This window comes from Melospiza melodia, chromosome 8 (assembly GCF_035770615.1).
Source record: "Melospiza melodia melodia isolate bMelMel2 chromosome 8, bMelMel2.pri, whole genome shotgun sequence".
Classification (NCBI taxonomy): Eukaryota; Metazoa; Chordata; class Aves; order Passeriformes; family Passerellidae; genus Melospiza; species Melospiza melodia.
This window is the reverse complement of record NC_086201.1, coordinates 19,961,792-20,013,373: the sequence shown is the minus strand read 5'-3', so window position 1 is coordinate 20,013,373 and position 51,582 is coordinate 19,961,792. Positions and strand designations below refer to the sequence as shown.

Below are 51,582 nucleotides of genomic sequence, written 5' to 3'. Positions count from 1 at the left end.
GGCAGCACCATTAGTAACTCTGGCCTGTATTTCTCTGCATTTTCTGTTCTTCCACCTCTTCATGCCTGCCTGGTGCAGATATCAGATTGGTGCAGAATCAGAAGCAATCCTTAGCACAGCTACGATGTCTGAGGGGATTTCATGTTTACTTGGGGTGGGCTCTCAACATGATACAGTTGACTGCTGAGGGCTGAATGACGCACTTGATAATCTGTTTGGAAAATAACCCCCCACATAAAACGGAAAGTACCCTGTATGGGACTTTTAAGTCTCCTTGCAAGAATGCAATAAACACCTGGTTTTGTTAATCATTACTGTGGATAGGTTCTACAGCAGTTCATAATCTCTACTCTTTTCCAGAGCTTCCTAGGGACAATGATATCTTTCCAGTACGTTACCAACTCTGTCAGTCTATATTCCCTCTTAGCAGTTCTGTTGGGACATGATATAACATGCACTTCTTTTTTTGGATTGCTGCATTGTCAGATGTAGGATAACTGTGACTTCAGACCTGGAAGAACTTCAAAGTAGACAGACAAAATAAGACCTATGAAACAGACAAAGATTCACAGATTATTTTGAAGAGGTACAATGGATTCCTGCCAGTACTACACGTATGGTACTTGGCAACTGCTGGCATCATTCTGTACCATTCATACATTTTGAGAGCAGCAGCCTAAACATAAGTGTACATAAATGCTTATCAAAGCAACACACCATGTCACCATAGGCCATTATTTTGTGCTTCTGATGTAAATTTTTAATACAGGAAGTGTTTCTAATTTCAAGTGACCAATAACTGACTTGTCAGAGCTGTACTTAGAATAAGATTTTCTTCTACCAGCTACAACTTTGTCTTTTTTTCTATACTGGACAAGTCATTTAAGATCTAAGCCTTAGACCTGGATATTCCAGATAAGTTACAGTATCCCTTAAAGCATTTGGATGAGTTTTTCAGAAACCTGGTGGCTGTTCATTTTATAAACAAACAAAAGTGCTGAGATTGTCCAGTCAGTTTTGTTCTGGCAGCTAATTTAACTGTCTGTTTTGGAAGCTTTAGAAATACCTCTGTAGAAGTTATCTTACCAGGAGCAATCCAGACAAAGGAGTTCAAGTAATTAGTGTTTGAAGGCACAAACAAGCTAGGATGATCCTTTTACTCTTTTTGATACTGAGTTCCATGCCTAAGCAATAGAACCATTTGACCTTTGCTATTGAGAACATTATTAGCAAAGGTCAAATTAATTTTAATTTGACTTTGCAAATTGTGACTGTGGAGCAAGACTCTTCCAATAAATGATTTCTACTTATTCTCCACCCTAGAAAGAGCTTTTTCTGAGTTAAAATAAGACACATAGTGCCACCTTTTGTCCAGAATGTTATCCTGGTCATAGGCCAGTCATTGTTACCTGTGCAATGAAACTCTTTTTTTGGTCTTCAATCTAAAAACATTTTGCTTCTCTGAGTTGTAGGATATTTTTCTAGTAATTATTTTGTATAAGCTTTTTGAAGTTGTGGAACTGTGGGACAATAGTTGGAATTGTCAAGGCAAGATTGTAAAGTTTTACTGCTTTCAGTTTTTATTTGGCTTGTGCTTTCTTATTTTCTTCCCTACCACTCACCAGTCTTGCCAGTGAGTATGTGCTCAAGTGACAAGAGAAAGGCGAGATGTGCACTCTTTGTACCCTCAAAGCAAATCTTATCAAGAGAAGTCACTCCTTCCTATCTTTTAAATTTCTAGGCTGGGAAATTCCACCTGGGTCTCTAAACAGCTATATTTATCAAATACAAATAAAGGGCTAGCATTTTTGGGATCCCGTTTCTGCTTCTCTGTCCTCTCTCCAGTCATTGAGATGTCTTCATTGATGGTGAAGTAGAAAATCAAAAGTGATTCTGTTGAAGTAGAAATGCTGGAAGTGTGCTGCTTTGGTCCACAAAACAAAATGTTCCTAAGACAGCCATAAAATCAAGCCAGCTTTCAGGCAGTACAAATAATTGGCTGTGGCATTTTTAGAAATACCTCTGTGGAAGTTGTGGCTTTTGAAGTTGTAGTTGTAGAAGCTGTAATGGCCCCATTACAAAGGGCTAAAATAGGAGGAGCGTGGTGTCAACATTCAGGAGTTTCGTAGATTTCCATTGCCTCAGAGCATGGAAATGTGTGCAACCACGCTGCGAATGCATGTTAGAGGCAGGCAACATCCAAAGTTCAGACTAACTGCAGATGCAGAAGATAAAAGGGAAAATTGCCAATGTATGAGTCAGAATTTGGAACATTCAAGTAAATACAGAATAATTTTCCTGCCTGTCTTCTGGCAAGCAGCTGTTACTGGGGACTGTCTGAAGAGCCTGCAAGCCTATCATGTGGAATACAATGCTTCTCTTGCAGCATCTCAAGTAAGCCAGAGTTCTTGAGTCACTTTGTGGTATAATTCCAGTGAATTTTAGCTTTCCCTCCCATGTTTCCTTTTTTCTTCCTGAGAAGAATGTGCCCTTACTCTTCCCTAAAAATACCATGTTCTCAACAACACTATTCCTTCTCCACTCGGGCAGGAATAAGGCATTTGTACTCCCAGTTTACCAAATGAGTTACTAAGCTATACCAAGTAGTTCTTAGCAATCACATTATTGTAACTCTTCACTCTGCTAGGATGCCTAGTTCCTTTTATTAAAAAAATCAATCCCAAAACAGCAATCTATTTTTGCAGTTGTTAATCTTTTATTAGCCAAATCAAGCACTTTGACTACTTTATTAAACCTATAAATATTTGAGTGCACTGACATAAAATTATTTTCTATATTATTTCTAATTCTTTCTATATTCTATAATATAATAATCTGAAGATTTTGGTAATTGTTTTGCAATTTCAGTAAAGCAGAAATAAATACCATAGTTGTAGAAATGCCAAGTCTAGCAACCGGAGAACTTCAAGTGATCCTCTCTGAATTGTTGATACAATTCAATTACTGGTGAGTCATTGCTACAGACATGTCAGATCAAGTCCAGAAAAAATAAACTCTTTAAAGGTTTTGCAGTGTAGTGATACTTGTCAGTTAGAAAAGAACTCAGTTGCTGTTCTATATATTCTTTTGTGGTTCAGTCTTAGAAAACCAGTTTTACTACTTACTCTTTTTTGCACTTACCATTTAGGATTTGTTCATTCTGGCAACAGCAGAAAGTTTGTTTCAACTCTGGTGAAATGCAACATGAATTCACTAGTCCATGACCTTTTAAATTACTAGACCAACATTTTGCTTTTTGTAGGCAGAGACTCAGAGACCCTGCTTTAAGCAGCAAACAGCAGTTCCTCACCACTGTTCTTTCAGAAAGCACTCAGCTTACATGCCACCCTACACAGCTGTCCTTTCTAGCAGGTATTCCTTTAAACAATCTTTATTATAACTGGGAACCAAATTCATTTATTAGCTGTTCCATCTTGTGGGATAGCTGTTACAGTTCCATAAGGAAAAAAAATCTTGCTGTTGAGTTTTTGGCAATCTTCAGTTACTGTTAAGTAATATGAAGTCTTTTTCTCAATAACAAAAGGAAAAAAAAGACAAAATGAGAATAAAATGAGCAAGAAACTGTGCTGTTAAAGTAATTGAACATAAGAAAGAAACATTTTTCCACATTAAATACAGAAGTTTGGGTGAAGTTATTTAATTGTGAGTGCTGGCAAAAGCGGTTAAGATCCCTTCAACTCTATGTGTGAAATACACATTTGAGTCTTTCCTCACATTAAGAGTTCACTTGTATATTTACATCTTATGTAAAACTTATGGAAGATAGGGTAGAAGTTGTGTGTTGCTGCTGCCCTTTATTTCTCTTGTTGTTTCATGATCTTTTTAAATGTATTTTTTGTGTTGTTTTTTCTTTCCACAATTACAATTCACTTTTTCTTTTGCATTACAGTTTCCTTAAAAACTCACAATAGAAAATTTTAATCATTTTTTCTAGAGCTCTTCTGTACTGCATCATCTAGAATGATCCAACTTAATTAGTAAAGCCCAGAGCAAAAATAAATATTTGCATTTAGAGTTACCATGCTTATGATGACAGTGAGGGTAGTGAGTTCTGCTTTGATGAGCTATGCTCCTGAGCCCATCTTTATTACCATGAAGTCTACAGCCTGTGTTTTGTTCTTGTGGGTGTTTTTTAATTTAAAGTCAAAGCTTTCATTCTGCAGATTCTGAATATACCACACAGAACTCCAATGTATCAGATAGGCTGCACACAGTAATAAGGGTGAAGAGCTGAGAGCTTTGGCTCAGACTCAACAACTCCTGAACCTTAACAGGGTCAGGCAGAGAATTGCTTGGATATACATATATATGTAAAAACATATAAAATGTATTAAAAATACAGTAAAATACATAATTTATTAGTATTTCTCTTTAAACCAAAACATACACAACCAGAAAACCTGAGTGATTTTATTTCTCACACAAAACCAAGAGAAGGATTTTGTCTAAGTGGTTTAATGGTAACACTACAATTTTCATACTACATACAAAATTTATCCTATGTAGTTTTACATACTTTGATTAATTACCAGTTTGTATTAGAGATGCCTTAAGCTTTACCTTTCATATTTTCCAGATTCTGTACTGCATTAGTATATAACTCTGAACTTCATATAAATTGTTAGCAAGTTCTCTTCACAGTTTCATTAGACAAAACAATCCTTTTCCAGCTCGAGAACCAAGGACACCATTGCAGCTTCAGGCCCAAAAAGCATAAACAACAGTGAACTGAGGAGAGCAATCTGAGAGCATGGGACTTCATAACCTGAAGCTGCAATTGGACAATTAACCCCAGTATGTAAATGGACCAAAACTTTGAAAAGTGTGAAAGCATGTGACCTGTCATCCATCTTGGGTGGAGCCACAGCCAGGCTCTTGTACTGCCCAAGGTGTATCCTTTGGAGGCCTTTCTATAAATACCTACTTTATTCCTTTAACACTGTCTAACCTCTGTTTTAGGTAGCCTCTTAAGGCATCATCAGAGTTGCATAGGTAAAACTATGTAAGACTGATCATAGCAGATGGTAGGTAATAGGTAAGTCCACATCTTTCTCCTTGATGTCCAGTATTTCAATCCAATCGCTGAAGAGAAGCAATAAATGCTGCATCTAGCATTAATGATGAGTTGGTGATACATGAAAAGCAATGATAAACTACAGGCAAGTGTACAGTGTCACAAAGAAAAAAAGAAACAAGACCTTATCTAGTAGTACAAAATGTTAAGATTAAATTCAGCCAGAAAACCAGTAGTTGACTACTATGTACGGAGTCCTTAAATAGCATCCAAAATCCTCTGCAGCTGGTGTTTATGGCTTAAATATATACAAAAGTTCTCCCTCCTTTTTTTACAAAAACACTTTCTGATTTATTTTATAGCATTAAGAATCATGATCTCTTGCAGTATCCTTAAATACTATCCAAAATTCTCTGTAGCTGGTGTTTATGGCTTAAATATATACAAAAGTTCTCCCTCCTTTTTTTACTAAACACTTCCTGTTTTTTTGTAAAGTATTAAGGATCATCATCTCTTGCAGTATCACATACCATTTGGTAAACATAACAACTGAATCTTCTATTAGGCTTCTGTTCTATATGCAGTACGAGGTCTTTGTCAAAGTAAACTTCATGACTGTAAGTCTGAAATGAGAAAAAAAAAATCAGGTTGCAGTCTCTATTTCCACAACTTGCTAATATCTATCATTTTCCACAAGGAACAAAAAATACTTAACAGTGGTGAACTCCATGATCAGGCAGAAATTTTGTGTGGATACACAGAGATTACTCTTCCAGATAAAGGAGAGAATTTCATAACTTTTGAGAGGTTTCTCACATCCCTATTTTAGGAATCTAAATTCAGAGCATCTGATTTAAGATCACAAGTTGCCTATGCAGTCAATGATAAAAGAGGTCTAACAGTGCTGAAAATTTCAGACCATCTAAGCTGGATGTCCACCTAAACTTGGACTGATGAACAGCCCATTCCATCTTCCCAAACACATATACAGTGAGGGCTGTGCTTCATTTTATGCATGAGTACTTCAAATTAAACAAGGGAAAGTCTTTACAAGTTGAAAAGTTAGTCTGAAGTAACTAGCCAAAGAGTATTTAAGTTGATAAATACTTCAGAAATACATTAAGGACAACCCCTTCCCCAAACAAAAAAACTCCAAACAAAACAACCAAAAAAACCTCCCACAATCATGATTTCAAATAATGGGAGATCTTCAGGTGAATTAACTACTGTCTGATGGAGTACTTAAAATTTTAGAGTTGTAATTGTTATTTTATGCAAATCTCATCCCTTTGCTACTTATATACCTGCTTAGAATCTGAACAGAAGTGGTATGTGAATGAGTATGGGGAAGAGACAGTGGGAACAAAAGACAAGAATTTTCCTCACCACATCCCAGGACTCCTTTAATGGAATACTCTTAAGTAGAATCCCATGTTCATTGCAATGAAAGTCAAGGTGAGCTCTTCCATCAGCTCCTATCTGAGTAACTGCCACAGTGGATAGTAAATCCAGTTCATCTTCATAGTCCACAATTTTGAATGTCTTAGGAAAAACAAACCTCAAGTTTACAAATCAAACACAAATTCACATTCCCCTCTACCTAAAGTGCATAGCTGTTTTTTCTTCGTGTGAAAGTAGTACTGGGCAAATTCTAGTTCTTAAGTTTCTTTTTTTTCTCATCTGAAAGAAAACTTTGGGAGCCCGATACCCAACAGGCGTTTTTCCCAACATGAGTTGTCAGGGTATTTCAGCAAAATTCCTTAAGCAGGAGAAAAGGAAGTGATGTTCTGAAAAATCCTAATGTGCAAGTACACATATTTTATATGTAGCATATAAGAAGTATAAAACAAGTACTTCTGAATTGGCCAAGGAGTATATTTAGGTTCTTGAAGCAGAGATGTTAACAGACGTCGTGGAGCTTTAAACCATCATTGGTTTTGAGGGAATGAGTACATTAGAGTAATTCCATGAATATCTGTATGTTCTGCTCAGATATCTCTCTTGCTCCACAGATTATAGGTCGGTGAAAAACTGACACCAAAATATGTGAATGAAGATTGTGAATGATGTTAATTGCCTTTATCTCACTGTGACATACTCTAAATTCAAGCCAGTCCTTTTCTTCTATAATGTAAAAGCATTTACTGGAATCATAAGTGTAACAACAGGAAAAAAAATAGAGTGCAATTACTTTTATTATGGTTAAAATAAAAAGTGAATAGAAATAAACTGCAGACCCTTAAGGGTTATACTGGACTGTGCTGTATTTTTACCATAGTAAAATCTATTTCCTCAGGATAAAGAATAGGACTGACTGCCAGAAACTGATGAATTTTACCTGTTGTACTTATGTCAATTACAGATCCAGCTCTAGACAGAGTTAAAAAATATTTTTCATAACCTTTTAAGACCCAAGTGGTGTTTTCAATCTCAAGAAGCAGTTACTTAAAGGAAAAGGGCTAAATACCTAATCCTACAATCCAATCAAAGTAACTGAGAGAGAAAAATAAAGTTGAGAGACACTGTAAAAAAGACAAGAGGATCCTAAAGCAGCCGAAAAGAAAAATTTTCTTTCATTTCATAAGATGCTTTGTAAGAAATGTTTAAAGCAGATATTTAAATGGAGAAAAGAGTAATGGTTTGTCACATTAACATATCTTTTCTGTGCCATTGAAGTCACATGGAATTATGATAAGGTGGGGCATAAGATCAGTTATTGAAAGAAAGAAAAAATACAAAGCTCAATGTTGACCAAGGAGAAAAGATGAAAAGTATGTGAAGCAATTGGAAGAAGACAAAGAGAAGAGGAATAAAGAACTCAAGGATATAGACAGCTAATGGTTACACCCACTGAAACCATGGTGGTTTCAGGGCATAACCAACGGCAAATGGTCACGCCCCTGAAACAAGAAGGGCTTCTGGCTAGCTAAACACTGAAACAATCGATGAAGTGCTCTCACTTCAGTTACCTCTTGTTCTGGGTCATCATCCAGCAAGGTGAACCGCTTCTTCACCACTCGACCAGAAGCTGTTACAGTAACATTGTTGTTCACCTTTGGAGAAACATAAAAAAGAAGTGTCTCTAGACTTCAGAGCAATGTCGTTTCCATCCATCTGACAATGTATCTGTTCCATACATTTTGCCTTCTGACCTTGCTGTGCTCATTAGCTACGCATAGCCCTGGTGCTGCTGTTTTCTTTATGAGTTCAATGAACTTGGGGACTTTACCTGAGATATTATTGCTGTTTACTCATATTCAGCGGTGGCCCACAGAGATGGCAAAGGTTCCCAAGCTACCATAATTTAGAACAGAAGTGACTAGAACCAAGATGCTGGAATGAGAATTAAGACTGCTAAATCAACACTGATTTTTCCTAAACTCTTAATTCCAGAAGATGGGAGAAGTAGCATCTTAAACCACCATGGCTGCTTCCACTGGCTTCATTAACTCCAGAAATATTAAAAAATAGGTTATCAGTGTCTCAACAGAAATCAAAAGGAAAAACCACAGCATAGGCAGGATTAGAACTCATACTTCTTTCTTCTTACTGGAACAGAAGTTACCTACACAACTCTCAAAAAGCAGTATGGCAAGTTATAAGATGACAACTGGCGTTTAGTTTTTGAATTCAATACAAGTTTTGTTCTTGAGTTTGTGAAGATTTTTAATACACAAACCTTTTTCTCCACAAAAGCTTAAAAATTAGCATCACATTTTACAGTATTCAAACTATAAAAACTTGCTTTTAGGCAAGACATAACCTTGTCTGCTGAATCAAAATGACAGTTCCAGGCACTACCTAGAATTTTTTTCATGTGTACTCTTTAACCTTTTTGACATTAGATTATCTTGGTGATTCCATATCACAAAAGACTTCATGAAACAACTGAGGTGATTAGAGAGCTCAGTTCTACCAATAGTTTTAAATCATCCTCTCACACTTGGTTCTACCCTTCTGATCCACTGATGACTCAGTCCTGTTCTGCTCCAGTTCAGCAAAACAAGCAAGCAGAAAGTACTCACCTTTTCTGCCAAGTTATTCTGTTATTTTAGAGCACTGATTTGGCTCACCAAGGGTTAGATGAATGCCAAACTTGGCACAAGAGAATGACAGGCATGCATGGCCAGAAAAAGGAATGGACTTTTGGAAGCAATGTAGTGTCTTTGTTGTCATATGAAGACTCACCCCTAAGTTATGATAGACTTGAAACTTTTCTAGCATTTGTATGATCAACTTACCTGAGCGCCAGAGATGCACACAATTATAACTTGGTGGCACCGTCATTTGAATGAAATCTGTCACCATCTTTTAAGTATGTTTTATATCCATGATACATGGTTACACTGCACACCTTAAAGAAAACTGAAATCTAAAGAAAAGACTGAAGGTTTCAGAAATCTATCCTGAAAGTGTTATTGTTTTCAAAATTCTTTTCATAATGCTTGAAGTCCAGTGAAGACAGAACATGTCTTTCAATAAACCTTGGATAAAGCTCATAAAACACAGTGTTAACTCAAATATGCAAACTCCCTGTTTATAGCTCAAAATCCACATTGTGATCTCAGACACTAAACTCACACAGTTTTCTCTGTTGGCTACAATCGTAAAATCTTCTGCAATCTCCATCTGATCTGCATGATTCTTAACTTCCTTAAGCTTTAAGACTCTACAAAAGAAACAAATTACAAAGTAAGTCATGTATTCTAATCTGCTTACTACAACATTTCTATATAATTTTTTTAAATCTAGTGCATTAAAACATTGTAAATAAATAAATAAAATGGAAATTACTTATTTTGGTAATTTATGTTTATCAGTGGAATTTTGATACAGTGGTCCTTGAGCATTTTTCATACCAAAACCCAAAATGTAGCCTCTAGTGCTCACATTCATCACACCAAAATCTGCAGATGTTTCTAGAAGAATGTTTGATTCTGACAAAGTAATGGATTTTATAGTGTCTATAGTCTGATGAGTGTTTGGGCCTGCAAATCATCAGACTACTAAATTTATGCAGTTATGCAACTTCTCTAATGAATAAAAGATTTGAGTAAAAAAGGCTCATACTTTATCAAATTTGGTCCCACGTGGATTATTCTACCTGACATATCTGGATGGAAATATATCCAGTCAGGTTCAAGTGAACAGCATTTCATATCCTGTATGCCATTTTTTGCCTGAAGAAGAAAAGGAAAACTTAGAATATTAGTATTTTGAAAGTCTCACAGATCTAATTAAAGAGGAAATACTGAGCTCCTCACTATATACCTCTGGAGGTTTAGAAGTATTGCTCCTAAACATGACCAGAAAGGATGGCAGTGGAAAAAAAACCAACAACAACAGTAATAAAAAAACTCAGTTCCAATTCTCAAGATATTCAGTGAAGTAGTTTTGAGATTTTTAATATACAGTAAGCAATAACCTTGCACCCTAGCTATTGTCCTATCTCTCCTGAAACTAAGCAGAATGAAGATCTAACCTACACTGTGCAAACATTTCAACAATTCCAGCTATTTGAGTATCCAAGACATGCAACAAACATTAGCACAGAGTTTGACTTGAGCTTCAACTCTCAGGCTTAGCCTCTTCTGTGCAAATGACCTGTGGAGCATGTAAGCCTGGAATACCTTGTGATTTCAGCAATCACATGCAAGCCAGTCAAAATCTCGGGATTTTAGCAGTGGCTTTCTGTTATTAGCTGACATCCATCATTCAAACTGCCAAATATATGAACCCACATAGAAAAAAAACAGATGAGAAAGGATTCTGTAAATCCATTTGAATCAAAATTGATCTTTAGCTACAATTGTGGAACATCAGTTTTGAAAATAAGGAGAGAAGAGGCAAGTAGAAGAGATAAGGACCTTTACAGACGAGACTTATTTAGTCAAGAAACTCTTAACAGGCCCAGAAGTTGCTTGAAATACAGAATGATCTTCAGGTCAATTCCATATTCAAAATAAAAGTGGAGATGGACACCTCACAAAAAATAGTATTCAGATGATAAATAGTACATAAACAAAAATAATTAGGAACAGATTAAACTAACTAATAAAACCTTTATAGGGACAGAAGGGGATTAAGCTGAGCAATCAAATCTTTTTTAGGGAGAGAAAGAAGGTACAAGTCCAAGGTAAACTACAAACATTAAGGACATTTATTCTGCAATATCATAAAATTTAAAATAATTCTGTAGTCAGTATTTAGTAGGCTGACTAGTCAGAAGTGCATTAGGATGTTACCATGCAAGGAAACAGGTAATGAGACTTTTAAGTCATGATACAGTACTGTGTAGCTCTGACTGCACCACTGTTGTACTGGAATGAAGGAAATATGAGAAGCACTGATTCAGAAGAAAGCATTTTACATATGACTCCATGGGATAGCTAATTTGATACTGGAGTGAGCCTGTGAAAGCACTGCACTGGTAAACAAAGGTATTATAACCTACTCAGAATAAGAGATGAAGACAAACACAACACACATTCATTTCAGAGAAGCTGTTTTCTGAATGTATTACCAAAGCATTGTCTTTCAGAGAACAAATATGGAAGACTCCTTTATGTTTTTTCTTGTTTGGTGTGATGATATAATGCCAAGGGTAACCTCCAATTTGAAATGCATTCTCCAGAGAAGATGCTTCAAATAGCAAAGGTGGGGTATCTGCAAATATTCAGTAACGTTGTTAACACCATTAGTAGCAGAACAGTCATCATTCCATTGATGCTTGCAATTCTAAATTCCAATAAAGCTACTAATTCTTCAGAACTTTTGAGGATTGGTGGAAACACATTGGCTATTAACTCTTTTCCAGTGCCAGCTATGCTATCTCAGCCAGCACCCAGGTGCACATCTGAAGCTCCCTCTTCTTCCTTCCCTCCCTCCCTTCTCAGATCTTGATGCTGAATACTCTTCTAGTACCTTTCACTTACAAGCAAAGCCACAGCAAATAATTAAAATTATTCCAGCTCATCTGATTGAGAAAGGATGCACACATGAACAGACCAAAGACCATATCACGATGGTCACTATTCTCTTGAGAAAAACAGTGATAAATAACTGGAAACAGCAAGCAGCAACCTCAAATAACAGAATTAAATGCAGGAAGATAGAATATTCAGATTCTGCTTTTTTCTCCTTTTGTGTAATGCAACAAAATAGTGTGGACCGCCATGGATGCATTCTGTAGCTGAGTTCATAAAAATCAATCAAAATATAGAATTTTTAGCAATTAATGGCAAAAGGTATCTAGTTTTCCTTTCAGTTCAGTTGGAATAAATTACTGAGATGTACTAGGCCATTAGTACAAATGTTCTTTTTACTAAATGAGAGGTATTTACAACTTCTGCCAACTAGCTAAATTAAAGCAATTTCTACAGCTGCTATAACTGAATCAATTTTAGACTGAAGACCAGGTCTTTCTAACAGTAAAGAGAAAAGCTGGGGAAAAAACGGACAAAACGTGGAGAAAATCTGCAGTTATGAGGGGAATTTAAACAGGCAGAATATAAAAACCCAAACTCAATTAGTGCAAGGAGAACACGATTTTTATCTGGACCCAAAGGTCTTATCCAAATTTTGACTTGTTCTTTTCCTGCTGTGTCTAGATAATTCTCCTAATGTCAATGGTGCTATCACACGACATCACATATTATGTTTATGGAGTGCTTCCTTCCTCTTCCTTTGTTCATGTTTCCATCGATTTAGCCATTTGGATTGAAAGGAATTAGTTCACTGCCAATGGAGACGAAGTCTTTCCTAAGCTGGAAAGTGGCTGTTTCCCATTTGCTTTCTGGAGTGACACATAAGAAATGGGAGATTCTGTGCAAGAGATAAACTATATGTTATAAAAAACTTATGCATCTGCTGGAAATGTAGAGAATGTTGAAGATGGAAGCATAAGCAAAGGACCTACTGATATTAAAATCCGTCAGGAAATGAAAAATGAGTTAAGAAAGTTTGTGACATTTTACCGAAACAACTTTTTAAATAAAGCTTATATATCAAGGTCCCTCAAAATTCTGGTAGATGGACTAAATTATATATTATAATTATACAATTAAATGTATCTCAACAGTATATCAATACTGAGTAGTAGAGGGTGCTTTAAAATATGCCTTTCCTATCATGGTTTCCACCTAAACCACTGTGATAATGTGATTTTGCTGCCTCAACTCCATCATTCCCACTTGTATGTCACTTGCTCTTGTTGCTAAACACCTCTTGTTTTATTGTTTGTAAGTCTTTTGCCAAGTCTTGCCAGTTTTCACTCTCTAGTTGAGCTTCTTTGTTTACTTACTTTAATCTCTGCAAACTTCTCTAAAAGCTGTTCCTGGCAGCACTAACAAGTGTTATACATGCAAATAAAAACCAAAGAAATAACAAGAAAAGGTTGTTTCAAAGTATCCTTCTCCTTGCTTTTTTTTCTGAAATTACTGTATCAGCTAACAATAAATCAAACTACAGTTTTAAATTCTGGGCCATTCAGAAAATCACACACTATGACTGACCAAAATCAATTCCTCCCCAGCAGTTCAGAGCTGTAGCATAGTACTTCTTAGCCTGTAAGTTTTGATCTCTAGACACTTGGGGGTACCTCACACACCATAAACCAGTATTGTAATAATGCCATCCCTTCAGGCAATTTCTGTAGGGAGGCTAGGACTTAAGTAAGAAAGAAGACTACACACAGTTAAATTATAGTAAATACAAGCCTGCACTCTGAAACTGCTAAGATCTTGCTCACTGAAGCATTTGCCCATCTCAGTCTTGAAAGAAAAAAAACTCAAAAATCACAGGAATGAAACCATTTGCAAAAGCAAGCATGAAAATGTCATGGGTTCAAAACTTCCTAACCACAAATTCCTGAATATGATTAAAGATCAAAAAGGTGTTCTCCAGTACACTGGTTTAAAATCTCAAAACTAAAAACTATAATGGTTATAAGCCATGAGATCAAATCTTCCTATTAAAGTTCCCACAGCAGGTTTTCCACAGGTTCCTCACATTAAATGGTGGTTTCACAAATTGAGATGGAGACAAAAAATGGGGGAAGATTTCCATTTGCAAAAACTGAGACATCAAATATAGCAGCCTATAGATTTGTTTTGATAAAACTTTGCATTATAACCTCACTATATAAATCTGTACTTTATCTTTTATCTTTATCCCTCATTTTTATATACATCTGGATTGATTTGACTCTTACTATCTGACACTCTGAAAAAAAAAAGACTTTTTATGTGGAGAATCACCTAAAAAAAACATTTAGTACAGAAACATTCGTAAATAAATAAATAAATAAATGCATTCCTTAATGTTTGTGAAACCAACCTTTTAAATTTTTTTTAGATGCCTCAAGTGTAAGCTTGTGAGAATGTATTTTTAAACTAAGAAAAGAAATTTCAAAAGAAGTCTTGGGCTTTGCTCATTCATCCAGATTTTTAGCACCAAATTCTAATCTCAAATGCACCAACAGAAGCCATTGTTTGATTTTAAAGAGAAGTCATTACATAATGTAGAACATTGATAAGTTAATGATTTGAGGCATTAGAATTGTTTTTAATAATTTGTTCTCTTCTCAGGAATTCATTTTAATGAAATCAGCACATTTCTGACAACTTAAAATATCAAAATGCAAGTCAGACAAATTGTATTCAGTCTCATTGAATTTCCTCTGCAAGTTAGTGTTCTCGCATCTTTTGCTTACATACCATATTCTGTTTCTGGTTGCTACTAACAGATATCCTAGTCCTTCCTCTTTCTCAAGAGCAATTGCATCTCAGAAATAAAGAAAGAGGTTTCCATTTCATGCATTGCTAATAAAGCTTTTCAGACAGCTTAGTTGCTCTAACAGTTTTCTTGGTGTGTCCTATATAATTACTGTAATTAGAAGTAAAGGGAAGCACATTTTACTATAATGTAAGTCCAGAAGTACACTACAGCACAGTATGAGCACAGTAATCTTAGTATTTTTTCTTAGTGTGAAATAAGCCACAATCAATCCATAAAAGCCACAGTCAAGCCAATACAAAGGTCATAATTACCTGTTATTTTAATGTTACATGGAAGACCATATGGAAACCTTCCTACAACTCCCACCTGACCATTCCAGTTGAATTCTTGTCCCAACTCAAATGGTTGTTCCATGAACTAAAATAATACAGAACAATTTAGCTTTACAGATGCATATTTACTTGCTGTTTAGTTTTATTCTCTATTATTACTGCATTCTTTATCTTGTTAGATACTGCTTGAGGTCTTACTTTTGAATTAATGTTTGATTTTTGATTGGAAGGATATAAACTCACGTGTCTAACTGCATTTCTGTTTGAGATCAAACTTCCCCAAGCCCACCAGTTTCTGGCCTTAACAATCATCTGTAACTACAGACTAGGTGTTGTAGAGAGCAGCACATCTGGTGTAACATTGATGTAACTCCCCAGAAGTGCCTGTCTGACCCAGTATCTCTTATGTTTTGCCACCTGTAACTGTTGCAAGTAATTTTTCTGATAGTGTGTCCATTTTTATCTTCTGACTGTAAACAGATCTAGGCAGGAACCTATTTACCACATGTACTTATGTAGAGTACATGAATATTTATGACTTGTTACCCAAAAATAGCATGGATTGTATGAAAACTCTTTACTTCATTACCTGTTCCAAAATGGCCTTGAAGTTATAGAGTCTGACCAGACCCATGCTATACATTACAATCAGGATTCCATTAGAAACAGCAACATCTGTCACACTATTACCAAAAATCTGGAATAAAATTAAGCAAAAAATATTCTATTAGAGAAAAAATAATTGAGAGAAAACACAAATAACTGACATTATGTCCTTAATTTTTCAATCATTCTTTTTTTATTCTGACTAAACTCTATGATCAGTGTTCAAGTTTTCTGTAACTCATCTGTTCTGCTGAGTTTCTTTAATCCATTGCACTGCAGTAACACCTGAAGTTACAGTAGTCATATTCTGCAAGCAGATTCATGCTCTAATCAATTCTCAGTATATCTTCATTATCATGCCACCCAGTTATTATCATACATGAATAGATAATATTATTCAGCATCCCACGTTAGCAAAACTTAGCAACTCTGTCTAAAAGTCCTGATTTCAGATCTTCTGTTCATTCTTCATCCCCAGTGTAAAATACTAGTCTAATCACAACTCTATGACTGCATACAGCTGTACTAAAACTACATTATCCAGCTGTCACAGAGTACAGAGTTCTCTCTGAATCCAAATTAGACATATACATGAGAAGTTGACTTATCTTTTTTAAAAATTATGCACTATTCATTTGTGCGTCTGCTTAATACATCACTGAGCTAACCCCACAAACTGATTTTTAACATTTAATTATTACCAACATGTGAAGTTGATAGGGGTTTTTTTAATGGATATGCTTGAAAATGTAGTTTTCTTTAATCTGACTCACTATGTGAAAAAGCAATTAAACCAGTTAAAACAGGCCTAAAACCAATAAAAAGCTAAAGAAACCCAGACACTGTAAGACCTCCATCTTATCACTACCAGCGCTACCACCGATTATGTGATCAGTTTGGTTCTGAAAGTTATACTCACTCCTGAGACTGTCTTTTATTTAGTTTTATGGCTTTTTCTCAATACATTTGCTAGCTTAGGTCTCAGTGTCTTTCAGACACAAACTCTAATAATCTTCCAAGCCTAAAGTCTTCTTTCTATCCTTGAGACCTCAGCAACTCTGAACTCAAATGTGTTGCGGTATCCCACGTCAATAAAGCCGAGGTGCCTCAGGCAGTAACACTAACCCCAACTCCAATCTAACATTACATTCCACTGCTCTGTCAGGTCTGGCACTGCCTTCACCTCCTGCTGCGTGGATTCTCACACCCCAAATGCTGCCCTGTCTGTTACAATTGTATCAATTTCTCTGGTGTGCACTCAGCACAGACCCAGCTGAAGTACTGCTCCTTCACACGTTCTGCCTGCTATGACCTTGATGAATCTGGCATGCCATTCCTAACCAGATTGAGAACACCTTTGATAGTGGTAATGGTTTTTTCAGTCTTAAATAATAATTTTGAACAGAACAATACACAGTACTCTCAAGCTTTCATGGGCCCAAATTAAGAAGTTGAAACCCCTGCCTTCACTTGCCAGGCCCAATTTCAATTACAACCTCAACCCAACCTAGCACCAGTTAGAACTCCAGCTCATCACTCTGGATCCTAAAAGACACAATACCTACACAGACAGAGTTTTCATGTTTGTACTGTTTCATCTGTAAGTTGTATCCAGAGCCTTCTTGACTTAAAATAGAACAGTAAAAATTACAATCTGGCTCAAAGTTTCTTCCTAAATATATATACTTACTTATAGGTCAGAAACTGAACTCAGGTTTGTTTGTTCTTGACTGATAAAGCAAGATCCATTTGCTTTTGTCATTCAGTAACAGTGATAATAAAAGTGTGAAACATTTGTTACTGCATATAGAATTCATAGACTATTACTAGGACTGGGTCAGAGGCACATTATCTTTAAGGAGGTGAAAAGAATTGTACAAACACTTCAGGGTTCCCTAATTCTTATGACTGCTCTAAGAAAAGGCTAAAGTCCTGCTGCATGTCAAAGAGTAACCCAGTAAGAGAATCCATTTGTATTTCTCTTCTGGTCCTTAGAATTAAGAATATTTGCTCCAACACCCCAATCAGACACAAGAACACTGCTGCTAATTAATGTTTCAATTGCTTTTACAAGCTTGTAAGTATGACTTCTGAAATAAGTGTCTAAACTAGAACTGTCATAGAACTACATTACAGATTACATATTATCAGAGAAATTAACTTACCTTTTTGTTTATTTCAAGCATTCCAATGAATGAAAGAGGCAAAACTTGGAATACAGCAAGATAAAACAATACATTCTGTTGGATTCCTGCCTGGGAAGGAACAATACTGAACATAGTTATTAAAGGTAGGACATCTTTTTCTTCTTCCATAATAACCAAGTACAATGTCCCCATCTTTATGCTTGTAAATTTTTTTTGATCAATGTTGCAAAAATTACAACACTTACCTGCCGTGCTGCTGCAGGGAGCTTATTCTGAGCTGACTTTACAATCATTACCTCTTGAGGAGTATCCCAGCTCAGATACCTGTTTGTGACAAGAAAGGCCTGCCTTAACCACTTAAAACCCATTTATTAATGTATTATTTCACATAAAATATAATCAACTATAACTAAGCAGATATCTGTGCCCAGAGAAACTTGACTATTTGATTTGGAAGAGGGGATGCTTGCAATAAAGCAGAAATCCATGGAACTAGGAATGATTTATTTCATACAGGATTGTGAGAAAAATTAGTGAATATTCACATTTTCCAATCTTAATTTTTCTCCTTTCCTTTATAATCACCACTTTCCTATCCTTCAGCCTAACGAAAATATTTTCTGAAAACCAAAAAAAAGAAGCAGTTTACCAGAAGCAGCAACTGCCCTGCTTTAAAAGAGAAATATGGCTACCCTATGGAAAAGAACCTCTGCAAATTAACAATAGCTCAGACTTTGAACATATTGTTTGTACGTTTGATCAGGTTTGTTTTTCAGCTCTTACAGTCCTCTGCTGGCATGTTGCCATTGCAATACTAAAGGCTGTAAAGCTGACAGAGAAAAGCAAATAGTAGGCTAGGTTTTGTGGAACTTGATACCAAATTTGACAGCATAATACTAAAGTAGATGAAATTCTTCTACAAGCAAGAGCATGCAGGAAAAGTATTCCAGGTAATGGTTGAGATTAACAAGCCTGTTGTCAGCCATAGGGTGGTACAAAAATAACATGATTCCCCTTCTCCTCTATAGCACTAATCACTGTTAATTATATTAAGGTCTCCTTCTCCACTATAGTACTACTGACTGTTAATGGTATAAACCCTAGTTGTTAATACCTGAAGAATTTGCAACAGGAACCAGCAAGATACACTTTTTCCAGTACTTCTCCACTATCAGCAGAGAGACGTAGAAGCCAGTTCTGCGCTGTCAGGACTATCAGGGAAGCTTTATAATCTGATGGACTTGGTAGCATTTCCCCCTACATTGAAAAAAGGCTATTAGAAATAAGGTTGTATCAGGAAGATACAAAACATTTTGACAGTTTGAAGAACATGAAAGTAAATACACATTCCTCAAAAACTGAAGGAGGCAATCTGCCTTTAATCAGATCAATATCTCTAAGTTCATGTCCATGTCAAATAATTACCTATGACATAAATAATCAGCTGTCACATTTTTTGCAAGACAGTTACCTTTTCTAGAAGAGGCACCCTTTAAAAAATCTTTTCCTTGCAAAAGTTAACTGCTTATTGATCTAATTGATATCAATCTTGAAGAGAAAATTGTTTAAGTATTTCAAAAGAAGACATTCAGTGATAACTCAAGTGATAACTCAGTGATAACTCAGCAACTGCTACAAATGTTACTTACACTGCTTTAGTTTTAGGCACCTCAAAGATAGGGCTAATATTTCTAAGCTCTGTGGACAATGGGTGAAGGAGAGAAATGATGCAATTATCAGGTAGAAACAGTAGAAGAGTTTTTGGGCAGGGTTGTTTCAATGGGCCTCCAGTGTATCTGCTTTTTGGTTTTTTTAATGTCAGTGTATCTGAAGAAAACTAAAACTCCCATCTACTGTCCTTGTTATTTAAAAATAAATAAAAATATAAGTAGAATTTATTTTGTAAGGAATTAAGAATTAGTTGCATAAGAATAAAAGCACTGGTTTTAAAATCTTCCATGATAGCTTATGAAAAAAGGATTTGAATGCACTACTGAGAAATTCAGAAGAGTATACCTCTAAATGTTCAGTTAATGTAAATAAGGCACATGTTGCCAACCTTTAACGACTGAACTCCTTAAAAACATTGAGAAAATAATTTGGAAAGAAAACGCATTCCATTCTAAATGTTTCATCAAAATATATTAATTTAGTATTTTGCACAAAAATGTTCTAGTAAAAAGTAATCTTACCAATGGGCATTCCAATAATAAAGCATCTTCTATTTTTTCAGACTTGGCGGTACACTTTGTCTTTTGATAAATTAGTCTTGGCTGTTGCGCAATGCTAGAGGAAAATGATTGCTAATCATTAGTCTGTTTTATAGACCACTTTTTATCAAAAAGTCATTTCATACCGTTTTATAGGTCAGAAACCTAAACATCTTATTTTTACTTTGTAAACATACCTGAAATTGCTCTCAAAATAAGGCCTAATAAACAATAGTTAATATAATGTAATATTTTAAAGCTAACCTTCTCTAAATCTTTTGGTCTGGTTGCTTTTTTTTTGTTTTTAGTTTCGGCTTTTAGTTTTGGGTTGGTTTTTTTAAGTAACAACCTTAATAGTAATGTTCTTGCTCTAGTGATATACATTAAGAAGAAAGCATATTTCAGAAACTAATGATCATCCTGGAACCTTGCCCTCAGGTTCTTCCAATGCTGCCTTTTACAACAAAGGTGCGGCATCATGTCCAGATATTTTAAAAAAAGCCTTTACTAATTAAAATTGATGCTGTTTGGGTTTTGCCATTTTTCCTTTTATATATTCACTGTATTCTTCACACAGATACTTGTAACTCTGTCACCTATTGTATTAGTAGCCAGTTTTCCCAGTACTTTTCCATGGCCTTTCCCTAGGCAGAAAGACAAAACAAATCCCAGAGCTCCAAGCTCTGGGAGGTACAAGGCCCCAGTGCTATCTTGCTTCTAGCTGGGAACCAAGGCTGAGAACAACAGCTGAGATCCATTCTCATGGACAAAGTACAACTAGTGCTGAAGGGGGGGCTCCAGAGAAGGGGCTTGGCCTGGGGGGTGGAATTACATCACCCCTTGTCCTCCTAACTGGGGCTTTTTATCAATTATGCTAATTTCCTAAAACCTATAAATGTGTACTTATCCCTGTAAGGGCTTTTGTGGACATCTTTCTATAACTGCCTCTGAAGGCCTTCATTAAAGAATGCCTTCTTATTACCTCCTTACTAAGGAAGTATTACCTCCTTACTAAAATTATCTTGAGTTTCATTTCCAGGTTGGGAAAAAGGCAACAAAATAAAAGCTTTGTACTGTGCACAGTTTTGCCCTCTGGGAGAGGATGAGACAAAGGAAAACCTGAAAGATCTTAGACAGGTTAACCCAGTACTAAAAACATTGAGACAATGTGGAATAAAAGCAGATTTAGATCTCAGCTGTGGATGACAGATTAAGTTAATTGACTCCTAGTGGTTTACCCTGACAGACTAGTTTGTATTTTATGTATAATATGACACTATCTCAAAACTGCTCTGTCCCCAACTTCCTCAGCACTGCAGTTCTCCAAGTCCATGCTACTTCCCTCACAGTAGGGACAGGCAAGGACAAGGGCTGGTGCACACAGATTTCCTGTCCTCTACCCTCCCATGTGCTGCCTCCTAACCTGTCTCTGCAACTGATCATGGAACAGAATAATATATTAGATCAGAGAATTGATCTACAAAATACATTTGCAAAAATTAGCACGTACTGCAGGCTGTACTTTTGCATGAAAAATAATTTATTATTTTATACAGAATTCACATAGTACCAAGTTTGTTACATAGGCTGATTCTATGACACACTCTTTAGTTGCCAGACTACAAAGAACTACTGTTCATTTGGCTTTTAGTGCAAAACTAGAAAATTGTGCTAATCTTCCATTCCTGCTCTGAAAGCTGAGGTTATACTGCACCTGAAAGATCAGGCTTTCTTTGACCAAAGCAGGTGTCACATTTAGATATAAAAGCATCTAAATGTAATGCAAATATCATAAGTCAAAGATTTATCACATGCTTATTTTTTGTTCCCAAGTAAACTCCATTTAATTCACAGCAGCTATGAGTCAAGTTAGCAATATAACACAGAATCAGTCTCAAATCTGTAAGTCGGTACCTCATAATTGCAAATTTATTACCTGGTAATACAGCATTGGTAATTGTCCATGTAAATTCTTCCTCTTTCATATGCAATAGGAGATGCAGAATGAGTTGTCCAAACATTCTTGAATTTAGTACTTTCCTGAAACACAATAGTTTTAACATGGATGGCTATTTGTAACAAACTTTGCTTCTGAAAATATTTTCTTTGGCTCCTGCAACTTAGTAACTTATGTTAATTAAAACTTTACTGCTGAATACATGAGAAAGAATCTTACTTGGTTTTTATAAATGAAATTAACAGACCTTTGATAGTAAAATTTTGTCTCTTTTAAAGACCAAATTAAAAAATTTTTTTATGAGCTATTATGGACAGCAGCAGTAAGGAATATTTTGTCATTAGCTTGCCTGTATTAAAAGTGGCAACTAAACTTGCATAGTGACTTTTGAAATCAAGGACTAAACTCCCCAGAGTATAAATATGCAGAGAATTCTTTTATATGTAATAACTTTTATTTATTGAACACTTAATTCCATTCTGATGGTGGTGTTTGGTGTGAAAGACAGAAAAATGTATTTACCATTACTTGCAATAAGCACCCGGAACATTAAAGAAATAAATTGCTCACATTAAAGTTTCTTGCCTGCATTTGAGATATCAGAAGATCTATACCATTAACAAAGGTTCCAGTCTTGAAAAAAGAAGTCAGATGTAATTATTTTTATTTCAGTAAACATTGCATGCCTATTGATCTAGTTACATAAGCAGACACTTCAGCTGACTTCCAATAAATGTATTTTCAATATAATTGCCAATTCACTTCCACATTCTTTTCTAATATATTTCTATCAACTACTGCATGGAAGCAGAAATTGTTTTGACTAAAAAAAAAGTTCAGTTTGTAATTGGTTTAATTCCTACTTTTTCTGTAACATCAGTTTCACTGAGAACTGGGGTTACGTTTACCTGAAAATCTCTGCCAATTATCTTGTTATGTGAACTCCTTCCAAATTCAACATGAAGCACTAAGAATTTAAGATTAGTATTAAATATGAAGCCATCTTAGGGAAATAGGTGATAAAAATAAGCTTTTATGAGATTTTATAACACAATTATTAGATACAGAAGGGCCTTTGCAGTTCTTGCCCAGCACAATCCTTTCTACATTTCTAGGTCTGAGCCTTGTGAAATATTTTTAACCATTACTCTCTACATCAGAACTGCACCTTTTTTCTTCCCAGACCCGTTCTCCAGCGTGACCGGGGCCTCTCGAACACCTCGGCTGGGGACAGACGCTCACCCTGGGCTGCAGGGCGAGCCCGCGGGCTGCAGCAGCGCCGAGCGGCCGCCTATTACCTGACACATGATCCTCCTCAGGAGTCCCAGGTTCTTCCTGTGGGCCACACCAGCATCTCTGGCGTAGAAGCCGTGGGCCCTGCGGCTGAGGAGGCGGCACACGTTGTGCACCCCGCACGCCCGGAGGGCGGCCCTGCCCCCGCCGGCGGCCGCCTGCGGGCATTTTCTCGGCCCGCGGGGCGGGATCGCCTTTCTGCCCCGCTCCAGGCTCGCTCTCGGCAGGGCGTGCAGCCTTGCAGGCCCAGGCCCGCGCCGGGTTTATCTCAAACCTCCGCCCTTGCCCGGCGAGAGGTAAAGCGAAGCGGGAAGAGGCCCGAACGGCCCCTTGCTGCTCGATTCCCGAGCGAAGCGAACCGAGGCCTTCTACGGCGCCGCTCGCCCCGCGCTTCCCCGGCCGCCGCAGCTCCGGTTTCCGCAGACGCCGGGCGGGGACTGCCCTGCACCGCCTCTCCCGCGGCCCGCCGGGTACTGTAGTTTTTCCGGGAGCGGAATCGCGCGGCCCGCCCGGACTTCACGTCCCGCCGCCGTTACTGGGCGGGCCGCGTGGTGCCCGCGAGTGGCGGCCGAGCGGGGTCACCGTCCCGTACGGGAGCGCTGCGGCGTAGGGGCTGATAAGGCACCGCTCCGAGGAGCGGGCAGGAGCAGGCGCTGCGCAGGACTCGGTGAGAATCGCGGGCAGCGGCCGCCGGCCGGGACCGCGCAGCCGCCCGCGCTCCACGAGCTCTGCCCCGGCCGCGCTCCCGCCCATCCCGCGCTAAGGGATGCGGACGCTCGACGCGCGGGGCGTGCAGATGGAAACATTTTACTCATTGGGTTTTCAGTTAAATCAGGAAAGTTTTGTTAGTGGTCGCTAGTTCAGGAGAAGTGGGGACTGGTATCTTCTTTTTTAAGAAATATTCCTGCTACAGAGCTCAACATTCGGGGTTGGGCGGGGGGGCATTCCCGGGAATGCACGCCCGGCCTGGCACCTGCGACCTTTGGGCGCCTGCCGTGAGCCTTTTTGGGTACGGCAGTGCGGGATTGAGTGTACCCGGACCTGGGGGAAAGGTTAAGGGATTGGTTGAAACCCGTTTAAAACTCCAAGGTCAACAGAAACTTCTTAAGATGTATGACACTTCATTTTTGTATTTTTAGAGCTACGTCCCAAATGTTGTCGCGGTCATCCATCTCTACTTGCCAGCAGAGCTACTGAAGTCTGCGGACAGACTCGTTTCTCTTCCTTGCCAGAGGCCAGGCGCCCAAATGGGGTAATCAAAAGTTGCTGATGTTTTTGTGTGCCCGTATCTATTCTTCAGGATCTGAGTGGAACGTTGAATCTTCACTGATAGTGAAGGAGAGAGAGAGTCCTTTAAATTTCTGGTGCTTTGCAGTTACTGCTTGCAGGGAGCTAAACACAAACACAATGCTTGCAGTTGCTCCTTCAAAGAGCTGATTAGGGCAGTAAGTGGAGCATACAACAACAATGGATTTGCAACAGTGACTTCAGAGCTGGCAAGGCAGGTTGTAGCTCACCAAAGTACACATGGACATCCAGAGTCCTGCAAGAATGTAAATGGATGAGGTTATTGAATATAAATTGTAGACAGTAGTAAAATTCATGCTGCTCTATCCCAATTCTCGTCACCTTTAATAACAAACCCCATAGTTTGTGTTGAGACAAATTATCTTTTGTTAGGTAATACATTTAAATATTCAGTATTTTGTAGATAATATATTTAAAATAGTTTAAGTGATTGCATTTGGAGGTTTAGATGTATCTTGCAAGTGGGTGTATATACATGTAAAGTCTCAATACCTTTTTTCTTTCCTTTTTCCTCTTTCCGTGTAAGTAGCAGCCAGCAGAGGGTGTGCAGGGTAACGAGGAGCCCTTTGATTATTCAAGTAAATGTTTCCAGTAAACCCGCAGGATTTATCTCCCCTTCTCTCTCATTGCATAAACTATTTCCTCTTTGCTCAACTATTTTTAACAGACTACCTCACTAGTGGAAGCTTGTGGAGGAACAGGCACTTCTCAGCACATGTATATGTGATTAAAGTCATATCTGGTGGTGGGGCATGTTTGTTTATTTTTATCTGCTTTGCTTTTTAACTAATTTTAACTTTGTTGTCTCTATAGGAATCAAAATAAATAAAAATAATTTTTCTTTTGTTTTTCTTTTCCCTTGGGAGTCACTGCTCTGCAGCAGTTTTACTGAAGTTACTATATGCTCACAGGGAGGTCTGCATTGTTCCTGGTGCATGAGAAAGAAAAAGAGTTGAAATTTTTAGATCTGCTGAGTTTGAGAAGTTGTGAAATACCCTGTTGTTTCAAATGTGCATAAGTTTTTGGAAGTATGTAATTGAAAAACTAATTATGAAGCCCCAAGAGGGCATGATTAATTACTTGGTCAAGTAGAATAGGATTAAGCACTCAGTTAGTGAGTGAGTCTGGGTGACAGTAAAGTCACCCCCACCAGATTGGAAATATTAAGAAATATTAATATGCATGTCTTTTAAAAATAACCACTGGTAATTAATAGTTCTACCTTCTGTGTTACCATTGTCTTCAGTGTTCTTTTCCTTTTTGTTCCTGATTGCCACTTGCCACTTGTTTAGTGTAAGGTGTTTTGAGTTTTGGTAGTGTTTGATGGTGATAATACAGATTAGCAAGGCTTTACAGAAGAGCATTGGGGATTAATGGTCAAATGTTGTCTAGATAAGCTTCTAGGTACCAAGCAGAAGTGAATTGTTTCCAGAATACTTTTCTGTCTAGGAATGTAACAAAAGCTGCACATGCTGTTCCTAATATAGGCTATTTTTGTCTTTATAACAAAGACTCTACAAGTAGTACAGTAGCTTAGTTTATTCAGCATAAACAGAACAAGATGACTGGGGATAAAAGCATTATATAGTCAACCTAGGAGAATTGGAGATGGAAGAAGTTGTTAGATTTGTAATTGGGGATTGGCCAAATGTCAAAATATTCTCATCCAATATGTTCATTAAATTAGGTTCTTGGACAAAAGTAGCAGGTTTATTTCTGTTCTTTTTGTTTGGTTGGTTTTTTTTTTTTCCTCTGACATCTCTCTTAGAATAGATACTTTTAAAGAATTTTACTCATCAGTTAAGTGGTTTACAAATGTTTTGGGATATAATTCACTGTTAAAAAAATCTTAGCAGTGCTTTTCTCCTATATCTAATTTTTCTTCTATGGCTGTGACTGCTCAGTGTTTTAATGGCAACATCAATTAATTTAATGCCAACTTCAGGTCTGGCTAGCAGTTGATGTGTGTGCATTCTTCTGCATGTTTACCTGCAAAAAACTGTATTAAAGATGCTGTGTTTACTTGTTTCTGAATTTTTCTCAGTTAAACTGAGGACCTGATCTGCAGTTGTAACAATGACAAAGCTGTAAAGTTTAAAAGGCAGTGCTCCATGGGGAAACAAAGTTGCTCTTCAACATTGTTATAAAGTGCATTGTTTCTTTAAGGTTTTTTCTGAAAAATAGTTATGCTGCTACAAAATTTAAAAATTTTTATTGTAATTCAGTTTTATGTTAATTTCCTTAAAGATGAAAGTTGAGTTCTTTGATTAATAATCAAACCTAAAGTATTCCTGTCTGACTGTGAACAGGGAAAGAACTCCTAATTCTTTCAGGCAACATTTCTTACTGTCATAACTTCAGGATATGATCATCTTACCTGACAAGAAGAAAGAGTGTTTGCCTGTTTCATTAACAAACTTCAGTTAAACAATTGAGCAATGACTCCCTTCAGAAAATGGAATTTAGGCTTAAAAGTGATTTAATGCATTTTGAGCTTTTAGTAGCCATGTTGCCAACTAATCTCATGATCTGTGGATGACTTCTAACTCTCAGGGATGTCCATGCATGTCTCAAGGGAGTTCATTCACATTTAACATAGATTACAACAGGAAACTTCCTCACTTACCCCACTTGCCTTACATTTTCAGAATTTATCTGCTAAAATTGTTCAACTATCACTCAAAGGCTCACTTTTTCATAGAAAGGCTTGCATATCTGGATTTTACTGATGTAAGACCATCTTAGTCATCTGACTGTAGTTCCCATCTGTGCATCTTTTCATGTTCTTATTGAGATATTTAGAAAGCCAAGAAAAATTATGTGACTAGCCTAGCAGCTGAATCATTGTATTTTGTGGTGAATATCAATGCTGGCACAGGAAATGCAAGATACTAACTCAGGTTTTTTCAAATGATTGAGGGAGGAAGAGGATTTGTAAACAGTTTGCAGTGTAATAATGGAATCTTTATCCAAGCATTTCTGTAATTTAATAATAATAATTTTGGATTGTGGTTTTGGGGTTTTGGAGGACTATCTCTTTATTTTTATTTTCAATAATTTTATTTTTAATTGCCTTTATGTAAATTACACATTTTGCAGAAATTGTCATGATGCCTTAGTTTTCATGTATAATAATTACTATTCCATTATATCCCATATGTGTTAATAATTATGGATTATTTATTAAAAATGCATGCATATTTTCAAATAAAACCCATTAAAAAGTTGTAGTAATTGAAGTGTAAATTGGAAGAGTTTTGGTTGCTGAGCCTCATTTCAAAAAAAAATCAACCACAATAAACTCATTAACATTAAAAGAAGTTTTGATTTTTTAAATAGGCCTAAATGTTACATTTTCACTGTATGGCAATGCTTCTGTGTCATGATAACCTTAGAGTCTCAGCAGCCAAAATTAACAGTGGTTTTATTTGGCATTTTCAACCATAAGGCAAACTCCATTTTATTTAAACTTCAACAAATAAAAAGAAATTTTAATCTTTTTTCCTTTTTTTTTCTGTAGGCTTAAAATGAATAAACAATGCCCTTTTTAAAGCATGACTCATTCAAAAGTACATGATTCATGAGGAATTGTTAATTTAATTGAAGTGATTCCTTTGCCAGTCATTGTATTGATGTGTACAGATTAATAATTTTCACAGTACGAAACTTGTGGAACAGTACAAAACGAAATACTACTATTTTCCTCGAGATAGAAATCTTTGCTTTGCAACCAATTTGCACAGAATGTTTTCTAGTAGTGTCTTGTGCCTGTTCTCTTGTAACTATGTTTTGGATTTCCAGTGCATTAAATATATATGTGTGGTTTTTATGGAAGCACACTGCAAAAAAACAAGAGAAAAAAGGCAGGATGAAATAGGACTTAAAATAATTTTAAGGAAAAATGAACAAAAGCCCATCAGAGTAAAAGCATTGGGGGGATGTTTCATTTTACTTGTCTCATAGAAAGCTTACGTTAACAAGAGTATGCAAAAAACCCACCAAAAATGCTGATACTAGATACACACTCTTGTTTTCTTTCATTATTGACCCTTTATGAAGATATTGCTATATTTTACTTTACTTGGAATATAAGTTAAAATTATACATGTAATAGAAAAATCTGTATCACTTTATAATTTCTATTGATAGAGATGAAACATGTATAAAAATTACATTTCAAAGACAGCAGCGAACAGAGATCAGGAGAATAAATGGCAGAAATGTTGGAAAGCTTTATGTGCACTATGTTTACACTTCAAGATATTTAATTTCCTATTTACAAGCATAAAACCATAGTCATAGTTCCAGAGTGAAATTTTTTGAAAAAAAAATGAGTGGGGTGAAAAATGTCAATTTTGCTGACAGTGTGTCCCCACTAGAAGAAGTGGTTTCTTTACTGATCATTTCTTGCTTGCATTTGTAAAGGTACAGTATCAGTCTTGGGTTATTGTTTTACTGTGTATTTCTTTTCCTTCCCCTCTCTGACAGGACTTTGAAATGATACCAGGTAATTTATCTTTTGACTGGTTTCATTCCAGTAGCCTACTTTGGGATTATTTGGGCTTTCAGCACACTGAGGGGATGTTGCCATTTTCTTAAAAAGCATTTGAATTGATATTTTTAGTAAATCTCGTTCTTGGCTATTTGACCAGTCTCTCATGTAAGTGACATAAATAGTTGCATTACTGCCAAACTGTAATTTGAGTTTAATGTGTTCTCAGGTCTCTCAACACAACAAACTTCATTACAAGGCTTTCTGCTTTATGTCTGAGGAAAACCAAGATGCAACACAGGCACCAAAGTAACAGACGACCAACGGTTCCACTCGGATCACGGATTTTAACTGATCCTTCTAAGGTCTTTGAGCATAACATGTGGTGAGATGTTTCTTCAAGGATCATTTTCATATAATTTTGTATACTGTTTACTCTGGTATAATGGGGTGGGTGTATGAAACATGGTGCTGCCAGAATAGGCACATGAAGGAAGCACTAGAGGAAATCTGAGATTGTTACAAGTGACCTGTGTTAAAAGCTGCCCAGCTGATAATTAGTCAAGGAGTGAAATCAAATATTGTTAATGATCAGTAATCAATTAGGAGACAGAGGATCTAGAGATAAGATAGTCCATGTTATTTAAAATGGCAGAAAGTTTCTAGGTACAATACATTGCATACTGGATTAGCTCCCTAATGCTTACCACTTTCAGGCTAAATGTGGAGTTGGCTATACTTCCTTGGTCAAGGGAGCTGGAAGCTGTCTGATTATTGTGTTAAGAGTGTAAAGTTTGTCTCTGTGTTTCATAAATCTACATGCAATGTAGTTCTTAAGCATCTTCCAGGCTTCATGCTTCCTGCTAGGTGGATGAATCCTTTACATAAAATGTAAAATCAGGTGTAAATGCTGATTGAAGTGTAGGCTATATAATCAAGGGAGGAAAAGATTTTAAGAAAAGGACCACCCTTTTTCTGTAACATTGTTTTTTGATGAAACTCTGTCTGTTTGTTTGTTTTATAATTTCCTTCCAAAAAATTGGTCATGTGTAGCTTCATTTTTACCTGCTACTATTTGGTGACAGTCTAACATAGAGTTACCAAACTTTGATGCAGGTGGTTGGAATGGATTGTGAAGACGGAAGTGAAGAAGCAGGGTTGTTCAGAAGGTGGATCTGCAGATGAATCTATGTAGCTCAGATGGGAAAACAGGTGAAATTGAATTGAAGCAGAGGTGCATTGAAGTTGTGAAGGTCTTGATAAGTCAAGAACCTGGCTGTGCTGGGGGTTAGGTCATTGTTTCTGAAGCTCATTACATTGCCAGGGTTCTCACTAGGGAGGTAAGGAGAATTAGGATGTGGTGGTAGTGCTAAATAGATTATACAGGGTAAGCATAAGATATTTGTCTTCTCTAACATTGATGTATGATGTCCTTTTGTTTTCCACTCATCATCTTTGTTAGTTCATAAAGTGGCATTCTTTTTGTGTGAATTGGCAGAGAGACAAGAGCTGCTACCATTGCTGCTAGAAATACTAAGTAAATTAAATTTGGGAACTAATGCTTTAGATGTCTATTGTGGTGCTTTTCTGTCATTTTGAGAGAGAAGTAATGAATGATGCTAAACACTGGCAAAAAAAATGCCTGCTTCTGTTCAGGTCAGTAATTGAACCAGTTTTTACATTATCACAGAGATAATTAAACCGTAAGTTAGCAAACAAGGTAACAGAAAAAGACTAAGTTGAATAGGCTGAACTGAAAGCAGCATTGTTTGATCTCATATCAGGCCTACTCATGTTAACAGTTCCTGGTGTGGTTAAAATGGATAGCTTGCTTTGCTGCCTCAGTGTTCAGCTTAAAACACTTCTGTATTTAAACACTTCTGTGATTAGAATTCTTATGTGTCCCATGTTCCTACCAGCTTGTGTTGCTGAAGGAGCTGCCTCATGTGAAGCATCTATATATGTAAATAATTGCTGTAAGAGCTATGCAGTGACCCCTCTTTTGTAGATTTTGATCAAGAAGTGCTGCAGCAGTACTATTTGAGATCTACCATATGGAAATTTCAACAAAAGCACCAAAAAGAGCTTTATGAATTTCCAAGGAGGGGGAAAAAAAAGGCAGTTAATGAAGATGGAGGGCTTCAGGCACCTTTAGTATTGTGTGTAGAGCCCCTGAGGGCTCTGACAGACACACAGTGATGGATTAAAATTGATCAGCTAAAGATTACAGAGCAGCAAGTCATCTGTCAGAAGGGCTGACTGTGTATTATTGCCATCTGAATAGTCCTTGGTTTCAGCTTGCTGGAATAGGCAAGGTCAGCACTGGTGATAGCAGGGAGGGAGGCAAGTCTTTCCAAGAGGATGTCTGCCTGGCAGTGCTTCGGTCACTCACTTTTATTCGACTGCAGCGTGTCTGTCAGAGCCATGACACTGCACAGGAACATTTGGTATATGAACAAATACAGGAAGGGGAGAGGCAACCTGCTGGGGACAATAATGAGAAATATTTCAGTAGAGAGGCGGAAATCAAGTCTGAGGCAAGCAGACAAATACATACCAATTAGTCTCCCACAATTAACAAAAGAGGAACAGTGAAGGTCTAAGAATTAAATTACCTATATGTCACCAACTACGGAAAAGGAAGATGCTCATTAGCTTTTAGAGACAATCAACTCTTTTCAAGTTGGCACCTTCTTCCTTTTCCCATAGTAACCAATGGAATTTTAGTCTTGGGCTTTCACTTAGCTCATTTCAGTAGGATTAGGATCTAATAGATTACTTGAATTATATTATCTAATTTAATCTGTTCAGACTGGACAATTTGGAGGGACAGCTGATTGGCTTTTGAAACCGTCCTGCAGCACATTTTTGGGTACTCCCCACTGTGGTCTGATCCAAACCAGAATCTGCAGGGAAGGCAGTTTAGTCACCAGGGTCAGATCTGGGCTTGGTTCTGTGACCATGGATTAACATAACATTTAGGTAACCACTGTACACAAGTATAGATGGCATAGACTTTGGAAACATTGCAGCACTGCTTGACATGTCTCATTCTGGTTTGGTTTTTTTTTTTTTTAATATTACCTGTCTCTGTTCCTCAGAAAAGTAAAATCCTGTTTATCAATTCCACCTGTTCCAATTGAATAGGTGGATTATGCTCCCTGTTTCAGAACAGCTGATTTCTTTGCTAGTCCTTAGTTCCTCATCATAAACACTATTAATGTGAGGTGTTTCTTGCATTAGGGTGTTTGTTGGTAGGTCTCTTATTGTATTCAGCTAAATACAGTTCTAATGGACACTCAAAATACATTCCTGTAAACACATTCAATTTGTAAGATACATATAATCCTGATATTAATAAAAGAAATACATGCTACTTCAGTCTTTTGGCAGTTGGAACATGTTTCTTAATCACTTGACTTTTACCTAATTAGTAATTAATTTTTATCTGTCATACACTGAAACTTAGGTTTTAACTGTCAGTCTCCTTGTGGTCACTTTGCTTGTGGTCTCCTTTGCTTGCACTCAAAAAAAAGGTATTTGAGACAGTGTAGCTAATTCATGACTGTTTTTCCTGGGAAAAAATATTATGAAAAACCCTATTGAAAAGCTGTTGCTTCAATTGCCTTCTGCAGGGACCACATGCAATGGTCACAAGAAGAAGAAGAGAATGCCAAGAAAAAAGCAACAGAGAATTCTCTTGTGAAAGTTCAATCAGAAGACCAAGGTAACAAATTTCAAATGGTATAAAAATTTTTAAGGCTCTTTATTAAAATAATTGAAGATTTACAGAGTTCAGGAACATTTTTTTTATTTCTGCATTCTTTAATTTTTTTTTTCCCCTTTGTTGCCTCAAAAGAACTCACAATGTGTTTTTCCTAACAGTACAGTCTCTTATTTGAACAGTTTTACAATTGGGGTGGCAGTAGACTCTGTGTAAAACACGTGCATCAGGATGGTGCAGTTGTTCTGACCCGTTTTGCAGTCCTCCAGAATACAACTTCTACTACACAAGGCTTTTACAGAATCAAAGGGAATGAATTTGCAATCAGCTAGAGTGCTGGAGATGAAGATTCCCATATACAATATTCAAATGCTTTTCAGTGATTTGGGAACTGTTTAGAGAGCTTGTGTTTGTTCATTGCACTGTATTTCTGTTAAATGCCATACAAGTTGCAGTGGTCCCAGCTTGCTGCCTTTGCCAGGGAGTGCCTCCGGAATCCATGTGTCCACTTTGTGTGGAAGGTGTTCCAATACATCCTCCATGGTCTGCTCTCTAAGGGATTGAGGAGTTTTGTGCCTGTCTTCAGAAGGAAATTTAATGTATTCTGGGTTTCTGAAGAGTGATAGCTCTAGTTTCAAACTGGCAAACTAAACCATAGACTAAACTCCAGGGTGGTTATGAATGCTAAAGCTGGAATATCAACTTGATAGTAGCATAGAAGACTGGATTCTTCATTTATTCTTCTGTTAGGAGGATGTTCTGAAAGTAGTCACTTGGATATCTGTGCCTCAGTTTACTTAGCATGTCATGAATCTGCCAGATAATGTTGTTATAATCCTATGCCTTGGTTACACCAAGGCACATGTTGGAGTTTGTTTGAATTACCTGAGAATGTGCCTTGCATTGTGTGCCCTTCATCACCTGGAATACTCTGAAATTGTCAGCCTGCCTTTCTCTGTTACCTCTCACATTTTTTATCTACATACAGAAGTACAATGCTTGTTTTTCAAAAATTACATCTAATATATTAACTTGATTTGTACAAAGAGCTGAAAAAGAGCTTGTAATTGAAAAGTAAGCTGTGTGGCTGTGTGCTCATGGAATCTTGCATTCTTTATCTACAATCAATTAGAAGTTAGTTTGTACTGGTGAGAAATGGAATAATCAGGCATTTGGCTATTGCCATGAAACACAAGAATCCAAGGACATTTCTTATGAATGCCCCTCTGTTTAGAGTTTGAATAGGTGAGCATTGCTGATAGTGTTCCTTCAGAAAGCTTCAGCTTCATTCTGCAAATGGAAGTACATTTTGGCCTATTTGTGTAAACAATGAACCAGACCAAGGCTAATGAGCAGGTTATTTTGGGGCCTTGAAAACTACAGTGAGGGGAAAAAAGACAGATTTCACCAATGCTATTATATTACTGAAGTAGAAGAGCTCTGATGAGCCTTTTTAAAGCAAGAGCAGTGGAACTGAATGAAGTCATGATACTACATTTAGGAATTTGATTTCCATATTACCATGTGCGGTTTCTTCTCAGGCATGCTTGCTAGCAGTTGAAGGTTGTGTTATGTAGAAAAATTGATTGACAAAGTAAAGGTTTTTTTGGTTTTTTGGTTTGGTTTTTTTTTGGTGGGAGGTTTGGTTGTTGTGGTTGGTTGGTTGGTCTTTTTGTTTGGTTGGGTTTTTTTTTTCTTGGAAGTTTATGTTTTTAAGTTATGCAATCTTTACATGCTTTGGAGTATTTTGTGGGTAGGCTAATTAAATGCACAAAATGAAATAAAAATTTGATAATACTGCATGCATGTTATTACACAAAGATGCAGGAATGCCCAGTGCAACAATGCAAAGTAAAGTGTTCCTTCACTTAAACCCATGTCATTCCATACTAATACAGTTTGAAAGGCTGACTTTAGCTATTTCTTTCCTTCAGTTCTGAAATCTGGAAAACTTGATGTGAATTTAAGTTCAAGGATTCTGAGCAGACTTGTAGGAAAATTGTGACTATAGCAAGGGGTGATAATAATTAAACAATCTTTTGACTAGAAGGGTTTTGGTTTTTATACTGAAGCTGAGCAATCTATAAATGCAACTTAAACTGTTGAAATCTGATATATGACCTCAGTCAACTCTGAACTCTAAATATAAAACAGGCCTGTACAATTACAATTATAGGGCTGGGTCCTGCCCTTTAATAATACAATTGGATGTATTAAATGTTAATTTTAAAACATTATGCAGATTTCTAGGACAAGGCATTCTGCCACCTCCTTACCACTTCCCACTGCCTGTCTGTGCCTCTAATGATAATTCTCAGCCTTGTTTATCTCTGAAAAGCTGTAGCAATTTAGGAAATAATATGTTAAGATTTAAAGAGAGTAGTAGAAGTGCACTGTACATTTACTCTGTACATTTTTATTAAAAGAACTAATGTGTTGGTATGAGTGAGAACAAAACAGGAAAGGCAGCACATTATATGAGGTACACTTTTGCAGCAAGAGATGTGAGGGGTAGCAAGATAGTTCTGCAAATGCTTTGGAAATAAGGGGGAAAAACAAGAAAAAAAATTTTGTTTGGTACTTTAGGAGGGATAAGGAAGGGAAAACCATCAACAAAAGAGACATTGAAAAGCTGTAATTCTTATCTTTTTATCAGCCTTCCTTTGAAAGGGTTAGCTAGGTCCAGTCCAGTGGCTAGCACAATTAGTGCTAGTGAGAAGGAGGAAAGATTTTGTTCTTGAAGTGAGAAAGAGCAGGTTACAAAGTACATCCATAGAGTACATGGATGAGTGGAAAAGCAGAAAAGAGAATATTTGCTTTTTAAAAAAGGAGGTGGGAAAAAAATAAGAGTCAGATAATTGGTTTTAGTTTCTGGAAAAATACTGGAAGAGTGCATCCAGAGCTTGCAGACAGGATCAGAAGAACAAAGGAGATGAATACTGGCCAACAAATATTTTTTCAAGGATAAATCACATAAAATCAAGCTAATTTTCTTCTTGGAGAAGGTTACAAGCCCTGGGGATAAGGGAAAAGCAGCAGATGTCCTGAAGTTTATCCTTAGTCAGGCTTCTGATTTGCTTTACTTGACATTTTCATAAGCAAGTTAGGCAAGTGAGAGCTAATGAAACTGCTTTTGGGTGAATGAATGCCTGGAGAGAGCCTTTCAGAATGGAAGGCTGTGCTGGGCAGAGGAGTGTTTTATTCTGTGTCCAGTTCTGCTTGGTATTTTCATTAGTGACCTCGGGAAATTAGAGACTTGAAGATGGTGTTAAGTGAAAATGTGTTTTAAGTATGGTGAAGGACAGGATTGAGATTCAGAAAGATTTGGACAAACATTGGAAAAAATAATCTGAAATATATAAATTTGCTAAAAATGAGTGCAGATTTCTTTGCTTCCGAATAATTCCTTGAGAAAAAAAAACAAACTAGGTTTTGGAACAATTGGCTTGGTAGTCATTTTGCAGAAGAAGATCTGAGAGTTGTGGTGAATCACTAGCTGAATCAGCAGTGTCATGCTGTTGCAAAATGGCAAGCTGGGAGTTATAAACAGGATTGCAACCTGGAAGCCTCATAAAATACTCCTTTTTCTCTGCAATTATAATGCCTTTGCCAGAATAAAACACCCAAAGTAGTAAATCAATTGGAGAGAATCTAAAGAAAAATAGAAATGATCAGAAGTCTAAAAATCAAAAAGAAGAGAGTTAATTTTAGACAATCTAGAAAATAGATTGTTTATGGAGGCATAGTAAAATACTTCAAATATGTAAATAGATGTTACAAGAGAAAAGAGAGTAATCTTTGCTTTGTCTGCTTGATCCCTATCTGGGACGAGAATTGCTTGACCTAATTGCAAGATGGAAGTTCTTAGGTAGACAGTGGAAAAGGTTTCTAACTGTGTAGAAAATTAAGGACTGTATTATATTACTAAAGAAAGTTGTGTGTGAAAGGTGGTATTTTAAGAATAAGTTGAACAGATGTTTGTGAAGGAGGGATGTGAATTCCCTGATTGTGTGAAATCCCTTCCAGTCCTACTTTCTGACATTCTGACACTTAGTTAGAATGTTTTGTGAATTAAAAGTGAACACAAAAGTCTGTTGTAAGACTCTGAAGTGTTTTGAAAATAAGAAAGCAAGTATGTTCCTTCTGTATTGTTGAATGCTTAGGTGTGAATTATTGTCTATTTGCTGTGCAGTAGCATTTATCAGTCCAGTGCACAGAACTGGATTTGTTTTTTAAATAGGTGATGAGGTACCAACAAATTTGCAATTGATTACAGAATTTCATAAAGCATGAAAGAATTTCAATTCTTACATTTGAAAACTATTTCTTAAATAATTGAAAAGATGCATTTTTTTATAATTAGAGCATGGAAAGCTTGTCCAAGAATCTTTAGATTGTGTATTTTGGTGGTGCTGTTCTATGATGTCACTACACTTTTAAAAATATGCTGTAAGCCTGTCAACCCCTTCCTAAGTGTCATAAAATCTAGTTAAACCCTCATAGGAGTTATTTTGAGCACAAGTTAAGGTGAGACACAAAATCCATGTGTTTTAATTTAAATGTACAATGTGTGGAACTATGGATTTTTAATCTGTATATTTGAGGTCCAAATTATATGTTGCTTTAGAGTGTTTTCTAGCTAAGTTCATATTCACCAAGGTTTTGTTCTGTTTTAATTTCAGATAAATATGAGAGAGAAGCCAGTAAATATTGGAATGAATTTTACAAGACACATAAAAATAACTTTTTCAAGGATCGCAATTGGCTGTTTCTGGAGTTTCCAGAAATTCTTCCAGAAAAAAGGAGAGAAGAGTTCAAAACAGAAAAAATATCTTTGGAACACACAAAAATAAATAATGACAGCAGTTTTACACTCAAAAATGGAATGTTTGAAGAAGGAGAAAAATACTGGGAGAAAAATTATGGATCTGGTTCTACTGCTGTACAAGGATATGTATATAATAAAAATCAAGTGAAAGCTCTTACTGCCAACCCTCAAGGTAAAAAGTGTGGAGAAGAACTTGGCAAGGTCGAATCCTTCCCTGGTTGTGATGCCACTTACCGAATATTAGAGGTAATGCACTGCAAATGTTCTGCACATCTACAGAACTCCACAGAATTACTCAAAAATCTCATGAAGACCCTTACTAAGTATCAGGAAAGCAAGCCTTTGGAATTTTACATACTACATTCATTTATGGCAGAACCTTTGAGAGAAACCTAAATCTGGACTTGGTTTTCCCGTTACAGTTTTTCCATAGTTAGAATAGGGCTAGATTGTCAGATTCCGTTTTCATTGAAAGTCAGGATTTTTATTTCCTCAGGACAGGTGTGAGTTTAAGTGCTTTGTCTCAAAGTGCAAGTACTTGCTGCATTCTTGCCAAATGGGGAAATTGAACAAGAGTATTGCATTTTCTTATGCAGTTTGAGAGACTAATTCTCTTTTAACTTCAGAAAGACATTGGGGAGAAACATGATCATGTACATGATTTGAGAACTGTGGTATTAGCTGATTATACCTTTTCTGACCAACATACCTTCAAGTCTAATGGGTCCTACTGGCCAACTAATTTAAGACAAAGATAGCAAAAAAAGGTTTTGTTTGCTCATATATTTTGATTTTATCTTTCTCTTCTGATTTTAGGTTGGCTGTGGAGCTGGAAACAGTGTCTTTCCTATTCTGAAAGTTCTATGGTAAATTGTGTTGGATTTCCAAATATGAATGTTGTATTCATTCTTCATTTTCACCAAATGTTGGTGCTGGATCTGTGCTGCAGGAAGCATTGAGTGAACCATTTTACAGTGCTGAGATTCTTAGTGTGTCAAACTACAAATAATATTGGTGCCATCAGTATAGGATACTCCTCATGTTACTCCACCCTGGTCTTGGGGGATCATATTTGCTGACAAAGTTTGTCTCTGAGTGCATTCAGACTGAGTTCTTACAGTTAATCTCAGGCAGATTAAATATTCTCTTGTCTTATAGATCACTGTAAAGCTACCAGGTATCTCTTCAAAAGGCCAAAATTATAGAGACCATAGATAATGGCATGTGAGTTACTGGAAAGAAGTTCTATTTTTTCTGAATTGGCTGGTATATTTGTCACATTACTTGTGGTTTTAGTGTCAAGGCACAAGTCCTATATCACATTACTTAATGTATTGAAATGTTTTAATCCACTTAGCTTTCAGTTTTAGAAAAAACTGTTATGACAGCTTGTCCTCCCATCCATGTAGGCAGGAAGGTTTTATTGGAAAGGATATGTATATTTCAAGGGTTGAAATAGATTTCTTTTTTTTCATGCCTTTAAGAGCTTGAGAGCAACATGATTCATTATTCTATCAATGAATTCTGCTTGCTAGTATCACCATTATACAAAAATTCTCCGTTTTACAGATATGGAAATGCAACAGGAGGAATTAAGTGGTGCACCAGAGTCATACATGGTACCTCTGTTATCAATGCATCTTCATCCCACAGCAAATGCTTTGCTTTAGACACATGTAGTGAAAGGAGAGCCTGGTTTCATATGAAAACTTTAAAAGGAACCCTATATAGAAAAAGATATCACGTGGCTATGTTGAAAAAGATGAGACAAACTTTTGTGTTTTCCTCACAGGAGGCATTAGTCATAGATTGGCATTTCTGATAATTAAGAAACTACTCCTTAGGTATTTTTCCTGGAGATCTCTATTCATGTGTAAATCCTTCAGTCAATCACCTTGGTTGATAGATTGAACAACTTGCTTGTTTGTCTTGTATATGACCTAATGGAAAGATCTCTTAATCTCCAAGCAGGCTTGGCATTAGAGAACAGTTGGTTTTACTCTGAATTTAATAATCTAAAAATTGCCATTCTGGCAATTACATGCATATAAAATAATGTATCTATATGCATATAATTATGTGCATATAAAAACAAGCCAGTGTCAAGCAAGTGTACCCTGGTTACAAAAGAAAATTTCATTAAAGTTAGTGATGTAACTCTTAAACCTCTTCCCCCTGCCTCCCTTAAAATTTAAGTTAGTGCTTTTTAATACAGTGTGTCATGAAAACACCATGCAGATCAAGCCATGTCTTTGTCTTAAGTGGACTTTTTACATAGTTAGTTACATAGAATAGTTCCTATTCTGCTCTAAAAAAATAAAAGAAACCCCAACATTCTAACAAGTCTATTAGGTAATCAGCTCAACCTTTCCAAAGGGACTTTGGACTGGGTCCAAAGCCTGGCTGCTTGTCCTCATTCATAATAAATACGTAAATTCAGCAATTCTCATGGTGGTCACAGAGCTGATAAAGGTTTTGCTCAGCAAACCAAACAAGCATGGAGTATATTTTGTTCCAGAAGCATTCTCCTGTTGAGCCTTCAGAAGTCACTAGCTTAGCTGTGTATACTGTGAGATCTACAGGCACTGGCAGAGTTTATTGATTCCCTTCTGAAGAAGCCATCTATCCAAAATCTTAAATATATTTTTAATTAATTAAATTGATCGTGAGTTGATCATGAAGTCATCTCTTTGTGGGTTTTGAGTAGCTTTCTCAGTTTATCCTTCTGAGGTGAAAAACTTCTCCCTAGAATTACTAGTATCTAATGAATGGTACAAGGAAATTTGCAGCTGGCTGAGTCTTGGATGGGAAGAGAAGGGAATACAGTGCTGCAGGAAATTCTTATTCATCCTAGTTGGAAAGCAAAGGAGATAATGGAGTACAATAACCAGTAATGCGTAATCAAATCAAAAGAGCAGCAAAGTGACACATGGAACCCAAAACTTCTGCAGAACTGGGTGACTTTTGCAATTCTCCATCCCTGCCCGAATCATATTGCTAACTAAGCTGCATCCATGGGTTAATAATGCAGTGCTCCTGTAAGAAAATGTGACCTATTAATTGCATTTATGCATTACAGCACCAGGACATTGTCATCAGTTCTGACAGCCCTCTGTGACCTTTTTTCTTTTCCTTTTTGCTTCCTCACAGACAAGGCTATAATTCTTTTTGTACTAGCAGTCTGTTGGTATTCTTATGAATTTTTCTGCCCTGTTGGTTCATTACAACCTATGTGGCTTTCCATGTGCTAGACATCAATAAAGCATGCTTGATCAAGCCTGTGGAGAAGCCCAGAGGACCCTCTGAAGTTTCATGAACACTGATGTAGACTTTCATCTTATACATTAATAATTTTCTAACTGATGTTGGTTTTGTTTTCCTAGCAATACACCTGGAACCTTTCTGTACTGTTGTGATTTTGCTTCAGGAGCAGTGGAGCTGGTAAAGGTAATTCATGCACTCTCTTTAGAGTACCTTACAAGCCTGTAATTCAGGAGGCTGCCAGGAAGCCATCTTCATGAAAAAGAATGTGATGGCTTTGACAACTTTTAACTGAAGTTTTCAATATTCCAAAGAACAAAGTCATACTGTATGCAGAGAGGAATGAATACCATCAGTGAGCTTGCTTCTCAGCTTGAGTAAGATACCGGACAGAATAGGCTTTTATATGAGATGTTTTACAATGCAGAATAATTGAAGAAAAAATGTTTCTTGAGTCACAGTAAACGTATTAACTACTACTGTTCTCTCTGTGCCTCTTTTCATCTTTTTCCTGACAGTCACATTCGTCCTACAATTCAGCCTGGTGTTCTGCCTTTGTTCATGATGTGTGTGATGATGCTTTACCCTATCCTTTTCCAGATGAGATCCTGGATGTCATTCTCCTTGTCTTTGTGCTCTCTACTATTCATCCTGACAGGTAAATGAAGACTAAAGGGCAAAGCAAATGGGTTAAATCTCTTTTTTAACGGAAGGTTTTCAATAATACCCAAAGAAGATGATGAATCTTTAATGTTATTTAATAAGCTACAGCATGTATAAGATATTTTAAATGCTGTTTCCATTTTCAGGCTTCAAGAGAAAAGCTGGTCATGCTAATTATAATTAGTGAGTCTCCAGTCTCCATCAAACACAAGGGATATATTGTAACTAAGTGCATCTCTACTAGAAGGGACAGATTCAAAAAAAGGCAAATTACAAAACCAGGCTGACAATCTTCTAGAAGGCAGTTATTTTTAGTGATCAAAACCAAACATTCGTGATTTAACACCTTACAATGTGTTGATGTAGACTTAGATTGCTGATTTAGCCACATTCAAATGCTTACATGCAGCCTTTTAAACTAAAATGGATCTATAATTTTGTAACTCGTTTGGATTGCAAACATTTGATCTAATTTTCATGTGTAGCATTGAGTACTGTTAGCCTTTGCTAATGCCTCTCAATGTCTAATGCACCAAATTTTATGACTGTTAAGGTTGGCTGATTGTGAACATGACCTTTTTTAATGCAAAAAATTTAGAAGAGGGCATGTAAGTTAAACTTCTTGACTCTAACTAGATTATATGAAGGGAAATACATGCTGTTTGTGTGATAATACATTTATCACTTCAAGAATGTCATTAAAATGTGCTCGGTGTACAGAACAGTATTTGCCTAGGTCTGAGAACTGTTTCCCTGCTACTAGTGATTAGCTTTATACAGGAAAACCTTCCCTGTATAGAATATTTCTACTTTCTGTTTATTCAGACATGAGCACGAATCACACAAAGCCAGGGTCCAGGTTTCAAAAAGAGTTCAATCAGGGGACTTTAGATCTCTGTAATTCCAGCCATGCTGCCAGGAAGAAATTGGACGACAGTGATTCATTCAGTCACCTGTGCCTGTAGAAGCAGTACTCAGATGTTCTGTCAAAATTTCTGTGGATCTTTTCCTTAGTCTCTTAAGAATACATTTGAGGGTTTTGTGGTTGATTTTCTGTTTTGTTTGTTTTCTTTTTGTTTTCTTTTTGGTTTTTGTTGGGGTTTTTTTGTTTTTTGGAGGGGAGTGGGTTGTCATTTTTGGTTTGGGTTGGGTTTTTTTCCCCAGGGCTGACATGGATGCTTTTCTGTACATGTGTCTGTATACACACACAAAGATTTTCATGTAATTATCTGTGTTTTGAGACCCACTTTCCAAAGATGCCTTAGTCATTACTTCCATCTCATAGAATTAAAATGACCACATAAAGGAAAATGTGATCCAGATTCATCTTGCTCAATATACATTTTTTTTCTGGAAACTTTGAAAGTGGGAAATGAAAAAGAAAACCAAGGAATCATGGTGCAGAAGTTATGTACTTTGAAAAGATGGAAAATACATGAGAGGGACACATTTATATTCAGAAAATTGTTACTTAGTAATTTATCTCTAGGCTGTTGTGTTTAGTTTTTGATAATTGCTACTCTTGTAGTCAATTTTTAACACACTTCAATTATGCTAGAGCGCACCTCTAAAATTTGGTTGCAGAATTGGAAGCATTAAACTTTCTTCAAGCTGTGTAATTAATGTCTTTTAGATTTGCTGGATGAAATTTCTCAAAGCACTTTCACTTTTTGTGCACATACACTTCTTTCCGAGTGTGCAAAACTTCTGCTTCTATAGGCAAGGCTGTAATTCTGTGCCCAGCTACTGTCCTGAACAGTCTCTTACTCATAGGCGGTGCTGCCTTTTTGGTCTGTGGCAGCAAATTTGGTTGCTTATGTTTGCAAACTTCACCAGCATCTCATCTATTCTCTAAGGATGCAAGGGGTTGTAAATAGGTTGGCTAAGCTACTGAAGCCTGGAGGAATGTTGTTATTTCGGGACTACGGAAGATACGATACAGCTCAACTTCGTTTTAAAGAAGGTAATTCCTGAATGGTTTGGTATTTTACTGTTCATTTTAGCTCTTTCTGGGGAAAAAAAAAAGTGACATGTCCTTTTTCATTACTGCTCTAATTTCTTAGGTCATTGCTTGTCAGAAAATTTTTATGTAAGAGGAGATGGAACCAGAGTATATTTCTTTACCAAAGGTACGGAATGTTATAGTTTCATAGAATGGGTTATGTGTTTCTCAAGGTGATTTGGATTATGAAAGCTCATCTTAAAACATAAATTTAAAGAAGGCTTTATTGGCTTTTTAAAAAATTCTCTGCTTTTAAAAAGACCAAAGCTACCTGTTGTAAGAAAATAGTTTCCTTTGTATGCACACATGTTGCATTTGGGATCCTGCAATGTTGCTTACAGACGTCACTGGAAATTTCTCTTTAAGTATCCTGTGTGTAATTGTATGCTCAAATTTTATTATTTCACCATGTGCATGATTTCTCTGTTAAAATTGAGGTAAACATGCTTGGAAGGAGAGTCTGTAGCTATAAATGACATAAAAGTCTGGATAGTCATTTGTCAGGGGAAGTAGCTTTATCTTGATAATATGTGAACAGTGACCAAATGGCATGAATTTGTTTACTCAACTATGGCACCTGGAACCTTGTGAAGAAAGGGTATCTGTGGATGCTGTGAGTAATAACTAATGTGGTTTGGGCCTCAACATGACAATTGTTACTGCAATATAAATCAAGAGCTGTGAAAATAAATTTCTAACAAATCCTTATTACAGGTAGTGTCCTTTAGCTTTCAAATTGCAAAATAGATTTAATTCCATCTTTGGTTGAACTACAGGTTGGTAATTACTACATTCTACAAATTACTTTCTTTTTTAATTGCAATAATTTTTCATATGAAAAAATAGATGAGGTATGGAACATGTTCACCTTGGCTGGATTAACTGAAGTACAGAATTTAGTTGATCGGCGATTACAAGTAAACAGAAAGAAAAAAGTCAAAATGCAGCGAGTTTGGATACAAAGCAAGTTCCAGAAGCCATTGCAATCTCTGCATAATCCTGAAGAAAGCACCAAAAGGCACCCTTGTAAATAATTTTACTCCAGAAATGCAGTACAAAATTGAACTTCAGAAACTGAAGGAAATTTGAGTACGTGTGTTTTCATTTAAGTATGCATAAATGTTGTGTTCGCCACTGAAAAGTATTAAAAAGTTCAATAAATGTATTGAACTGAAAACCTTTCTCTGACTTTCTTTTCTTTGTAAATTCATATGTGTAAGAAAAATCTGAGGGGAGATAAAGGCCATTTCTGACTATTGCTTTATATGCAATAATCTTTTCATAACTGTGACCAGGCATTATTTTACTCCCTTGAATATGAATAGTCAATAAGTATACACCTCATTCTGTTGAAATTCATGGTATGTAAAAAGGTTAGTCTGAAGCATAATTGTTTCAGAGATTTAGAGAAACAGAGTATCTGTTCTCACTATTGCCACAGACTATGTTAATTTCTGAGTCATATCCTTTTCAACCACCGTGTCTTACGACTGTATTTCCTCTTTGGAGGGAAATTTCTTGGTGCATAAATAATGAAGACAAAAATTTTTTTCTGATTTGCATGTAGCTATGATTTCACACTAACTGCATGTGATATGTATACATATCAGATTACTCAGTGATTTTTGTCCTCCTGACTGATTTATTATGCTGTCTCTGCTTTTTGTCTACATGCTCATAAGGAACAGGCCAATTTCAAATACAATACATTACACATTTAAAGTACTCTAGATTGTAAACTGAATGTGTTTCATGTAGAAAACCATTACCAAAATGCCAAAACAGTTCTGACACCAAATAGTTAATATTGGATAGTTGTCTGGATAAATACAAATATTATTTTTACGATAGGTTAGATACGCTAGAGGGAGGAGCAAAAACAGTAGTCCTAAGTACATTTTATTAATAGTGTTATGGATTAATGTAATCACACTAGAATTGCAATCTATCTGGCAGCTGAGATATTTTTATTGTTTACAAAAAGAAGATGCTTTCTTAGGGATTCTACATTAGAAAGAAAAAACACAGTGTTTTTTATTGGCTGGGTGGGGATATAGCAAAGGACAGGACTAGTCCTGTCCTTCAATACTTTAAATTCTTTTAAGAAGAAAAAGTGAGGTGCAAGCTCTGTTTTCAAATGTAGAACATAATCCCGAAGGCTGTTGAGCTTGTATTTAAAGATTCCATTTTGCCACTCTGCTATTTTAATGTAATTTTAAATCACTTTGCCACAAGGAGGAGAGAACAAGAAAAAGGTGAATGAATAAAATAAATCTCTTTATTTAAACAAGGGTGTGGGATGCATGTAATCTATAACATGTAGTTTTGAGTGTCATTAATACAGTGACACTCAAAGTCTCTTTTGTTGTTTTGTTTTAGGCTGAAGGGTAAACATGTCACAACTGATAGCCCAGCCTGTTGATCTTTTTGCAAGTTGTTAGTTGCTACGACAAGGAGGACTGATGGTCTCCTAGGAAGAAAACCCTAAATTGTCTAAACAGGGATGCCAAATATCTTCATCCCCTTTAACCCAGATGTATTTCAAGAATGAGGTACAATAAGGGGTCTGATCCTGCATTCTTGATATATTTGAAACTCCCATTAGAGGAAAATACTGTTTTATTAATCAAGAGGCTTAGGAAGCTTTGGTTAGCAATAGCATTACTGTAACCTGCAATAAAACTCTTGTGGCAAAAATCAAAGGTTAAAACACAGCTGTGTTTCTTAAAGCCCTAAGAGATTGTAGCATCCCCATGGAAAATGTAAATAAATGTCTCCTTATATTTTAAATATGTTGCTACTCTGTTTTATTAATTGTGACTTCTGAATATACATAGCTCTTAGCTAGCACAAATAATTTTCACTTGTAGAATTTTCCAGGGAAGTGATGATGATAAGTTCTTGAGCATTGTGCAGTCTATTCATGTGTGTGACGTAAATTTTCCATTTGTAGAGGTGAACGTAATGTTTGCTTTGGCACTCACGAGGGTATATTGATTCGGGCAAGATTTTAATGTGCTGTTAGTTAAACAAAAGTGTGACTTCACAAAAAACAAACCCTGAATTTTGAATGGCCTTAAGTAAAATCAGCTGTTTCTCTTCCACAATTTACACTTCAAGTATTGGCTGCCTCTTTTAGAATAATAGTGCCTGATTTGGAAGTAATAAGATCAGCTACTATTTTAAGTGTAGAATATCCACTGTCTGAACAGTTGTAAGATTCACAGAAGAGGATATGGAAAAAGGCATAATTCCCAATAAGAACTTTTGAATCTGAGTCGCACTTCCTGTATTTTGGCTTTATGACATTTCAGTTTTCAAAAAGCTTAATCAAAGACATATTTTTAAAATGCTTCCAAATTATCTGTATTAAGCAAGGAGGACTACTGAAATAAAAGAAGAAAAAGAGATGCAGGCATCTATATAGGAAAGGCAGTTTAAAATGGCTAATTGTTAATTTCTGGAGGAAAGAAAAACTAGTTTATTAATACAGGAAACTGCACTTAAGTTTCACTTTTGACATATGAAGTTGATTTTTTAATCAAATGTGTACCTAAAATTAATACATATTCTATAAATATAAAACATTTTCATTTGTAATTGCAATTTTTCTTTAATTTTTTGTGGAGTTCTTTTTGGTTGTTTCAAGCATGGCTTCCTAATGGCAGTTAGAGAAAGGTGGTCTTGCTAGATCTGAGCTTCAGCTTCATTGGCTTTGGCTTGCTTTATGAATACTATGTCTTTTTTGTCCAGATGTGCATGGTACTTACTGGCTTAGACCTTGCTTAGTTTTTAAGCAAGTGTGAGGCAGTTAAAAAGTAAAGAAAGTGACCAACTTTTTTTCTTACACTAATTTTGAAGTATCTAGTCAATAACAATTTGCTCATATAAAAAAAATGTTGCCTTTTTCTTAGCAAAATGAAGGCCGATGCTTGTGCCACATTCACAAATGCACTGAATCTGCAGAGAACAGCCAAATGCAGCCATGATAAGTAGAACTCTAGGAACACCAGGGAAAAACTTATTGTCTTGGAAACTGCACAGCTAATCTCCTGATTCTGCTGGTTAATAATGGCTAAAAGGTTATAGCAAACAACCCCAGAATTTGTATTAAACAATGGTGGAAATCACTTTACATAAATTCTGCTACTTTGTTTTCATTTGTGGTGTGAACTTTACTCCCTGTTCCAGTTTGCTCTTTGATCTGTTGACATATGGTTTGCTTCCTCTTTTTCCTATGTTTAGTGGACAACTGAGCAGTTTCCCAAGGAGCTATATACACAAACATTTGCAATAAAGTTGATTGTCTGAGTTAGAATTGAAAAAAGGGAGATTTATTTCCTTCTGTACAGATTACTTTATCTTTTAGTGTGAGAGCAATGAATTGTATAGATGCTAAATTATATATAGTGTTTGTGGCTGTATTTCTTAATAATTTTAAGTCAAGTTTCAGAGATTCATAGACTAGTTTGGATTGAAAGGAACCTTAAAGATTATCTAGTTCCAGCCCCTCTCCTGCAGGCAGGGACACCTTCCACTAGACCAGGTTGCTCAAAGTCCCACCCGACCTGTCCTTGAATATGGGTATATTGTCTGTGATAGTAGTTCATATATAAACCACTTCTTCTCCATAGAGCATCTTCATAATGGGTGGAAATAAAACATGTATACATGTTGCAAAAATATTAAACACTGCTATTGTTAATAATACAGTTCACTTTGTATTTCAGTGAACTGCATTTCAGTTTATGTAAACTTCTCTCCATATTTGGAACAAGGATGGACGTGAGGGGTTTTTTACATCAGTTATGTGCCAGTTCCCCGTCACTTAAGAATCATCCAGGATTTGGACAAGGTAAGTTTCCTATATGTGGTTGCACTTTGTGTGTAGTCAGTAAGAACAACATGGGTTGCCATGGGTGTCTTAGCAGGTTCTCCTTTTTACCTGTGCCTCCCGGCATGCAGGTCATGCCTGGATTGGGCTTTGAGCTGAGAAGGAAACTTCTCTGTTGAGAGACCATCCTTCACCTCTTTCTAGTACCTCTCTCTAAAAGGAGAACTTGCCTGGATTGAAAGCAAGAGCCATTCATGCAAGAGGGGAGAAAGATGAAGATGCAGGCAAGAGAGGGAGTGAGAGTTTCCTCTGGGAGCTAGGGTGAGAAGCAATCTTGGATAGACTGACCAAGAAAAATGAGATACAGAACAGGGAACAGAGGAACAGGACACTGTGGACATGGTTTACGGAGAAGATTTGTAACAGGATACAGTGTGACAGGATGAGGACCTTGAGCCTAGACATGAATGAAATGAAATGAATTAATCAAATTATTTAAATTAAAAAATAGAGGAGGCAAGAAGAGAAAGGGGACTATTTGTCACAAAAATAGGGTGAAATCTGGGTAAGCAAGGCAATCAGTCCAGGCCTGGAGGTAGAAAGACATATCTTCAAAGTTTTTATTCTCCCAAATGGTAATGTATTTTCACATCTTAGTGGAATATTACAGCTTTTCTCTTTCATCCATATGTGCAAAATGCATTTCAATATATTAAAAAGATTGAATGTTTCGTTTGTTGTAGGTTGTATGTGCTATGCACATGTTTTCAACAGTGCAAGCAAGTGTATGGTACACCTGCTTTTGCTTTCTCCTCAGGGAAAAGTGTTTTTACCATCGTTCAAGTAGCATCCTATAGTGACAGAAGCTACATTCCTAACCTCCTGGGAAGCAAATACCAGAGAATAACAGAAGTGTCTATACCCTGATTGTGTGCAATCAAGGTAGAACAATTAAATTTACTCCATGTGTTCTGATGATGTCCCATTTAAATCAAGACAATATCTGCAGATTATCACTGTGAAGAGCCTCCCAATATCAGTTTCTGTAACACTTGCATCTGTTCAACGGAATTTACAGTGAATTTGTATAAACTAGAAATAAAACTTTAAAAAAACAGCAGAATAGGCTTCATCTGGGATCAGAGCAATTTAGAGATGGAATATGTTTTGTTATTTTAAAACACTTGTGGTTGCAGAGGAGCACTTATCCAAGAGGCTGAAAATTTCGCTTATTTGAGGTGTAATGTATGTCAAGAATATTAAAGCTAATATCCATGTTTTGAAGCTTTGTATACTTAATGTTAGCTAAAGCTATCTTATCAATTGTTGCTGTGAAAAAGGAGTTAGCAACAAGATAGTCTCATTTTCAGAGGATATTTTATTGATCGGGTCGCTACAATTTTGAAGGGAACTCAAAAGATTAAGGAAGCAAGTGAATTAGCTTAATAAGGTGAAAACCAACAGATGACATATACAATGTGATAAATAATTAGATTAAGAATAATCCAGGCATTCCTGAATTTGATACTAAATGAAATTTTAAATTAATTAAAAAACAGAGTTGGTGTATCCTCTTAGTTATAAAAACAAGCCAAATGTTAAAATGTTTAAGTATGATGTAAAAATAGAATGTTCTATAGCTGCTGCATAAATCCAATGTATAGTCTTCTCTGTAGTGTGTCATGTTCAGTGAGAAGAAAAAGATGCAGCAAAAATAGATAGTGAAGTTTTTTCATGTCTCTAGGAATTTTCATATGAAAACAGCTTTGGGAATTGAATGGTAGACAGTGTGAGAATGGCATATAATGTTATGCTTTAGTATTTAGAAGGTCTAATTTATACCTTTACATGATGCAAAAAGCAAGATGAATTAGTCAAGTTGGCAGGCAACAAACTTGCATTGTATATATTTATCACCATATCCTATTAAAACAAGGAATCACAATGTTCACAAGGTTAAAAGATTGGTGAGTTACCAAAAACTGGTTGTATTAGATTTTTCCATTTGCATTTTTATATGTGTGAATGGGAAATTTTGCCTATTCACTGTTCAAGATCTTTAAATGCTTCCATTAAAAAACCAAAGAAACAAAGAAATAACAATCCTAAAACCTTTGTCATTACCTTTTGTGAGATCCTAACATTGCTCAACATTCAGCTCAACAGTAGAGCTGAAGAATAGGCCTGGTTACAAAATGGGTCTAGTAGACACAGTTTCCAAATTAAGAAAAGATAGAGGGGGAAACGGAGAAAAATAGAGAACATAATAATTGGCATGACAACATGTAGTCCTGTAGCAGTCATACAGCACTTAGTATTTTATATGGAATGACAAATTCAGTACAGTTCCTGAGAGAGCAGGAGAGAGACAACAGTGTTGCCACCCTTCCCTGTCGCTCCTGACTGTAAACTGGCATGTGGACAAGCCAAAGGCCAAAGAGTGAAAGTAGTTGGTTTGCTATAAAAGTTACAATTAATTAATTATGCTCGCTTGAGGATGGTGGTTGTGGAGGGTTTCATTACAAAGACACCACTAATTTTTTCTTTCCTTAGAGTCAAGCACACTGTAGCCTCCATTTCCTTCTGATACACCAAGTGCTCTTTAAATGGAGGAGTGCATCTTTCAACTTGAATAAAAGGTTGTTGTACAGTGTAGCATTTAGCAGATGGGCTTAGAGAATCCAAACCCACCAGCAGTCTTTTATTTTACACTAGGAAAGGCTTTGCCATTTTTAATGGCACTGTTTGCTACATTCCCTACTAAGCGCAGTAGTCAGATGTTGTTCTGAGGAATAGGGCAGCTTAGCTTCCAATGACATTGATTACACTCAACAGTGAGAGCATGAGAAAGAGAAGTGGGTGGAGAAGTGAAAAGGCAGTGTGAGGCATTTCAGGGAGGAGATTTGCACTCCAGCACTTGCATGTGGGTGACAATCCCTCAGAGAAACAATTTTTCCTCTGAAGTGGAGCAGAGTTGAGTCTTCTGTGCTCACTTCAGGTTTAATCTCCATCCCTGCAAACTACCAGTGCAGCCTGTAGTTAAATGTGCATTTACTTAAAATGAAAAGAAAATAGCAGTAGCGAGAAGGTGCATTTTTAGCATGGAGCTCTGATTTCCCAGAGAGAGATGCTGGTGTGTTAATCCCTGGCAT

At 36.5% G+C, this 51,582-nt stretch overlaps 2 protein-coding genes across 6 annotated transcripts; one reads left to right on the top strand and one right to left on the bottom strand.

Moving 5' to 3' along the window:
• Nucleotides 1-4,358: 4,358 nt before the first annotated feature.
• DCAF17 (DDB1 and CUL4 associated factor 17) lies at nucleotides 4,359-23,581 on the bottom strand (the record flags this gene model as incomplete). Its single annotated transcript, XM_063161402.1, has 14 exons — nucleotides 4,359-5,658; nucleotides 6,422-6,577; nucleotides 8,005-8,088; nucleotides 9,617-9,704; nucleotides 10,106-10,215; nucleotides 11,559-11,701; nucleotides 15,085-15,190; nucleotides 15,695-15,802; nucleotides 17,877-17,966; nucleotides 18,104-18,182; nucleotides 18,973-19,115; nucleotides 20,051-20,144; nucleotides 22,005-22,108; nucleotides 23,324-23,581. Coding segments are annotated over 14 exons (1,689 nt in total), but the record flags the coding sequence as incomplete, so codon positions are not given.
• A 139-nt stretch (nucleotides 23,582-23,720) lies between these two features.
• On the top strand, nucleotides 23,721-44,773 carry METTL8 (methyltransferase 8, tRNA N3-cytidine). 5 transcript variants are annotated; one of them, XM_063162120.1, is made up of 11 exons: nucleotides 23,721-23,788; nucleotides 24,458-24,570; nucleotides 29,348-29,503; nucleotides 32,754-32,845; nucleotides 37,525-37,916; nucleotides 38,487-38,536; nucleotides 41,054-41,117; nucleotides 41,450-41,589; nucleotides 43,451-43,557; nucleotides 43,658-43,723; nucleotides 44,443-44,773. In XM_063162120.1, the coding sequence occupies exons 2-11, from the start codon at nucleotides 24,566-24,568 to the stop codon at nucleotides 44,628-44,630; spliced, it is 1,260 nt and encodes a 419-aa protein (XP_063018190.1). In that variant the 5' UTR covers nucleotides 23,721-23,788; nucleotides 24,458-24,565; the 3' UTR covers nucleotides 44,631-44,773. The 5 variants fall into 5 exon arrangements, with proteins under 5 accessions (XP_063018190.1, XP_063018189.1, XP_063018187.1 ...); XM_063162119.1 differs by lacking the exons at nucleotides 23,721-23,788; nucleotides 44,443-44,773 and adding exons at nucleotides 23,843-23,985; nucleotides 44,373-44,404; XM_063162117.1 differs by lacking the exon at nucleotides 23,721-23,788 and adding an exon at nucleotides 23,844-23,985.
• The last annotated feature ends 6,809 nt before the right edge of the window (nucleotides 44,774-51,582 follow it).

What these genes read in the sequence shown, in the direction of transcription:
- METTL8 (XM_063162121.1), top strand. Translation starts at nt 24,272, where the DNA reads ATGCACGCCCGGCCTGGCACCTGCGACCTTTGGGCGCCTGCCGTGAGC. An exon ending in GTCTTTGAGCATAACATGTG is followed by an intron (nt 29,504 to 32,753) that starts GTGAGATGTTTC and finishes TGCCTTCTGCAG; the next exon opens with GGACCACATGCAATGGTCAC. An exon ending in GAGCAGTGGAGCTGGTAAAG is followed by an intron (nt 41,118 to 41,449) that starts GTAATTCATGCA and finishes TTTTCCTGACAG; the next exon opens with TCACATTCGTCCTACAATTC.